Here is a 72,089-nt window from a genome sequence, read left to right as displayed (position 1 = left end):
ACCTGTTGGCTGACAGCCTTAAAAAAAGAAAGGGGCTGGTTGAACACGGTAGTGCTGTTGCAATCTCAAAAACAAAAAAAAAAGTTCAATTCAATGAGGTTGTCACAAAACACTGTTATAGCATTTTATTATTTTAGGTATCGTTGTTTCTATTTTTTACCACGGGAAAACAATGAAATAAAAATTTATTAAATAATAATAAAGGAGTATTTACTAACGTACTAGCATAGCTGGGGTAAATGTAATGATAGGAATTAAGCATAATAACACTCAGGGGATTGACCATTAATGATAGATATAATAACTTGAGTGTATAATGGGTGAGGTAGATTCCTATGATATTCTTACTACAAGCATATGTACTTAATAATAGCAAAAGATTAACTATGTGTTCACATTACTGAGGAAAAGTACAAACAGAGTATGATATAACCTTAGCAATCGAATCCTACTTGGTCTACAATATAGTTTTCCAGACGGGCCAGGCCCGCTGGGTTGGAACGGGCATGGCCCCAGAAAACACGGCCCGAGCACGGCCTAGGCACGCTGGCACCGTGCCCGTGCCCGTGCCTGGCACGGCACGCCAATGGGCCGTGCCTGGGCCGAGAATCCAGCCCGTGGGCTGGCACGAGGCACGGCACGGAAATTGGGCCGACACGATGCAGCCCGCTAAATCTCCACCGTCGGATGATCTGAGAAGCGTTACAGCCGTTGGATGTAGTATATATATATATATATAAGAATCCTAACCCTAACTCTTCACTGTGCTGGGCAGCCGTCCGCGCGCAGCCCGGCCATCCGCGTCACCTGCAGCGCCTCCACCGTCACCCCGGCCCAGCGCGCCCCACGCCGGCCGCCGCTGCCGCAACCTCCTCCGCCTCCGCGCGGAGCATCTCGCCGTCCATGTACTCCATCGCCCGCTCCCCGGGCGCGTACGGCTCCGTGCGCGCGCACGCCGTGGGGCTGTCCCAGTCCCCCTTGAAGTGCGCGGGCGAGAAGGTCGTCACCACGGCCAGCTTCGGCCCCCGCTGCTGCGCCCTGGCGCCGCGGAGGACGACCTCGCGGAGCGCGCCGCGGACGGTGAGGCGGAACGCGCCGAAGAACGACGGCGGTGCTCCTCTAAGGCGCGCGGCTGGGGGCGCGACGGGGTCGGCATTCCCAAGCTTCTACGCGACGTTGGCGGCAACGGTGGCACGAGGAGGCACACGGGCTGTCGTGCCCATCGGCACGGCACGACACGGCTAACAGGCCATAGTGCCATGCCTGTGCCACGACCTTGGCACGGAGGCACTATCAGGCACGGCATGGCGGGCCGCCGTGCGGCATAGTGCCGTGCCTCGCCGTGTCGTGCCTCACCGTGCCCGTGCCCGTGCCCGTGCCGTGCCGGGCGGTCCGTTTGGAAAACTATAGTCTACAGACAGGAGGTGGACTACAAAGAACTCATCAAGATTGTTACTCTCGTAGATAAACGTGATTTGATCAGAGACGATTGGGTCCACCTCGCTCGTTTCTGATTAAACCCTGCTAAAAACACAGATTCACGAAAACTCGTAGAATTTGTTAGTTTAAATCCATAAACCTATATTCATAATCATATGCATGCATTTATACAAGTTATATTGACGATTTATGATGAGCATTAATTACCGTCAACAAACTTCCCCAAACTTAATATTTGCTCGTCCTTGAGCAATGCTAAACTCAGCAATGGATCAAGAGTTGCTACAATGTTTTCACTCCTCAAAAGTACATTTGCATTGAAACAAAAATTCTCCTCTGGACTAGAATAAACCATTCTGACTTTTTATCCTTCACTTATAGTGCGTTTGTAATAAGACCATGTGATGTACTTGAAGGCGCGCCTATGATATGTTTTTTACGTAGTGAGAAATAGTAAAGGTCTACTTAAGTAGTACATCTGAGACCTAGTTTATGATGAGCCTCCCGCAATGCCTCACGGTAATATCTCTAGTGATGTTGCTTCGCTCCTTTGTTGTAGGCCCTGTAATGATTGCAGTAGAAGTAGAAGCTTCTATCCTCTTTATTGTTGGCCTTGAACTAACGAGACTATGTGACCAAAGAAGTAGATATTATTGTTGATGTATTCTTATAGCAATATTTTTTTGACGTAAAGGACTATGGGGGAGATCTCCACAGTGTGAATAAATTAATTTTAAGAAAAGGTCCAAGGGATCACAAACCTGAATTCACTAAAGGCATCTAACCAAAAGCAAAAGAACAATCTAAGACCTTCTTTAAATCTAACAGATTAAAGAATACATTGATTTTTAAAATTGGCAAGCCAACTAGCAACAATAGGATCTCTCCTCTAGAAGACTTTATTGTTACGAACTTTCTAAAGCTCCCATGCTTGCGATGAGCGAGGCTTCTGTGAAGAATTCCAAACTGTGTGAGTTGCTCGCTATAGCCCACCGCTCTAACATTGGCAGGAGGTATCCCAGATAAAATTGATGGAGTTCCAACATTGTACGGCGAATGAGCAATCAAAAATCAAAAAATAGACGGTCAATATCATCTTCCAAACATGTGTCACATAACACACAAGTGCATCATCCTGTATATTAATATGTCTTGTTAGCATGGATTTTGTATTTAGTCTGTCCACAAATATCAGCCATACAAAGAACTTGATCCTTGACATGTAGTCATGTAGATGGGCATCTATGTTGCTAAAAATATGAGCATAGAAGCGCTGAGAAGTATACTTAGTTCCCCAAACTGGTGTCCATGAATGAACAGTACTATCATCATACTCAATGTCTTCGAGATAGTTCTGAAGGAGCATCAACTCATCATGTGTTTGAGTGGACAGAGGTAGGAAAAAGATGCTATCTAAATCTTGTTGTAGCATCAGGCTCTGCACCGAGATGGAACTATTCGTTGCAAATGAGTGGAGCTGAGCAAACTGGACTAAGAGAACTCAACCAGACCACTGATCAATCCGGAAAGAAACCATAGGACCAACCCCAAGAGAGCAATTTGCAATGCATCTATATATACCGTTGAGACGCATGAAGTCTCGCCACCAGAAGGATCCCAACTCTCTGCATTCATGTGGGACTTTAAATTCATAGTATCTGTTCTAGACAAGACTGACCCAAGGTGTGTCCACTTTGTTATAGAACTTGTGTAACTGTTTTAACAAAAGTGTGTCATTCTGTAGTACAAGTACTAGACTTTTCCTTTTTTTTCGTATAAAACAACAAGATAATTAAGTTATTTCTCAATAAAAGAACAAACATATATAACAAAAAAGTGATAGGAGCAGTTAGGGCTTTCTGTGGCTCTCACATAGCTTCTCCACTGGCTCCACATGCGGAGCAGGTGGTGCCGCACCGAATGCCGTCGCATGGAGGAGAGCTTCTGGGTGGTAAAACATGAAGCTAGAGCAATTTTTGTGTACATGTGTGGAGCCGCAAAAACTGGCTCCACCCTAAGAGCTTTGACTCCAACCGTGGAACGTGCATGAAAGAGTGGTGTTTGGATGGCTGCACACAACCAACCTGCACAAGTGGATGTGTATAAATTTATAAACTTTGGAAGAAGCATGTTTGGATGGATGGTTCCAATGTAGTTGCTTGCATCCGTCCATGCATTTGTATGCCTAGTTGCTGTGGATCCACTCACACATCCATTTTGAGCTTCTCTGCCGAGCCAAACCCAATAGACATAGGGATGGGCTATGCGGTCCACACACCAGTCTCATAGTTTAGATAGATTGTATCTACTCATGCAATCAACCAAACAACATCACAAATTCTTTTTTACATCTACTCATGCAACTTCTCTAAATCTAAAATACAGTTCCATGAAACAACACTCACACATCCATGAAACAGCACTCTCTTTTCAAAAATATTGTTCCACTAAACCTACACCTCCTAATCCAAGATATGCAATACTATCTCTATCCAAATCTAAAATGTAACTAGATTTACAGAAAATAGTATCCCCATTTGTATCTCAGAAAAAGGTTTACTATGAAAATATGCGACATGGTTAATTTAATATTATTTATTAGCATCATAAATATTAATATAATTTTTAGCATAATAAAATTTTAATATAATTTTGTATATATTTGATCAAGACTCCTCCAAGTACGAGATATGCCCTTATTTTATAATGTAGAGAGCAACCTCTATCCAGCAACCAAACACACCTTCCGAGTTGTTTGGTGTAGCTCCTACCTGCTTTGGCTCCCTCACTGACGAACTACTATAGCAATATTGTAGCACGAAAGAGCCAAAGTCGGAGGAGCTAGAAATAGTGGTTCCGCCTCTCCCTCATTTTATTTTTCATCTCAGGACTTAAATGACCCTCACATTATTGTGGTAAACAATGTTGGGCCGTGTTTAGTTCCTGACACGAAAAATTTTGTGACACTGTAGCACTTTCGTTTGTTTGTGGTAATTATTGTCCAACTATGGACTAACTAGGCTCAAAAGATTCGTCTTGTAAATTTCGACTAAACTGTGCAATTAGTTTTTATTTTCGTCTATATTTAATACTTTACGCATGCGTCTAAAGATTCGATGTTACGGGAAGTCTTAAAAAATTTTGTGTTTTTGGGTGGAAGTAAACAAGGTCTTGATATAGTGGTTTCCATGAGAAGCCAGAGCCACCAGCACTTACATAGGGCTTGTTTGTTTGTCTGGATTAAGATGACTGTACCATCCAAACCGGACCAGGTTTTGTTGAGACAGGTGCAAAATGGTGCAACTTGGCAACTTGTGATGTTTGTTTGAGCTACACTAGATGGTCAAGCTAGCGCAAACAAATCTACCTGTATCAACCATAGGCCTAGACATCCTACACTCTCAAAATTCCTTTATGTGGCCCAAGACACGCTCAGGAAAACTAGGTCCAATTTTGGTTTTCTGGAGCCAGTTTTCTTTTTATCAAACACGCTCAGTCTTTCATTCAATAATATGAGGTTCAGCGATGTCGCGAACCAATAGATTCGATACAAAACTTGGCAGAGGATCAAGCCAAACATACAACTGATCCGGGTCCTAACCAAGACTCAAGCGTAGTAATTCATAGCACATATATATATTACAAGACCGTAGAACATGAACTACGTTCATCAACTCGAAAGATAGGTTAATTAATTCTCGTGCTTCCTTGTAGATAACTGAAGCTGGGCTCCCATCAAGGGCTTCAGAGCATAAGCCTTCTCCAGCATTGGACTTGTTTCTGGCCTCCCACCATGCATAGAGTAAATTTATGAATTTTATACAGATTTCTTGATTCAAGGACATGATCGTTAATACCACTTCATAGGCCAACGACTTCTGGATCAAATCAAGACGAATCTTCTCAAGGATAGCCTCTCTCGAACACTTCACCCACCTGATTGATAGAAAAAACAGGATCTACTAGCAGTGGATCGAGTCGGGGTACAAATAACATATAGTAGTAAACAGTGATACATGTATATACACTAGATCCATTACAACTAAGTAGATCTATTACAACTGAGTAGAAACGTGTAGATCAGGAGTTTAGGGTTTCGACCGTCGTTGGCGGTAGGAGCAGATCCGGAGACGTCCATGACGATGGCGTTGATGTGATGGCGAAGCAGATCCCATCGTCCTTCGGGCCTCCACCGTCACTGACCGACGACGGCGGAGAAGGAGTAGAAGGGTGACGGCGCGGTGGTGCTTCCCGACGCCACTGCACACTGTCGATCAGCGACCTAGGGTTATGAGTAGAGTTTGGCGGCGCACGACGAACTTCGTGTTGTGTGCCTGTAGCCCCCTACTCCTATATTTATAGCGCAGCGCGTCGGGGCCCACCAACCATAGATCGGTTGGGCGCCCCCGATCAGGGCGCGATCCAGGGGGAAAAGGCCCCAGCCGTTGGGCTAGGACTAAGATCAATCTAACATTCTTCCCCTTGATCTCATCTGTGCTTTCTCGCTTTGTCAACCCACCCGATCACAAATTAGTGTGTTGAGCATGTTTCATCTTAAGATTAGACAGCCACAACCACCTTTCTGTTTAGAGATGAATTATCGCCTTAGGCCCCTTACCATCCAGGAATCACAGGCTTTCCCTTAAACCCATGCCGGCTACATGTTCTCTAAACACACTGGACGGTAAGCCTTTTGTAAGCGGATCCGCTAGCATCTTTTCTGTGCTTATATGTTCAAGACTTATGACGTGATCCAGGATTTTATCCTTCACAACATAATATTTTATGTCAATGTGCTTGGCGGCATTGCTTGACTTATTGTTGTGAGCATACAACACTGCTGGCTCGTTGTCACAATGCAACTTTAGTAGTTTATCGATGTTGTCGACCACCTTTAAGCTGGGTATAAATTTCTTAAGCCAATTCACCTGTCCTGACGCCTCATAACAAGCAATAAACTCAGCATACATTGTGGACGATGCAGTGATTATTGTTTGTTTTGAGCACTTCCATGATATGGCTCCTTGCGCGAGAGTGAATATATACCTTGAGGTAGACTTTCTATCATCTCTCGCGTAATCAGAATCTCAATACCCTACTATTTCTTATTGTTGTGAGCATACAACACTGCTGGCTCGTTGTCACAATACAACTTTAGTGGTTTATCGATGTTGTCGACCACCTTTAAGCTGGGTATAAATTTGTTAAGCCAATTCACCTGTCCTGACGCCTCATAACAAGCAATAAAATGAGCATACATTATGGACGATGCAGTGATTATTGTTTGTTTTGAGCTCTTCCATGATATGGATCCTTGTGCGAGAGTGAATATATACCCTGAGGTAGACTTTCTATCATCTCTCGCATAATCAGAATCTCAATACCCTACTATTTGTAGGTCATCAGATCTTCTATAGGTCAACATGAGCCCTTTCGTGCTTTGCAAGTACCTCAAGACTTTCTTTACTAGATTCCAGTGTTCCATACCTGGAGTACTTTGATATCTGCCAAGTAGCCGGGTCACAAAGCCAGGTTTGGGCGTGTGCACACTTGAGCATACTATAAACTTCCGATAGCTGAAGCGTATGGAACGGTTTGCATGCGATCGCGCTCGAACTTGCTCTTGGGAGATTGATGTTCCCCATACTTGTCACCTTTTACAATAGGAGCAGGTGAAGGTCTACACGTGTGCATATTGAATTTCTTCAATACTTTCTCTATATATGCCTCTTGGGATAATCCCAATACCCCTCGACTTCTATCTCGGTGAATCTTTATGCCCAAGACAAAAGAAGCTTCACCTAAATCTTTCATATCGAAATTTGAGGACAAAAATCTCTTGGTTTCCTGCAGTAGAGTGACATCACTACTTGCTAGTAGAATGTCATCAATATACAGTACTAGGAAAATGTATTTCCCATTCTTGAACTTTGCATATGCGCAATTGTCCTCAACGTTCTCTTTAAACCCAAACTTTCTGATAGTCTTATCAAACTTCAAATACCACTGCCTGGATGCTTGCTTTAATCCATAAATGGATTTCTTCAGGCGACAACCCATTCTTTCTTTGCCTGTCACAACAAAACCTTTCGGTTGTGTCATGTATACTCTTTCTTCTAGATCCCTATTGAGGAATGATGTCTTCACATCCATTTGATGCAATTCTAGATCAAAATATGCCACTAGGGCCATTTTGATTCTAAAATAGTCCTTGCTCAAGACAGGAGAGAATGTTTCATTATAATCTATCCCTTCTCGCTGAGTAAAACCCTTGGCTACTAGTCTTGCTCTATACCTTTCTATGTTCCCTTTGGAGTCACGTTTCACCTTGTAGACCCATTTGCAGCCTACTGTTTTGGCTCCTTCAGGAATTTCCTCTAGGTCCCAAACTTTATTGGTACTCATAGACTTTAACTCATCTTCCATGGCCTCTTGCCACTTAGATGCTTCAGTGCTCCTCATAGCTTCTTCAAATGAAGTGGGTTCATCCTCCATCTGAACTTCTTCGCATTCATAGACTATATAGTCATCTAGAATAGGAGACTTTCTCGCTCTTTGAGGTCTGCTAGAAGTTTCTGCTACTGGCATTTCTCCTTGAGCTTGCTCTGGTTGGGGCTGTTGTTCTTCGACTATGGGTTCATTCGGCTCCTGAAGGATAGGTTCCGAATTAGCCATAGGCGAAAAGGCAGCAGGTGTTGTCACTAAGGGTGTAGATCCAATAACGACAGGTAGCGTGAACTAGGGTTCTTGCACCATGGTAATGGGCACGAACACTCGCTTCTCTTCAAGGGTAATTTCTCGCGCTTCCTTGCTCCCCCTGATCATCTGATCTTCTAGAAAACTAGCGTGTCTCGTTTCCACAAACTTGGTATGTCTACCAGGGTAGTAGAAACGATAACCTTTTGACTTTTCTGGATAGCCAATAAAATGACAACTTATTGTTTTGGGGTCTAGCTTTCCTATGTTTGGGTTAAATACTTTTGCTTCAGCAGGGCTCCCCCAGACACGCAGATGAACTGAGGGTTTCCAGCCGGTCCACAACTCATATGGTGTTTTAAGTACTGACTTGCTTGGAACTCTATTGAGAATATGAATGGCGGTTTTTAAGGCCTCCATCCACAAACTCAGTGGCAGAGTGGAATAGCTCATCATGCTGCGCACCATATCCATTAGAGTACGGTTACGACTTTCTGCTACTCCATTCTGCTGTGGGTCCCCTAGCATTGAATACTGGGCTACTATGCCATTTTCCTGTAAGAACCTTGCAAAAGGTCCAGGAACTTGTTCATAAGGGGTATGTTGACCGTAGTACTCCCCCCCACGGTCAGATCTTACTACCTTGATTTTTCTATCTAGTTGGTTTTCAACCTCAGCCTTGAATATCTTAAATTTGTCTAAAGCTTCTGAGCGTTCTTTGATTGGATAGATGTATCCAAAATGAGAGTAGTCATCTGTGAATGTGATGAAGGAATCAAAACCATCCATAGATGTCACTAGAAAAGGTCCACAGATGTCAGTGTGGATCAATTCTAGTACTTCCGTGCTTCGCTTAGCGCATTTCTTTATGTTCTTTACTAACTTGCCTTTAATGCAATCAACGCATTGCTCTAACTCTGAGAGTTCTAGTGGTGGGAGGATTGATTCTTTGACTAAGCGTTCTATTCTCCCCCTCGAAATGTGGCCTAAGCGACAGTGCCATAATTTCGATGAGAAATCAATTCTCTTTCTTTTCTTGCTAGCATCTGCGGGTATTGCATTCTCAGCGTTATTACATTCAGCATTCACATTCTCAGACATAGATAATAAATAAAGTTTGTCTTGTCAGAAGGCAAGACCCACATATTTATTATTTAACTGTAGCTTACAATCATTCTTGCTGAAATGGCAATCAAAACCATAGTCTGACAAACATGAAACTGAAATTAAATTTCTAGCTAAAAAGAGAACATAAAGAACATCATGTAACTCAAGTGTGAAACCACTAGCTAAATCTAGAGATAAATTTCCTATAGCTTGAACTTCAGCTTCAACACCAGTGGCCACCTTAATCTGTCTTTCTCCTCTTTGAAGGGTTCTCCCTCCATTGAATCCCTGCAAAGAGTTTGCAACATGAACAGTTGCACCTGAGTCAATCCACCATGTGGATCTAGCATAACTTAGATATAAGGATTCATCAATAAAAGTTATAATGTCCTCACCTTTCACTAGGCAATGTTTCATGAACATAGGGCATTCATGCTTCCAATGCCCTCTCTCATTGCACCATCTACCGCGATCCGAGTCCTCCTGCTTCTGCTGGTTGTCTTGCTTTGGCTGTGCTTTAGGCCGTGAAGAGCTTCCTCCCTTGTTCTGGGAGGTGGAGGCATCTAGAGCTTTCTTGTTGTAGAATGGTTTCTTGTTCTTTCCTTTCACAAAGTTCACAGAACCACCATTTGCATTCTTTAGCCTTTCTTCCTCTTGCACACACTTAGCAATCACCTTCTCTAAATCCCACTCCTCTGGCTGTGTGTTGTAGTTAACAACAAATGTCTCATACTCTTTAGGAAGTGAGTTTAGAGCTAGGTGAATGATGAAACCATCTGCGAGGGGCATCTTTAGCTTTTCTAACTTAGCTATCATGGTGCTCATGCTCAGAATGTGCTCTCTCACACTCCCTCCTGTGAACCTCATGTTAGCGAGTTTCTGGATCAGAGTGGAAGCATGAGCTTTGGTGGAACCAGTGAAGTGATTCTTCACTTTCTCAAGGTATTCTTTTGCTGTGTCACATTCTGGGATGGCACCTCTTAAGCCATCTGTGATAGTTTTCTTGATGACAATCTTGCACTTGCGGTTTGACTTTTCTCACTTGTACTTCTCAAGATTATACTTTGCTCTGATAGGAGCATAGTCTCCCTTCCAATTAGCAAAAGCTTCATCGGTCTCATTCTGAGCCCTTTCGGGCTCCTCTGGCTCAGTGGGCTTTGGCTCTGAAGAGCCAAATCTTTCTCAGCAAGTGCTAGAGCTGTATCAAATTCCTCGCGCCACAGAACATAGTTCTGCCCCATCAGCTTTGGAATTGCACTTATGAAGCGCATCGCATTCAGCGCTTGGTCTGAAATTAAACATGAGAAAATAGTGAGAACATCAACATTAAATCTAGAAAAAATAATTGCATATCTTAATTTAACGTTGGTTAAAATCAAGATATACAAAAATTAACTCTACATAAATTCTAATCACCGTTGGGCAGAATAGAATAAATACGTGAAATTAGAACTTGGAATTTGCAATATTGCTATTATTAATGTTGGTAAAAATAACAATATTACAAAAAAATTATAGGCTTTAAAACTCAGTTTCTCAAATTAAATATCCCGTTGGTTCAATTTAATATGAGAACGAAAAATAACTTGCGCAGCGAAAAAACATTAATTTACTTGCTATTTTTAGAAGCATAACTAGTTGATCTTGCTCTCTAAATAATAAACACGTTGGTGCAGATTAAATAGAGTAAAAAAACTAGGTAAATAAATATTCAAATGCTTCTCAAAAGGAAAAATTTCTGTGCTATTTGATGCTGAGCAGGCCATTTGGCCTCTGTGCGTTTTTGGCCCAGCCCATGCACGGGCGCAGGCGCTAGCGAAACCGCAGCCTAGGCCGGCTCGCGCGAAGCGGCCCAGCAGCGTAGCAATTTTTTTCTTGCTACGGTTCGCGGCCCGTCTGCTCGATTTCGGACCAGCCCGTTGTCGCGCAGTCGCGTGGCCATTAGGCAGGCCGCAACCTGGGCCGGCTTGCTCAAAGAGGCCCAGGTGCACCTCCCGCCTGGGCTCAATCTAGCCCAGCAGCCGCGAGCCCTCCGATCTACGGCCGTCGCGATAGGACGGTGGAGCGCACGGATCGGAGGCTTAAAGGCCACCGGCACCAGGCTCTCTCTCCCCAAACCCTAGTTCACTTGCTCTCTGCTTTTCTTTCTTGCTTCCTGGCGGCGCCGCATAGGGGCAGACCGGCAGCGGTCTGGAAAGGTCGCGCGGCGCCGGTGAAGACGCTGACGTTCCGCCTCCCTCTCTTCTATTTTCTTTTGCCTTTTCCCTCCCAGCCCATGCCGGTCCCAGCAGCGAAACCGCCGCAGCAGCTGCACGGCCTCTACGGCCAAAGAAGGTGGCGCCCCGCGGGCCCTATCGCCGGAGCGCGTGCTCCCCATGGTGGGTGAGCGTGCCGCCGTCGATGGGAGTCGCGAGGGTGCCCTGTGCTTGGCCCCCATGCGGGGTTCCTTCTCGCCGACACTTGCTCCTTTTTTTCTCAATCTGGATTTCTCTGCTATGTTTCTCGTTCTTGCTGGGGTTAGGTTTCCCTTTCCCCGATCTGTGCTTGTACATTCTTCTGCGTTTGGATCTGGGCGTTAGGGTTAGGGTGGTCTCGGTTTTGACTGAGTTAGGTTTAGGATTTGGAAAAAATCCCCTCTTACTAGCTGTGCTCGCTGGGTAGTCCCCGAGCCCCAATCTACTACTAGATCGGCCGATACCATTGATAGAGAAACAGGATCTACTAGCAGTGTATCGAGTCGGGGTACAAATAACATATAGTAGTAAATAGTGATACATGTATATACACTAGATCCATTACAACTAAGTAGATCTATTACAACTGAGTAGAAACGTGTAGATCAGGAGTTTAGGGTTTCGACCGTCGTTGGCGGTAGGAGCAGATCCGGAGATGTCCATGCCGATGGCGTTGATGTGATGGCGAAGCAGATCCCATCGTCCTTCGGACCTCCATCGGCACTGACCGACGACAGTGGGGAAGGAGTAGAAGGGTGACGGCGTGGTGGTGCTTTCCGACGCCACTGCGCACTGTTGTGAGTAGGGTTTGGCGGCGCACGACGAACTTCGTGTTGTGTGCCTGTAGCTCCCTACTCCTATATTTATAGCGCCGTGTCGGGGGCCCACCAATGTGGACGGTCCTTAAGTATCAAATATATTCAACAAATAAATAGAGAAAAGGACCCAAATGCAACCGACACCCAGACTTAGGGTTTTATGTGACAGAATTCCACGAGTTTTGGTGTTTGTCTATTTCTGTAGGGGGTTATCAGGACTTATGGAGGAAAGGCCCACACGTCGGGTTTACATAGAGATAATTACGTGCTGTGCAATTTTCGCTAACCTAGAAGAGTCCAGAAGCCACAGGAACGAGCGGGAGGCCGAGCGGGCCCGGGGACAGGGCGCCCGCCCTGGCTCAGTAGCCAATCAGGCTGAGTCTCGTGGATCATGCTCCACCGACCTAGAGGATTAAGGAAAACCATGCGATTAAGGTTGGTTTGATCCGACGGCCCATATTCATTTAGAAGGACTATATAAGTAGGCCCCCTGGCCCCTGGAGAGGAGGACCTCTGAAACCCTAATTCATTCATTCATCTCGGGAGAAGAAGTCTCTGATCAAGCCCTAGAGCCACCACATCAACTAGATCTCTAGTTTAGCATAGCTGAAAGGTGTTTGGTTTTGGTAATTGAGTGACAACTTAGGTGGACTAATAGTGTTTATGTGAGATACACAGGAGATTAGTCCACAGGTGATGATATGATGATGAATGAGCTCATTGCATATGAGACATGACATGGAGTCATGTGACCAAGGTGGAGAAGATCAAGATGAGGCTTGGCTTGATGGACCGGTTGCAAGAGTGAAGGGCAAGTCGGAGGCTTTGAAGCGAGGGACCGTGTGTGACGGTGAAGCTTGAGCAAGACTTGGCGCCGATGGACCGAGGCAACGGTGAAGAGCAAGTGAGGTCAAGATCGATGAACCAATACGGTCATGTGATGATATGAAGTGGATCATATCTTTTGGTGATTGGTTGGTGCATGTGTCGTATCAACATTGGAGTAGATGGAATGGAAAGCGCAAGGCAAAGGTATAACTTAGGGCTTTTCCATTTCACCGGTCATAGGTGTGTAGAGAAGTTTATGACCGGATTTAGGATAGATGGTCGTACTATCAAGAGGGGCAAACTTGTTTGCATATCGGTCATCTAGTGCCACTTGAGTGATCTAACTTTGCATACGTCTTAGGATCGAGTGGCGTGGAAAGTTGAGAGGATAACTCCTTTGGGAAAATGTTTGTGAAATGCTAACACACTTGCACATGGTGGTGAACACTTGGTGGTGTTGGCACATTTACAAAGGAGGTGGAGTGTAACACCCGGCCCAGGGCTTAATAGGATTAATAGGAGACTCATACCAACAAGTTGCAACTTCTTTTCCGGAAGCCTATCTCGAAAGAACTCTAAAGTTAAGCGTCCTTGGCCTAGAGCAATTTAGGGATGGGTGACCGACCGGGAAGAAGTTCCCGGGTGCGCACGAGTGAGGACAAAGTGTGCAGAAAAGACTAGTGTTGGTCTGTGGGGGCTGTCTATGTCCTAGAAAAGCTGCCAGATGTAAGCGGGCCCGGCCTCGTGGAGGCGGGACGTTACATGGAGTTCCTAGGGTTGAGAGGGGTGTGGGTTTGAGAAAATTAAGTGTATATTTTCTATTGCGCCGGTGGGAAATTTTGGAGAAGTCACGGGAGTGTTTCTCACCGGACGCTGGTGTTGGCAGCACCGGACGCTGACCAGCGTCCGGTGTGGTGTCAGTCTGTAGCTCAGGTGTGCAGAGCGCACCGGACGCTGGCACTCGACGCTGGGCGGTTACTGTTTGCGCGTCCGGTGTGGAGTGACGTCAGCAAGTGCGCGTGAGGAGTTTCTGACTGGAGAGCACCGGACGCTCAGGGTGCGTCTGGTGGCTTGCGTCCAGTGACCCTGCGAGTTTGCAGAGTTCTCTGTGCACGGGTCCAGTGTGCACCGGACGCGTCCGATGTGACGCAGTAGAGCGTCCGGTGGTGCTGTGCAGGCACGCGTGCGCAGTAGCCGTTGGCGGCAACGGTCGAGTTCAAATGGCTAGTGACACGTGGTTGATGCCTGAGCACCGGACGCTGGGAGTTGAGCGTCCAGTGGCTCCCTGTGAGCGTCCGGTGCCCACGTGTTTTGCCCATTGAAGGGGCAACGACTAGTTTAGCCCTTGGGGCTATAAATAGAAGTGGTGGCCGGCCTTGGCTGGTGCTGAGCACCTTTGGGACTTAGTGTCCTTGCTTGGGGAGTGCTAGTAAAGCCTCTAACTCACATATGCCTGATAGTGATCATCCGATTGTGTGAGTGAGCGATTCTAGTGCGTTGCATTGGGAGATTGCATAGAGTGGCACTAGGTGTTCGTGTTGCAAGCCGGTGGTGCTTGTTACTCTTGGAGGTTGCCACCTCCTAGACGGCTTGGTGGCTTGTGACTCCGTCGAAGCACGCAAGGAGATTGTGCGGTGCTCCGGAGAAGAGATTTTGAGGGGTACGGTGCTCACCCCGCAGGGATCACGAAGAGCAACTCTAGTTGAGCGAGACGTGAAGAGCGACAAGTGGTTCGGCCGGGTCAAGTACTAGAGCTTGTGGTAAGCACTCCACATGGGAGAGTGTGACTTACGGGTCGCCACTAGCAAGAGGACCGGCGGCAACCTTGGAGCTTGTCTCAACGGGGACGTAGCTTGGTGGCAACCAAGTGAACCTCGGGAGAAAATCATCGTGTCAACATTGTTCTTCCCATTGGTTTGCAAGTCCCTAACACAAGCTTGTTCTTACTTTCATATACTTGTGCTTGTGTAGTTGCTCTTGTATTTAGTCAGCTTGTGTAGCTTGCTAGTTACCTTCTTGCTTGTGTAGCTAGAAGTAGTTTCCTTGCGTGACTAATTTGGTTTGTGTAACCTTGTTAGTCACATTGCTTAGTTTGTGTAGCTAACTAAGTTGCACTTGGCATTAGTTGCCTTGTTATTGAGCTTGCTAGTGAGCTTATTCTTTGTGCGCTTTGCCTCACTAGTTTGAGTAGGAGCTCCCCCGGTTTGCAAAGTACTAGTTGCATAGGTTTGTGTGACCTTGCTCCTAAAATTGGTTAGGTCAGCTCTTGCTAAGGTAGCACCTTGCTTGCTTGTTTAGGATCTTTTCAAGGTGCTAGAGAACTTAGATAGAGGGGTGTAGTCTTGGCTAGACCGATAGTTTAAATTTCGCATTTGTTTCGGTTAGCCGGCGTAATAAATTTTAGAAATGACTATTCACCACCCTCTAGTCTACCATCTCGACCCTTCAATAGCTACATAGGATTAGAACTAGAAGGAGTCAATCTTCGATTGGTTTCTAGATCTGTCAAGAGGATTCTTAGTAATTTCTCTACTGTTCTTCATTTGTTCATCATTGTTATTCAATATTATGAATATGACTTTGTTCTACTTCAATATATTGATTATGACTTTGCTCTACTTGTTTATATTTGCAATTATATCGTTCTTAGTTTATTATAGTTATATGCTTGGCTTAGTTAGATTGGAATTATATACATGTTTAGGATCGTATAGCGTTTATCCATGTGTATAGTGGGTAAATGATAAGTATTGTGTAGGTGTGGTGCCTATACCATATTTATCTGTGATTGTACCCTATATGCCGGATCGCGGGGTAGTTCATGGTGGTGAAAGCTCCATTGATTCTTATATAGTCCCCTGTTGATATTTGTTAACGCCATCAGGAAATGATCCGCAAGCGTACGGATATCGGTGAGCACTTCGCCCGAGAGGTTATCCAGAGTATCATATTTATATTTTTACCACTGGGAGAAAGCGTGCATCTGACTAACCAAATCTTTTGCTACTACCCTTTAGGCTACAAAGAATGTGATTCGATGTGAGCGATGAATAGAGAAGACTACAACTGCACTCTCGTTCTAACCTTGGTAAGGATGATCTACTGTTCTATTGGGGAGGCTCACGGAATCTAGACACCACAAAGGATGTTCGACCCGCACCTATAAACCCTATCGATCCTGCTAACAGGATGTGGGCTACAAAGGTAACTCAGAAATATCACGTTCCTCGCTACTACCACGGTCCAGCTAGACAGGGGATATCTATGAGTACCCTAGCCCAAACACCACATTTACACTAGCAATGATTACTCTAAACTCAACCGGAAGAGATTAAAGTAAACTCATAAACCAAAGAACAATAAGAACAAAGAACTTACTAGAATTTAGAAGTCGAAATACTGACGAATCCTAGGAGCAAGCCTCGGGTTAGGAGACTTGATCCCGCAGGTACAACCTCGGAGTAAACACCGACAGGCTGGGCTTCCTCCGATCTACACACTCTATCTCTCTCAATCTAGTAGAACTAGTTCTACTCTCACATTGGATGCTTAACCCTATGAGGTGGGAACCCTAAGGAACCTCTCTCTCTAAATCCTCTCTAGAAAATATGCTAATGAATAATGAGGATTGCCTCCTCCAGGGGCCAGGGGGCCTGCTTATATAGTCCCCTCAAGTGAATCTGGGTCGTCGGATCAAACCGACATTAATCGCACGGTTTTCCTTCATCCTTTAGGTCGGTGGAGCATAATCCGCGAGATGGGACCTGATTGGTCTCTATAGCAGGGCGGGCGCCCAAGGGGGGAGGGCGGGCGCCCTGCCCCCAGGCCCGTTCGGCCTCTCGTTCGTTCCCGTGGCTTCTGGAGTCTTCTAGATGATAGAAAATTGCGCGGCACGTTAATATCTCTATGTAATCCCGACATGTGGGCCTTTCCTCCATATTTCCTGATAACCCCCTGCAGAAATAGACGAACACCAAAACTCGTGGAATTCTGTCAGATAAAACCCTAAGTCTGGGTGTTGGTTGCATTTGGATTCTTTTCTTTATTTATTTGATGATTAAATTTGGTACTTAAGGACCGTCAACAACTCCCCCAAGCTTACCTCTTGCACGTCCCTGAGCAAGGATGAACTCAAGAGATTCTGCAGTGGTTTCATGCCTTAAAAGTACACATGCATTCAAGCAAGATCTCATCTCTGAGTTAGAGTAAACTGTTAAGACTTAAAACTTACTCATTTCACCTTTCACCATGAGGCTTGCAACCGTCACTTGTGTCTTGAGCAGTTAAAAGATAGAACGGTCAAGTCAAGCGCCATGTCTCTTGTTCTTTGATCAGCTATAGCTCTGGAGTTTTTGCAGATTTTCAAATAAAACTCTGAGATTCCTTGTATGACTCTCTCAAATCTCTCTTTTGTGGTATTTCTGGATCCTTTCCAAGGCAATAATGGTATATGCCTTCTCTCAAAGTATGTGGTATTTTTGGTATGAGGCATAGTGATATTGCCTTCTCTCTCACACTACTCTAATAAGGTTTTAATATCTAGAGCTCATAGGTGGGAGACAGATAATACATACTTACAAGACATTTATTGCATAGTCAAACCATGGATCCAGAAGAACAAGTCAATAAGTCAAATCAAGATGTGCATGTGTGGCGAGTGAATGGTGTATGGTGATGATGGTGATAATAATGGTGAAAGTCTAATTCTACTTTTGCTCTTTTTAGGGGATACATACCTTTCTTGCACTTTGAAGCTTTTTGAGGAGAATGAGATGCTCTATATTTTTTTTCTCTCAGGTGGGTATCTTGTACCCCTAATTCTACTGTCGGACACTTGTCTATTTTTTACCTCTCGTCTCACTTTTTCTTTTCTTCGAGGTTCCTGGCACTTGCCCCTTTTTATTTCCTCGTATTGACTTTTTTTTAGAGCACTCACCCTCCTAGAATAATGTAGCAAGTGGTAGTAACCAAAATATCTCGAGCATTTATTTCATGGGGAATAGCAGGGATAGGATAATGTTTTTGGCTATTCTCTCCCGGATTAGGAGTAGAATAATTTTAGGTGGCTCTGGAGATGGAAATGAGTGGATATATGTGGATGCGTACTTCCGGAGTAGAAGTAGCATGTATGAGTGAACGTGCAAGTGGATCTTGATTTTAACCGCATGACAAGCTCCTAAGGTTCTACATGGCTTGACCACACTCAATGCTCATAAGCAATAAAAAGTAAATATATGGTTCTTAGTCTAATAAGCATGTATGTATGGCTGTGGTAGGATTTTAAACTCTCATCATACAGGAACTCATCATGCAACATTTTAAAGATTTTCAAAGATAAAATTCTCCAGAATTCTAGCATCTCTAGGAACAGATAAACAGCAGCTCAACCTTCCCATATCATATCCGTTAACGACTTAGACTTTAGATCAAGTACTCTTCCCACAAGTTCAGGTTTAAATTATAACAGTTATGCCTAAACTTGAGAGAGAGCTCAAACTTGAAAACTAGGTACATGGCAGAGCAACTATTTATCATATCCATGTAAGAGTTTATCATTTAAGTTCAGTTTGGCCTAGACACTTTATTTATTTATTTAGCAAACTAAGCAAAGATATATATAAGCACAAAAATTTTTATTTGGGTTTTCATGATTATGCATCTTTTTATTATTTGAGTAAAGTATAAACGCGAGTAGAAACACTTAGCTGGATAAATGGGGGTGCTCTCCCCCAAGCTGGATTTTGATGTAATTTCTTCTGATGTAGCTAGCAGGTGATGAAGGTGTATTTGAATGTCGGCAGCGCCCTCACAGCGATTACTATGTCCTCCGCATGGGCGTAGTCCTTTCTCGCAATAATTGCCAAGTATAATTACACTAACTATGATATGCTAGACTTTATAGTTAAGAATAACTTAGGAAATATTCTTGTAGTTCATCCTAATCCCATGCTAATGACTTGCTAGAATATCTATTGAGGTGCTTATCATTATTATATGTGGCTAGTTATGCTGATCAGATTAGTTATCTTTGTCACCATTCATACTTTATCTATATTTTATGTGACATTTATCCCTGTATGAAAGAGATAGATAAATGCTCTCTATTACACATGCAATGATAGATACTCACTTCCATATTTCATTCCATAATCAATATTGATGATTAGTAATCCCTTCCCAGTGGTAAAAATATAAATAACGATACCTGGAATACTTCCCGGTTAAAATGCTACATCGGTATTAATCTGTGCGCTTGCAGATCTCATTTATTCATTCAGAAGAGCAATTGCATATTTCAATACCACGTCTCTCATGTCATGTTGGGGATGACAACTTGGCTTAAGTGGCATGAGGGATAGGTTTGGCATCTTTGGCGCCGTTATAAGAAATAGAAAGCTAAGTCTACTTTTGGTAATGACGTTAAGAATGCCCAACAAGCATTTTTGGCGCCGTTGCCGGGGAAGGTTGATTACTAATAAGGAATGAATACGGAATTTTGAGTCATCATTCGCATCACTAATGTGATTGAGATTATCAATTCTCTCATACAGTTTTACCCCTGCATTTTTCTATTTTGATTATTTTATGCAGGGTAATGTATGAATAGAAAACATCTTCTAGGAAATTGTGTTGACGATCTCGAAGCATTATTCAGAAAAACAAGAGCCAAGCTCAATAAGACATCATCAACACTTCAGCACAAAGCTTCGTCCAATCCAGAAGATCGCCGAAGTTTCATCTAGAACTTGTCTTCAGAGTTCGAAGTCATGGCAAACAAGTCGATCCGCGAGTTCTCAGCTCCCACTACAGACAACATCTGCACTGGACCTGCTGTGGAGATCGACTACAACTTTGAGCTCAAGCCTGGGCTCATCAACATGGTGCAAGCCAACCAATTTTGTGGAAAGACGCACGAAGATGCTAGTGCTCATCTCCAACACTGGAGATTTGCAGCACATTCACCATGTCAGGAGTCCCCAAAGATGCTATACTACTTCGCCTCTTCCCATTCTCACTGTTGGGGAGAGCGAAGCAGTGGTTCTACTCTACAAAAGAGAAGAATACTACATGGGCACTCTGCTCCACGAACTTTCTGGCTAAGTTCTTTCCCATGGGCAAGACCAATGCTCTCCGTGGGAAAATTACAAGTTTTCAACAACAACATGATGAATCCATTCCAGAAGCATGGGAGCGTTTCCAAGACTACATCCTAGAATGTCCTCATCATGGAATGGAGAGCTGGCTACTGATGCAGACGTTTTATCATAGGCTCGACAATAGTGCCCGTGAGACCATGGATGCTGCAGCTGGAGGAGCATTCCTATCACTCACCATACCACAAGCCACAGCTCTTGTGAAGAAGATGGTGTCCAACCAAGGCTGAAATGAAGAAAGGACCCAGACACGCAAGAGAAGTGGAGGTATGCACCAGCTCAAGGAGGTAGACATGCTGTCTGCCAAGCTAGACCTGCTCATAAAGAAGCTCGATGATAAAGGTGGAGATAAGAAGGAAGTCATGCACGTCTACGACTCTCACATGACTTGTGATAAGTGTGGCGTAAAGATGGCAATTTCTACCCGAAACCCGAAACCCGATGGGTAAAAACCCTATTAGGGCAAGGGTATGGCTACTTTTTTCACCCATGGGTAAGTAGATGGGACAAAAGTCTTACCCAGCGGGTAAAGCGGGTCAGGGTATGGGGCTGCATTGCCCATACCCTTTAACCCATGGGTAAATTAAACCCGACCTAACTCTATGAATCATGGGTTAAAATTACCACCACACAGCCCAAGCCCAGTAAAAGTGTATATAACGCAATCCTAGGTTTTCACCTCCCCATCCCACTTCCTCCCTCCCCTCCTGCGCTCCCCCTTGCCGCAGAGACTGCGACCGCGAGTTGCCGCGACTCCGAGCGCCGCTGCCCCCATTTCTCGTGACTTCAGATGACAAATTTTATATCAGACTATTTGATTATGTGTTTTTATGACTAGTTTGTTTGATTAATTTGTTACTGATTTGTTATTCTTTGGCTGAAATTGTGAGTCTGATATATTGACACATGTAATTTTGATATTGCAAACATTTTTAGATCCATGGGTAAGGATAACCCATGGGTACCCGTTACCCGCATGGGTAAGGGTATGAGAAAGAATTCTTACCCGCGCATAGATATGGATTAATTAGTGGGTAAAATATTTCCTCGTGGGTAAGGGTATGGGCAGCTATAACCCGGTGGGTAATTACCCATTGCCATCTTTAGTGTGGAGATACTGGACACTCAGGCAATCACTGCCCTGAGATGCTTAAGGACGTGAACTACATCAACTACTACTACTACAACCGTCCTCAACAAAATCAAGGTTGGAATCAACAGAGGCCTAACTACTCAGGTAATTATCAAGGTAACAATTCTTACAATAATAATAATAATTTTCCACCTCTGAGAGAGTTAGTGTCTAATCAAGGAAAGCTAATGGATAACCTATCTAAGAAATTGACATCTAATGATAAAATGTTAGAAAATATAAATAATAGAATGGATAATTTCTCTACTGCCATCAAGAATCAAATTAGCTTTAATAAAATGATTGAATATCAGTTAAATCAAATAGCTGTTGCTGTTCCTGCTACTAACCCCGATATACCATCACAACCGGAAGGATTAGAATCTGCAAATCTTGTAGACATGTTTGATACAGGTGACTACTGGAGTAACCCCGTTGCCTAAGTAACTAGTGACCTTCTGCCAGTCAAGAGAGGCGATCCAGGACGCCCCGTCATCCTGATCTCCATCGGCATGGTGGACTTCCTAGAAGCACTCTGCGACTTTGGCTCCAGCGTCAACATTATGCCCAGAGTACTCTATGAAAAATTCTTTACACATCCTTTATTAGAAACAACCATGTGTTTGCAGCTTGCAGATCGGACGCTAAGTTTCCCAAAGAGAATATTGAAGAACCTCTGCGTCCGAGTTGGTATCTTGTACGCCCCAACAGACTTCGTGGTGATAGAGACCGGTTCTGATGAGAGGGCACCCGTCATCTTAGGGAGGCCATTCCTGAACACCTCGAGAGCTGTCATCTACGCTAGTGCTGCCAAGATCTGTTTCTACATCAAGGGAAGGAAGGAGACGTTTTCCTTTAAGAACAAGACTACACAAATCCCAGAGCAATCCCGACATGAACCAAGGAAGAGGACCAATAGGAGGAACAGGAACAAGCAAGTGTGGACCGAGTCAGCTAAGATGGTCACTGTAGTTCAAGGAGGTCAAGATCGTCGACTCAAGTCACCATTCCTGACCAAAAAGGACGACCCAGGTATGCTAAGCATCCAGTGCTCCATCAATGGATACAACTTCCACAAGACGCTTTGCGATACCGGGTCGAGCGTCAACATAATGGCCGCAGTCACCTATCAACTCCTGTTCGGAACCATGCCCCTAAAACCGACATATATTCAGCTCTAGATGGCAGATCAGACATTCCAAAAGGTTGAAGGTATAGTAACTGATGTCCCTGTTAAAATAGACGATCATTTTGTCCATACAGACTTTCACGTTATTGAAATAGGAGAAGACGAGTATGATCCACCCATCATCCTTGGGAGACCGTTCCTCAGCACCGTTAAAGCAATCATCTACATTAGAACCGGAGAAGTCCACATGCACTTTCCCTCTGAGAAGGTACGCCGCTATTTTACTGACCCTAACTATATAGTTAAAGACTCTAAGCAGGTCAGGATAAGAAAAAGACGACGCAACCGCAACCAGAGGAGGCAAATCATCAAGGACGGATGGGCAGACTACGAAGGAGAAGTGGTAAGGTCTGAAAACATACAACTTGAACAGAACTGTCCTGAGGAGACCGTAGCACCGAGTTAGATGTGGAGAGAGAAGATAGTTATACACGAAGAGGAGGCGCCGCCGGAACCACCGACTACGCCATCCAGCGAATCCCAGGACGACTGAGAAAATGGAGAGTCCCGTTCGGAGGACTTAAAAACACCGAACGCCTTGCCAAGAGGTAAACTTAGTAGTTATCCCTTTCCTTTCGAATCATTTACTTTTTCTTAAAAATAGCTAGTTCAGTTAATCAGGTTCGTATCATCTTGAAAAGAAAAAATAAAAATATTAAAACCACTAAGCCCCACGTGAGTATACAAGTGGCATAAAACCCATAAGTACATTCAATGTGGTGGCATAAAAAATATAATAAAATAAAAAATATTTTTCTGCTCTATAAAAATAAAAATATAAAAATAAAATTGTGATCCTACCACAGAAAGTAGCATTTATAGAGGAGGCTCAACATGATAAAGGCTAGATATTTATGCTAACACCTAATCAGTTCCACAAAGTTTTGTTGCCTATTTGAGCTCCACAGAATTCAAGGATCAAGAAGACTAGCAGACGGAGGACATTCTAATCGCTATCATGGTGTTGCCGACTTTCAAATACATCTCCACCACCTGCTAGCTACATCAGAAGAAATTACGTCAAAATTCAGCTTGGGAGAGAGCACCCCTATTTATCCCGCTAAGGGCACGTACAACGCCGTCTTTTGCCCCGTCTCGGAGACGACATTTTTACAAAAACAACCTTGACTCCACCGAGAGACGAGCGTCCCGTCGTCTCGCGAGGCGACGGCAGTGTCCCGTGCTCCGAGGCTGAAGAGACGCCGCAGCACCGTTGTACGGCCTCATCTTTGAGAGTCGATGGTGTGCTCGGATCCGGTGTGGTCAGCAGTGGGCACGCGCAAGGCAGCAGCCGATTTGGGCGCGCGCGGGAGTTTTGCGCACCAAATCCATCTCCACCTCAATATATCTCGGTGTTGTCTTCCCCAAATCCATCTCCACCTCTCCACCTCCCACTCTGCTCGTCTTCGATTTGGGTGCGATGTCCCCACCGGCCGCAGCTAGGAAGAAGAAGGGCTCCACACCATCGGCCTTCGAAGCAGCGGCAGCCGCGACCCCAGCCCATACCTTCGGTCGCGGTGGCTTCTCGGTGCTGACGGCTCTCTCCCTGGGTCGTGGTAGTGGCTCGATGCTGATGGCCCGCTCCCTCGGACGTGGTGGTGGCTCAGCAGCGGCAACGACTCGCCCAACCACCGGTGGTCTCGGCAAGGGCGCGGCAACAGCACCATCGTCCATCAATGGATCCAGCTTTGGTGCCTTCCCTAGCTCTTCCTCGTCCATGGATGGGTTTCCGTTCCCCCCTTCACCGTCTCCAGCTCTGTGGGATGCGGCCGGCGATGATCCTTCTTCTCCTGGCTTTGCATCATGGTAATCACTCAAAACGTTTGGATCTGTGACTATCAGTCCTAGTTAAGATTACAGTAGAAGAATAACTGAAGAATATTCGGTCACTATCTATGTCTGCCCTGCCAAAAAAAATTAGATGGACATTATTTCTGCTTGCCCTGTCAAAAAAATCAGTCACTGTCTCTTTGTGTTAGCAATCGATACTTGTAAATCACTAGTTTGCAAATGATTTTGTTGCATAGGCTTTTGTTTCAATTACTTTGTAGATAGTTAGTTTTAAATTACTATGGTTGCAAATGCTTGTACCTGACAGCTAATTATTTTTGTTTCTATTACCAGTAGTACTCTGGTTGTATTCTGTCTGCAAATGATAGGAGCAGGAAATTCAGATTTGATAGATTTGATAGATTTAGCAAATTCCAAGAGGAAACAAATGCAAAGCGCTTGAAGATATTGGAACTGCAAGAAAAGCTATCATCTGAGAAACTTGAGACCACAAAAATTGTCCACCTTACAGCACAAGAGAACAAAGAAGGAAAGAAGCTTGAGAAAGAATCAAAGATGATGGAGGCTTATAACAATCTTATCTCACAAGATACAAGTTCAATGTGTGATGCGGAAAAAGCAGAGCGAGTTGCTGCCATGAAGTGTCTTAGGAAGGCCCTTTTTCCTGAATCTATCTGAACAGGTAAATTGGACAACCTGTGCATGTTAAACAATCACTTTTATGTGTTGCCAACTTGACATACATATATGCACTATTTTGTGTAGGTTTTTTGCGGACATGGGTAATGATGACTTGCAGAGCTTTGGTAGTTGTTGTCTGAATGTGTCCGGGAACTTCCTAGTTATTATCTGAATGTGTCCAGGAACTTTGCTAGGATTAGTGAATGTGAACCTGCATTTTTTCATGAATGGTAGCTGTTATCTAAATGTGTCCATCTATCAGTTATCAATATTATCACTTAATAGAGGTGCTCCACTATTATCAGTTATCATTATTATCAGTTAATAGAGGTGCTCCACTATGATCAGTTATCTGAATGCGAACAGAGCTTTGCATGCGAATAGAGCTCTGCATGCGACTAGTGCTCCACTATTATCAGTTATCATTTAGATATTGCTTCCGTGTCACTAGTGTTCCACTAGTATGTGAATGTGTTAGCTCTCGTACTATAAAATGGTACCAGTTGCATCCTTCCACTGTACATTTCTTCATTCCACCACCCTGCTGCAGTTAGTTCCTATGGAGCCACATGATGCAGAAGACGCCCTGCAAGATGTCGAAGACTTTGATCCTACAGAGGTGTTCACCGTGGAAGATATGCTAGAAGAGGATGAAATTTTAGAAGATATCGCAGCAGAGGAATTCAAGGCCAGCATCGACGAAGAAGCATCAACTGGATCTCGTCGTCGTCGTCGATAGAGTGGATCAAGGAGGTACATACCAAGAAATCGAGAAGCAGGTCACGAAGATCTTGTCGCTAATTATTTTTCTGCAAATCCTATCTACACCGATGAGATGTTCCGTAGGAGATTTAGGATGAATAAGTCGTTGTTCCTAAGTATTGTGCACACACTTAGTGATTGGTCTCCTTATTTCACCCAAAGACCCGATGCAACTGGTAGGAGTGGACTTTCACCGCTCCAAAAGTGTACTGCTGCCATTAGGATGCTAGCTTATGGAACCTCGGCTGGTCAACTTGATGAGGTGTTAAAGATTGCTGCAAGCACTTGTTTGGAGATTTTGGGAAAATTTGCTGAAGGAGTGATTGAAAATTTTAGTGAAGAATATCTGCGCCCTCCAAGAAGTGATGAACTAGAAAAAATCTTGCAAGAAAATGAGGCTCGTGGTTTTTCAGAAATGTTGGGAAGCATCGATTGTATGCATTGGGTATGGAAGAATTGCCCGAAAGGTTGGGCAGGCATGTTCACACGTGGTGACAAAGGCGTTCCTACTATGATCCTTGAAGCAGTGGCAACTCGAGATCTTCGTATATGGCATGCTTTCTTTGGTACCGTCGGGCAGAACGACATAAATGTTCTAAATAAGTCACCACTATTCATTCAAGCAATAAAAGGTGAAGCTCCTGCAGTACACTATAACATAAACGGAACACAATATGACATGAGTTACTATCTTGCTGATAAAATATATCCAGAATGGGCAGTATTTGTGAAGACTGTGATGGCCCCTCAGTCGGAGGAAGATAAATTATTTGCATTGATGCAAGAAGGTGTGAGGAAAGATGTCGAGTGTGCATTTGGTGTGCTACAATCACGCTTTGATATTGTTCGTCGACCAGCAAGGTTATGGAAGCAGGAGGATGTTATTAACATAATGCAAGCTTGTGTTATACTTCACAATATGATAGTGGAAGATGAGAAGGATTCAATTAGAGAAGTCTTGGATTTGAATGAGAATCCAAGTGCGACGATAGTGCTTCCACCTGAAGTGCGTACAAGCGACAACCCTGATCCTACCTTCGCAGAGGCACTTCATAGGAATTCTGCTATCAAAGCTCAACACATAGGAAGCTCAAGAAGGATCTAATCGAGCATATATGGCAACGTTATGGAAACAAAGAAAATTAGTCAAAGGCATTGCAATATATAATATAATTATTATATTGATGGTTTTAAAAATATTATGTTGCTACTATATATAATATAATTATTACATTGATGGTTTATAATCATGTTACTCTTATTTATTTTTGATATATTTTCTATCAAATAGCCACACAATGGCATACAAAAGTTTATTTATAGTTGATCCTATCTACATACAAAGCATTAAACAGCTTTAGAGACGAACACCTGTCTGTGGGTTGTATGACCTGTCTTTATACCTGTCTGTATGATAGATTCGAGGTGGTTAGAGACATATCCTCGTCTATGCGTTGTACATGCCCTAAGTATTTCTATCTACATTTATACTTATACTATATTAAAATAAATAAATATATATATATACATAACCATGAAAAACCAAATAAAGATTTTGTGCTTATATATATATATATATATATATATATATATATATATATATATTTTGCTTAGTGTGCTTAATAAATAAATAAAGTGGCTATGCTAAACTGAATCTTAATAAAACTCTAGCATGGATATGATGAATAGTTGCTCTGCCTAATTTTCAAATTTGAGTTCTCTCTCTAGTTTAGACATAACTGTTATAATTTAAAGCTTGCTCTAAAAACCTGAACTTGTGGGAAGAGAACTTGATCTGAAGTCTAAGTTGTTAACGGATATGATATGGGAAGGTTGAGCTGTTGTTTATCTGTTCCTAGAGATGCTAGAATTCTGGAGAATTTTATCTTTGAAATCTTTAAAATAACACATGATGAGTTCCTGTATGATGAGAGTTTAAATTCCTACCACAGCCATATATACATGCTTGCTAGACTTTGAGCCACACATTACTTTTTACTGCTTATGAGCATTGAGTGTGGTCAAGCTGTGTAGACCCTTAGGAGCTTGTCATGCGGTTAAAATCAAGATTCACTTGCACGTTCACTCACACATGCTGCTTCTACTCTGGGAGTACGCATTCACATATATCCACTCATTTCCATCTCAAGAGCCACCCAAAAGTATTCTACTCCTAATCCGGGAGAGAATAGCCAAAAACATTCTCCTATTTCTATTTTTCTCTGTGAAATAAATGCTCAAGTTATCTTGGTTACTACCACTTGCTATATTATTTCAGGAGATGAGTGCTCTAAAAAAAGAGAAATGATACGAGGAAATAAAAAAGGGACAAGTGCACCGAACCTCGAAAGAAAAAGAAAAAAGTGAGACGAGAAGTAAAAATGGACAAGTGTCCGACAGTAGAATTAGGGGTGCAATACCCACCTGAGAGGAAAGAAAAAAAAGAAAATGTAGAGCATCTCATTCTCCTCAAAAAGTTTCAAAAGAGCAAGAAAGGTATGTATCCCCTCAAAAGAGCAAAAAGTAGAATTAGACTTTCACCATTGTTATCACCATCATCACCATACACCATTCATTCGCCACACATGCACATCTTGATTTGACTTATTGACTTGTTTCTCTCGATCCATGGTTTGACTATGCAATAAATGTCTTGTAAGTATGTATACTTTATCTCCCACCTATGAGCTCCAGATATCAAAAGCCTTATTAAAGTAGGGTGAGAGAGAAGACAAGGTCACTATGCTTCATACCACAAATATTACATACTTTGAGAGAAGGCATATACCATCACTGCCTTGGTAAGGATCCAGAAATACCACAAAAGAGAGATCTGAGAGAGTCATATAAGGAATCTCTGAGTTTTATTTGAAAATCTATAAAAAAAACTCTAGAGCTATAGCTGATCAAGAATAAAAGATATGGCGCTTGACTAGACTGTTTTATCTTTTAACTACTCAAGACAGAAGTGACAGTTACAAGTCCCATGGTGAAAGGTAAAATGAGTAAGTTTTAAGTCTTGACGGTTTACTCTAACTCAGAGATGAGACCTTATTTGAAAGCATGTGTACCGTCAAAACTCAAAGGCATTACAGCAACTTCTGATCCATCACTAAGATTATCCTTGCTCACGGACGAGCAAGAGGTAAGCTTGGGGGAGTTTGTTGAAGGTCGTATCAAATATATTCAACAAATAAATAGAGAAAAGGACCCAAATGCAACCGACACCCAGACTTAGGGTTTTATCTGACAGAATTCCACGAGTTTGGGTGTTTGTCTATTTCTGCAGGGGCTTATCAGGAATTATGGAGGAAAGGCCCACACGTTGGGTTTACATAGAGATAATTACGTGCCGCACAATTTTCGCTAACCTAGAAGAGTCCAGAAGCCACGGGAACGAGCGGGAGGCCGAGCGGGCCCGAGGACAGGGCGCCCGCCCTCCCCCCTTGGGCGCCCGCCCTGGCTGAGCAGCCAATCAGGCTGAGTCTCGTGGATCATGCTCCACCGACCTAGAGGATTAAGAAAAACCGTGCGATTAAGGTTGGTTTGATCCGACGGCCCATATTCATTTGGAAGGACTATATAAGCAGGCCCCTAGCCCCTGGAGAGGAGGACCTCTGAAACCCTAATTCATTCATTCATCTCGGGAGAAGAAGTCTCTGATCAAGCCCTAGAGCCACCACATCAACTAAATCTCTAGTTTAGCATAGCTACATAGGATTAGAACTAGAAGGAGTCAATCTTCGATTGGTTTCCGGATCTATCAAGAGGATTCATGGTAATTCCTCTACTGTTCTTCATTTGTTCATCATTGTTCTTCAATATTATGAATATGACTTTGTTCTACTTCAATATATTGATTATGACTTTGCTCTACTTGTTTATATTTGCAATTATATCGTTCTTAGTTTATCATAGTTATATGCTTGGCTTAGTTAGATTGAAATTATATACATGTTTAGGATCGTATAGCGTTTATCCATGTGTACAGTGGGTAAATGATAAGTATTGTGTAGGCGTGGTGCCTATACCGTATTTATCTGCGATTGTACCCTATATGTCGGATCGTGGGGTAGTTCGTGGTGGTGACAGCTCCATTGATTCTTATATAGTCCCCCTCCCGTGTATAGGGTAGGCAGAGCAACATTATTACAGGGGAGTGATTGCTATGTTTCTCATCTTCCTTGATAATATCACTATGCATGGGCGTAGTCCTGTCTCGCAATAATGAAGGGTCGAGATGGCGCACTAGAGGGGGGGTGAATAGTCATTTCTAAAACTTATCGCGCCGGCTAACCGAAATAAGTGCGGAATTAAAACTATCGGTCTAGCCGACTATACCCCTCTATCTAAGTTCTCTAGCACTTTGTAAAAGATCCTAAACAAGCAAACAAGGTGCTACCTTAGCAAGAGCTCACCTAACCAATTCTAGAAGCAAGGTCACACAAACCTATGTCACTAGTACTTTGCAAGATCGGGGAGCTCCTACACAACTAGTAAGCAAAAGCACAAAGCTCCTAAGCTCACTAGCAAAGCTCAATAACAAGGCAACCAATGCCAAATTAGAGAGCGCAAGTTACTTAGCTACACAAACTAAGCAATGTGACTAACAAGGTTACACAAACCAAATTAGTCACGCAAGGGAACTACTTCTAGCTACACAAGCAAGAAGGTAACTAGCAAGCTACACAAGCTAACTAATTACAAGAGCAACTACACAAGCACAAGTATATGAATGTAAGAACAAGCTTGTGTTAGGGACATGCAAACCAACAGGAAGAACAAAGTTGACACGATGATTTTCTCCTGAGGTTCACTTGGTTACCACCAAGCTACGTCCCCGTTGAGACAAGCTCTAAGGTTGCCGCCGGTCCTCTTGCTAGTGGTGACCTGCAAGTCACACTCTCCCACATGGAGTGCTTACCACAAGCTCTAGCACTTGACCCGGCCGGACCACTTGTCGCTCTTCGCGTCTCGCTCAACTAGAGTTGCTTTTCGCGATCCCTGCGGGGTGAGCACCGTACCCCTCACAATCTCTTCTCTGAAGCACCGCACAATCTCCTTGCGTGCTTCGACGGAGTCACAAGCCACCAAGCCGTCTAGGAGGTGGCAACCTCCAAGAATAACAAGCGCCACCGGCTTGCAACACGAACACCTAGTGCCACTCGATGCAATCTCTCAATGCAACGCACTAGAATCGCTCACTCACACAATCGAATGATCACTATCAAGCATATGTGAGTTAGAGGCTTTACTAGCACTCCCCAAGCATGGACACTAAGTCCCAAGGGTGCTCCTCACTAGCTAAGGCCGGCCACCAATTCTATTTATAGCCCCAAGGGCTAAACTAGTCGTTGCCCCTTCACTGGGCAAAACACGAGGGCACCAGACGCTCACAGGGAGCCACCGGACGCTCAACCCCCAGCGTCCGGTGCTTAGGCGTCAGCCACGTGTCACTAGCCATTTGAACTCGACCGTTGCCGCCAACGGCTACTGCGCACGCGCGCCTGCACAACACCACCAGACGCTCTACTGCGTCACACCAGACGCATCCGGTGCACACCGGACCCGTGCGCAGAGAGCTCCGCAAACTCGCAGGGTCACCGAACGCGAGCCACCGGACGCTCTACTGCGTCACACCGGACGCGTCCGGTGCACACCGGACCCGTGCGCAGAGAGCTCCGCATACTCGCAGGGTCACCGGACGCGAGCCACCGGACGCACCCTGAGCGTCTGGTGCTCACCGGTCTCATGCGCAGAGAGGGTCGCCAAAACGCCCGCACACCGGACGCTGAGCACCGGACTCACTCAGTTGCGTCCGATGCACTCTGCACATCTGCGCCACAGACTAACACCACACCGGACGCTCTGGACCAGCGTCCGGTGCTGCCAACACCAGCGTCCGGTGAGTGCCCGCGACTTCTCCAAAATTTCCCACCGGCGCAATAGAAAATATGCACTTAATTTTCTCAAAGAGGAACCCATACCCCTCTCAACCCTAGGAACTCCACCTCCTTTGTAAACTGTGCCAACACCAACAAGTGTACACCACCATGTGCATGTGTGTTAGCATTTTCACAAACATTTTCTCGAAGGAGTTAGCCTCTCAACTTGCCACACCACTCGATCCTAACACGTATGCAAAGTTAGATCGCTCAAGTGGTACTAGATGACCGATATGCAAACAAGTTTGCCCCTCTTGATAGTACGGCTATCTATCCTAAATCCGGTCATAAACTTCTCTACACACCTATGACCGGTGAAATGAAAAAGCCCTAGGTTATACCTTTGCCTTGTGCTTTCCATTCCATCTCCTCCAATGTTGATGCAACACATGCACCAACCAAACACAAAATGATATGATCCACTTCATATCATCACGTGACCGTATTGGTTCATCGATCTTGACCTCACTTGCTCTTCACCGTTGCCTCGGTTCATCGGCACCAAGTCTTGCTCAAGCTTCACCGTCACACGCGGTCCCTCGCTTCAAGGCCTCCGACTTGCTCTTTACTCTTGCAACCGGTCCATTAAGCCAAGCCTCATCTTGATCTTTTCAACCTTGGTCATATGATTCAATGTCATGTCTCATATGCAATGAGCTCCTCCATCATCACATAATCAACTGTGGACTAATCTTCTGTGTATCTCACATAAACACTATTAGTCCACCTAAGTTGTCACTCAATTACCAAAACCAAACAAGGACCTTTCAAATGATTGCCAAGTATAATTGCACTAATTATGAAATGCTAGACTTTATAGTTAAGAATAACTTAGGAAATATTATTGTAGTTCATCCTAATTCCATGCTAATGACTTGCTAGAATATCTATTGAGGTGCTTATCATTATTATATGTGGCTAGTTATGCTGATCAGATTAATTATCTTTGTCACCATTCATACTTTATCTATATTTTATGTGACATTTATCTCTGTATGAAAGAGATAGATAAATGCTCTCTATTACACATGCAATGATAGATACTCAATTCCATATTTCATTCCATAATCAATATTGATGATTAGCAATCTCTTCCCAGTGGTAAAAATATAAATAACGATACCTGGAATACTTCCCGGTTAAAATGCTACATCGGTATTAATTTGTGCGATTGCAGATCTCATTTATTAATCCGTAGCAACTATTTGGGCGACTTTACTGCGTATAGAAGATGTCAAGCCTCACTGGTCGAAGAAGCTCAAGACGACGTGCTACATCACAATACATAGTGCTCGGAGACTAACTATGGGGGTATAAACTCCTATACCCTCATGGGTTGACATGGGCCGCACCATCAGAGGTAGCTCGGCCCACAAGATGAAGACGTGCGGCGCATGACGCTGGTCGGCGTGCACCGCAAGGCTGCAAGATATTGTACCAAATAAGATACTTTACTTGTAACTCTGTCCCTTCACAGTATATAAGGAGGGGCAGGGGTCCCCTAGAGGACAGACCAACACAACTCAACACAATTCAGTTCAACACACAACAATACAATCAGACGCAGGACGTAGGTATTACGCCCACACGGCGGCCGAACCTGGATAAAATCTTTGTCTGTGTCTTGCGTCATCATCGAGTTCGTAGCTTGCGCACCTGTCCACCAACAAACTACTACCGTGGGTATACCCCAAGTAGACTGCCGACCAGCTTTCGTCGGCAGTTTTCCAACTAATGCAGGCAAACAAACAAAATTATACTCACTCAGTTGAAAAAAAATCTCACCTTTTGAGAAGTCAAATAATTTAAACTTGTACTAACATTAATGGTATAAGAAACTATAATTATATTAGTTATAAAATATATTTTTATAATAAACTTATTTAGAGAAATAAATGCTACTCCCTCGATTCTAAATTATAAGATATTCTTAAAATTTTGGAGAGTCAAAATATCTTGATTAATTTTATATAATAAGATAATAATATTTATGATACCAACTAAGTATCATTAGACTCTTTATTAATTATATTTTTATAGTATACTTATTTGATGTTATATGTTTTTGAATTTTTTTATAATTTTAATTAAACTAAAAATGCTTTGACTTTTTAAGAATCTTGGAATATCCTATAATTTAGAATAGAGGGAGAAATAATTATTCAGTATCTCTCGAAGCCGCTGCCTCCGGCTACACCAAAATCCAAACCCCTAAAACAAGAAGAGAAAGAAAAAAGTCTAGGTAACTCTCTCTCAACTATACAATCAACTATACAAGGTACTCCCTCCGTCCCGCATTGACTGTCGTTTGGGAGTAGATTTGAATGTCCAGATTGCTTGTATTTGCCATGCATCTGGACTGCTCCTCTGTCTACATTCAGAGAACCTCTTATGAACCCACCCAAAAGCTACAACGACAGAAATAAAGGGAACGAGGGAGTAGACTACTTTACCTTCAAACTATAAAACTGAACTTTTTACCTATAAATTTTCTAAAGCTAATCAAATAACCTCCTCAAGCGGTTTTATAGGGTGATTTTGCTAAGTGGTTTATCTTTTTCTTTTATTTATTTATTTATTTCTCGTTGAATATTTGAAAAATTATAGAAAAATCATAAAATACAAAAACTAATTTTGTTGAACTCCACATAAGTAGATCTACACAAGGACTATATAATATAGTATGTTGTAGTATAAAGTTTTTGCTGTAGCATATTAAAGTATACTATATTATATATTCAATGTATAGATCTACTCATATAAAGTCCAACAAAATTAAAATTTTCATTTTATTAATTTTTATAATTTACTATGATTTTTTAAAGATTCGTTAGAAATAAATAAAAAATATAAAATCATTGTCACTGCATCAAAACCGCTAGGGGCTTATTTGACTAGTTTTATAGAAAGTTTGAGAATAGAAAATACAGTTTTATAGATTGAAGGCATTTTACGGTAGTCGAGGGGCTTAGGCTTTGTTTAGTTCCCATAAAATTTTATAAAATTTTTCAAATTCCCCGTCACATCAAATTTTACGGCACATGCATTAAGCATTAAATATAGATAAAAGAAATAACTAATTACACAGTTTGTCTGTAATTTGTGAGACGAATCTTTTGAGCCTAGTTAGTCCATAATTAGACAATCATATACTCTTACATAGCTAAACCCCACTAGATGATTTCTCTCTTCATGCAAGGTGTCCACATCATTTTCCTACGAAATAACCCACTAAATATTTTATCTCTTCATGCAGTGTGTCCACATTATTCCCCACTAAGTCCATATCATCCTATATTAATTATAAAAAATAACCATGTTATCTATATCATGTGAAATACTTTAAATCTTTAATCTATCGACATACAAGTCATGTACATACATAATTTATCTCATCACCAATTCCTCTATAATGTACCTAAATATTACTTTTTCTTTTATTAACTTAGCAATTTTTTACTAGATCTAATACAATAAAATACATGCAAGTCAAATTCATATACATGTATACATATATAATATACTCAATATCATAGTAATGCTATGTATATAATGATTTATTTTTAAAAAAATCCCGCAGCAACACGTGAGAAATTCACCTAGTACTTGTCAAATACAAACGAAAATGCTCCGGTGTTCATTTTGCCAAATTTTTTGAACTAAGACCTTGTTTAGTTCTTAAAATATTTTGCAAAATTTCTTTTGAGCCTAGTTAATCCATGATTTGATAAAATATTTGTCAAATATAAATAAAAGTGCTACTATTTCTATTTTGCAAAATTTTTGGAACTAAAAAGGCCTAAACAAGGCCTTACCTAGACTTTTTGGCAAAAGAGAAGGGGGTGGGAAAGAAACCTAAAACCCTTCCTCCCCGACCTGGCGGCACCCACCAATGGCGAGGCCGCCGCCTGCGGAGCCCGCCCCGGTGAGGCTCCGTCTGCTCTTCGAAAACAGCCGCCTCCTCCGGCGTGCGCAGAGGGATGAACGCCTTCGGCGCTGCTGGCTTCTTCTTAGCCCGGAGCTCACCACCGTCGCCGACCTCGCCGCTCATGTCGCAGCTCGTTTCCGCCTCCGCCGCACCTGCCCGCAGGGCGTTGTGCTCTCGGTACGTCGACTGGTCATCTCTCTTCCTGGCCCACTTTCTCGTCCCCCCCCCCCCCCCCCCCCCATTTATGCAGGGGTTCCTCCCCAAACCCCACCCCGAAACCTTGATTGCTTCATTCTTGCGCTTTTCCCCCAAAATCAATGGCTTCGTACAACAATGTTCTGATTTTTCCCTTCCATTTCTTTGTTATATCTATATTCTGTACAAAGACGAGCATTGTGCGTAAACTATGAGTGAATGCTCTCTTGTGCGCAGATGGATGGGTTTACCTTGCCACCATTTGAGTCAACCTGCATTTTCAGGGACAACGATATTATAAGGTAACTGTTGCCTTTGGTGAGCTAATTTGTTCTTTCGATATCTTTTGTCATTCCGTTTTCCCACTATATCATCTTGATATTTCGCCACTTGGCTTAGACGAAAGGTTGGGGACGTGGGATTGTTGTGCCTACCCAGAGAACTGTGTGAAATGCACTGTGCATGTTTGCTTCAAGCCCAGGCAAGTTTGGCTCACCGTGCATCCCCAGGTGTCAGATTTCGGTCACCTGGGGTGCAGATCGATGCCTGGGAATCTATCTGCCTTACCATCCCCATCTTGGTAAATAAACAACCAAACAGATATAAACGCTAGTGAATCTATTATTTCCCAGAATAATAGTTGTTTGGAAAATCAGGGACATCCATATGGCAAGCAATTTTGTACATCTGATCATATGCTTAAAATCTATGTTATCACCTTCATCTCTGTTTGGATCCATGAGCTGCTAATAGTTAGCTCTGTTTGGCCCAACTAGTGAGATAGTTGTTAGTTGAGTATTCAGCTACAATTAGCTAGACTATTAGCTGGACCTGTTTGGATCCAAAGGAGCTAATTATTAGCAACTAACTATTAACTCTATGGATCCAAACAGGGGCGTACATGAAGCCCACCTACCGCATGGGAATGGTAGTGGGGTTGTTGAACCGTCGTAATGAGCGAGGTGCAGAGGTGTGTTGACGGCGATCGTGTGTTGAAGTCGATGGCGAAGAAGAAAGGGCTTATTGGGAAGAGGGGTAGTATGAGTAGGAGCTTAGGATAGGATGTTTGATTGATCTATTCCTGTCTATTATCTTTCATTCCGTCCTTACTTGCGGTGCAATCTGGATGATATGATGTTGCTATTTCCTTTGAAGTCAAACGTGGGTCATTGTGTATTACAAAAGAGCAGATAATGTCGAGTGATAACATAGAGCTGCAGTATCAAATGAGTGATGCTGTATTTGAATCAGTAATATCTTCTTGGCTCATAAAAATGGTTACACTGAAAGGCTCAGTTATTTTCTAGCTACCAGAAAAGTCATCCCTTATATTTGATTTAATATTTCATTGCATCATGCATCTCTTTAGTACAGAACAGTGGGATACTTCTCACAGAAATGATGACAACAATCCCCAATTTTCTTTTGTATTGCTAGGGTTAAACAAAAATCCTGCACGAAGCAGGTAGGGCACAATGATGTGCACTGTATTCAAGGTCATGAGATAATAGAGAAGAAGCCACTTCCAGTTGATGACAGAATCCTTGCAATCCAGGATCAAAAGGATGGCTGTAAACACCAAGAAGAAGAGGTGCATGATCACCAGCTTGAAGAAAATGCCACTGCTAGCCATAGCATAGAAAACAATGGGACAAGTTCGAAAAGGAAGTGGAATGATGGGATTGCAGAAATACCTGAGAGCTCAAAGTATGCTTCTATATGTTTGTTGTAGTATTAGCATTTTTCTTTTCCATCTATGGAATATCACTTTGGTCGGACATCTTCTCCATTTTTCTGGTTTACTGGGTTATATGAGTTCTTGAATCCCCAAAACCAGCTTTGCTCACCCAAATAGTCTGACTTACGCTCTTATGAAAGTTTTCTGTTAGAATCATGAAACAATTATTGATGTCTGCATCTATATTCTGTTAAGTGATATGTCTATCCTTTTTCATCGGTGCTTAGATGCAGGGGGAAAAGGCTGAAGGTGAAAAAATCTGGAAAGCAGATAGATTACAGCGAGGAGGAACAAAGTGGATCTAAAAAGTTGAAGTTGTCAGTTATTGATATTGAAGCTAAGGAAGCAACTCCACAATATGAAACTACCACTACCTTGGTGGAGCAGCAAAAATCAGAGGGGTATTATCTCAAGGCATATGCCAGTTACTGCTTTTAAGTTTTATGAGGCACTCTGGTTTGTGAAATAGTTCTAGTTTTGTTCCCATTGACCATAACCAGTTTGAATTGCATTCCTGCATTGTTTATCTTCATGTTGTTATGTGTTGTTTTAAAAACATGTAGCAGTTCGTTCCTAGCGAGTTTAACCCTAGTTATCGCTTATTCTAGAGTTTAGATTAATAGCTTGTTGGTAGAGTTTAGGTTAATAGCTTGTTGGGTTGGTTGCTTCCTACTTTGTTCCAGTGCCTCTCCTTTAATGCCTAATTTCTGCTAAATTCTGATTCAAAACTTGTTATTTCTGTTTTTGAAATACAAATTAGTTGTCTGTTTGGAAAACAAATGATCATAACCCGAAAGTTTCGAGCGCCAGCAACATGTGGCAATCCACTTTGTTCGTTATGTCTACAAGATCCTTAATTGTAACAGTCTTAATAAGAACAAGATTTTAATGGAAAGCCACACCAACATAATATATTTTTTTCTTACAAATGACATAGTTGATCTCAGTGATACTTTTGTCATGATTTTGCATTGTATTTGATTCTGTTTTGATTATCAACCATGTTAATCTTAAGAACAATTCAATAAATCACAATATTGTTCAAAAATTTGGCATAACAATAAGTAAATTTTGTGTATATTAAAATGGTATAAATCAGTATACCCCTTTAAATTGTGGTTCTCGTGGCTTCCCATTATAGGTTCAGAAAGGCTATTGCACAGCTATACCATGTAGTGTAAACATAGCTAAGCTGTTCTGTAGAAGTGTAGATATTTAAGGTTCCTGTTGGTTTTGCCACTTCACAACAAGGACCGTAAAGATCTATAGATAGCTACTTAGAACCCTGTTTATAAGTCCCTGCTTTTTGTCATATTGCATTGTTTGGTTCATGGGCGAACTTTGCCAAGCTCGAATTAAGACAGATTTGACTTTTTTAGGCAGTGGCCCACTGTTATATCTGTAGCAATCCTATGTGCCAGAGGCTCTTTTTTTATGCTCTAAAAAATGTGAAAGGTTCCAATTTCTTTCCCAAATTTGCCTCATTGTCGTGATGATTTCTTCAATTGTTATATCAAAAAGTGTTTTGCGCTGTGCTCCTTAGTATAGTGGTGGTAAGATCAGTCTTGATCCAGACATGCTCATGAAAAAAGACTACACACAGGATAGTCTTCAAGATAACACGAGACATGTGAGGAGTGAGGGAATGCAACAGGAGTGGCAAACTGCATGTTAAGTTTATTTTGTCATTTGTTGGAGTTGGGGAGTGTTTGTACGTGGCGTGGTCCGTAAACAAAAATGAGATGTAGGTATATATTGACCACAGCAGGGATCTATAAGGTCTTATATACTGTATTGGTCCTTGTTTGTTCTATCATATCTGTTAGAGTAAATAGGAATAGTACCATATTGTGTACCCACGTAAGGTGTTAGTCCTATGTACCCTATATAATAAGCTCATGAGGCCCAATGCAATATATCAAATATTCCACAAATTATATTCTCCTTCATGGTATCATTCGCCTAGGTTTAGATCCTAGCCCTTGCGTGCCCCCGGGGAGAGGTCGATCTTCATCGGGGGCAGCGCCCTTGTTTACCGGTTGCCATCGTCGTCGTCGCACAGCAGATCGGGATCTCCCCTACGTCATTGCCAGGCCGCTACCGCTGCCTCGTCCCCGGGCTCGCCGCCGGCTGTCGCCATCGACACCTGATCTTCATCGCATGGAGGCACATGGATCTCGCCCTGTCCCATGCTGCCATGGTGGCGGCCAGGGCCGGCCACACGCCTCGACCTTGCGCTGCCATGGAGGCAGCCAGATCTGGTGTCGTTGTTGTCGGGCGGATCTGTCCATCTCTACCTCGTCGATCCGTGTTAGCGCCTTCGACCCCGTGTGTTCGTGACCCGCCTTGTGCCGCCCGATCGAGACGCACCGCCGCCGTCATGTCGTCTTGTTTGCTGCTGTATCTCTTTTTGGTTTTGCCCGATCATTGATCGGGATTGAGTCGCCCACCGCCCGTCGACCTCGCGCATTCTACTCTGGCATCAGCATCGACTTCATCGACACCGTCTCCGAGTACTACGTGCATCTTCTCCGAGCAACAGGGCTGCTGTTGTGTCGCCTCATCGGGGCACAACACTATTGTCCGTGTGTATGCTTCGCTGTTGCATCTCCATCGCCGTCATCTGTGCATCGACGACTGTGCTGTGCAATCCCTGCTGCGCCATCCGTCTGCACAAGGTATTCATCCTACTGATTGGGTCTTCGTCATCGAGCTGCTACCACCCGCGTCGTCGCTAAGACCTGCTCGCCGACGCGTCTTCTCCAGCATTGCTTCTTCTTCGTCCAGCACAACCACACGGTTGGGGCCCTCTCCCTTGTACGCTCGGTATTGGCAACACCGATGCGTGCTTTCGTCCCCGACGCGTTTCTGGCAAATCCTGCTGCGCCTTGGTGCTCAGGCGGCTTGACTGCATCAACTTTGGCATCGACCCTCCCGTTCCTACCCTGTCTACCTCGATTGCGTCGTCTTTCATCTACATCTACGACGACCCTGATTGCGTCGACTTCGGCATCGCCCCCTCCCACGACGACTGCCTCGATGCGTCTCCGTCATTACCATGGCGCCCCTTGTGTGCCTGCAGCTCCATCGACACGCAACCCAACCATAACTATGTCGACCTCGGCCATCTTCAGCACGACTTCTTCGACCACGGCTACTGCGCCTTTACGCTCGGCTACCTCGACATCGGCACAAAGGGCTACTGCCTTGCATGAGGACTCATCGGCTTCTTCTCTAGCCACAGCATACGCGGCGCATCGACTATTATGACTGTGGGGGGATGTTACTTATCAGCTTCTTCTCCAGTCTTATCATCTGTAGCGCTCCCGCTGTGACTGCGGGGGGATGTTAGAGTATATAGGAATAGTACCATATGTCCTATGTACCCTATATAATCAGCCCATGAGGCCCAATGTAATATATCCAATATTCCACCAATTATATTCTCCTTCAATATCACTGCATGCAATTCATATTATGTTTTTTTTAGGAACAATCAAACCGAGTTGAAATGTGAGGCAAAGGTGGTAGACTCTAATGCTCAAAGTGACACAACAAAGGTATGCATGAATCATAATGCTGCTCCTGATGTGTCGAGTGTTTGACTCTGCTTGATTATATCCAATTTCGTGGTTGTGTGTTATGATCACCAATTTTTTATTCGCAGATGGTAAGTATCCATTACGATGCTGATGGCTAATCTATTTTACCTCATTGCAAAATATGCATCATGTCAAATATCAAATATCTTTCATGTATACCTTTTAATGCTATCTTTTCATGTGGCGTTTTTTGTTTTGTATCGAGTAGTTCAATAATTTTCTTTTCCTAATGCTGTTTTATACGGAAAAAGGAAATGCAGGCAATGGGCAGCTCCTGCCAGAGTCCTACTTTTCTGGGCTTGTCAGGCTGGTCCGCTTGATATGCTGGTATAAATGGTGTCCCAAATGTGTGCATAATAGGAATTAGGAATCAATATTATATTACAATAATAATAAAACATGTTTTTTTGGGCCTTTTTGTTAGGCTTTCAATCCTCTTATATTTGCTGCCTTTATTTATATTAAATTAAAAGTTTGATGCCAGTACACCCTTTCTTAATCAGGATGAAAGCTAACATTGTATTTGGTCCTTCATTTTTTACTTAGGCCTAACTGTTTGTTGGTCTGATGGGACTGGTTCATTAAAAGGGGTTTTCATTTAGCACAAGTGCAAAATGAAGTACAGAAGAGGTCCTTAAAAAATGTTGGAGCAACATCAAGCTCACCTTAGTTTGTTTTGCAATTAGTTTAGTGAAACACAGTTCTATTTTTTAAAAAATGTAGTGGAACTGTCTGCATGTATCTTTGAGGTAGTCTGCTATTGCTAATTATCCAATATTTCCAAAAGGAGTGCCATAAATGTGTTTCTAATGAAGCTACTCTAAAACGCAATGCCAGGCAAAACCAAGGTAATAGTCATGTGCTGCTGCAATAGTTCTTGAATGTGCTCTTAGCCCATGCCTTGTATCACTGAAGATGTTACCTATCTATGTACTTCTGTGTTTCCTGAACCCTTTCACATATACTTGATTCAGGTTACCTTTTGTAGTTTTGTTTATTGTATTGGTAACGCTAAGTTTTTGGTTATCTTTTGTAGTTTTGTTTATTGTATTGGTAAGGCTAAGTTTTTTTTTTCTTCTCATAGTCCTATCTTGTTCATTCCTGCGTGCTGAGGCCCATACGTATCCCAGCTTCATTAAGATTTGATACTGGGCTTAATTCTGTTCTATTTCCCCTTCATTTGATTTGTTAATCAATATAAAAATTTCAGTTCTTAGTTTATGATGTAAGAGTTATGCCAAAATATTTTAATTTAGTTAACATCTGTAACTCTTTGCTTTGTATTTTTGCCTTGTCAGTTGGAGAGTCGAAGTGCTCGTCGCAAAAAAATTAAAAGGCTAATGAGACAGACAGGAAAATTACCATCAGAAAAGGTAATTTTTTTCTCGAACGGTACAGAAGAGCTGTGTCATTTTGTCAAGGAATACTGAAATGCACTACACCACACAAAATGCACACGCAACCCACACCAACTAAGTTCACAGCAATAAGACCAATGGTACACAACCTCTTTGGGGCAAGGTTCCAAAAAGTGAAGCGTACTGTAGCAAGTTCAGAACTCAAAGCATCTATGTCTTGAATGTGTCAAAAGATAGGTAGTGTTTGGTCTGGGGACAAGGTGGGACAGGACGGAACAGGTCCGTTCTAGTTTTCTGGGTTGAGGTGATCCCATTTTTGCTTGGTTGAGGGGATGGGTCGTCCTTGTTCTGCGTTTGGTAGGAGGGATGGAGAGGGAGAGGATGGATGGATGGACTGTTTTGAATCCGTTGGTTGCCGTCAACGTGGGCCCCAGACATCCGCCACCTTTTACTTCTTCCTCCTTCATTTTCATGCACACCAGCCTCTGCCTCCGCCTGGCTCCACCTGGTGGTGCACCTCCGCCCGCCCACCTATAGTGACAGCGGCCCTCCTCTGCGCTGACCTGAATCTGTCCCTCTCACCACCCCCATCTAGCCGCCGCCTCCCTACTCCGCCACTGTGCTGCCCACCTGCTCCCCGCTCACATGTCTAGAGGATGCCCACAGAGACGGACTCAAACAGAGATGGCCCACAGGTACGGGGATGTCCCCCATCTAGATGGAATATTTCTCTTTGCTGGTGTCCTCCCTACATACCTTACTCCCTTAGTGAAGGAGACAATATGGTGGGGTGTCTGACGATTGGCGGAGAAGTTGTAGGAGTTGCACATGTGGACATGCAGGGATTGAGGGTTAGATTCTTGCTTTATGTGAAATCTTAGTGGGGAAAATTACTGCAGTTTATGACAAAAACATTATTATTATCCTTCTATTGTATTCCGGTTGTTGGATGCATCAACTTTCATGGTATGCACGTTTGCACTTAGAACAACATTCCAATAGCTGACTGAATGTTCTGTTGACCAAGCTGCTATATTTATGTTGTGCACTTGTGCTGATCAATATATTCATGTATGTATACTGCAGAATGTGCATGAAGATTCACCAATAGTCGCTGATTTTCCATCATCAAGCAATCAAGATGGCTTGCCTGTCCCATCAAGCAATCAAAATGGATCACATGTTCATTTTTCAAGCCTCAAAGCAGATGAGGAAGAATCTGATACGTCGGAAGAGATTGTCCCAGTCGTGGTTCGTCCTGGTCACATTCGCTTTGAACCAGCAGGTATAGCTCTACCCATAATAAAGAATCTAATGTACAGGAATTTGCCAACTCCTGTGGCTGCATCTTAATCTTCTATTCTTTCTGTATCTTGATAGAACTCCCCTTCCCCTCTTTGTTTTTTGTGTTAATTCAAATCTATGCATTACTTGGCTGGGTTTACCACATGGGAAATCTGTTCATGATCTTGTTAGAGGTGGAAATAGTGATCGGATAGTCCTGAATGCTTGCTTGCGTATGCTTTGAATAACTGTCTCATGTTTCTTCATATTTGTATGTGCAGCATACACATGCAACCAGGCACATGCTTATATTTCTATATGCGCCTCTGTGACTGTGATATTAATGAAGTGCAATGTTATTTGTGTTTTTGTCATTAGTCGGAAATACAAAATGTTGCTGACCTACATCCTGTCTTCATAACATTTTTTTCCATCCTGAATTTCATTACTTCACAACTATGGAACTACAATAATTGTATGAAACATAATTTAGAGGTCCCTAGACGAGCACATGCATTTAAGCACAAAGGGCTTAACATGTGTGGCAAATCAACCACTAATATCTGACCAACAAAGTGTGTTTTTAGACATCAGGCCCAGCTAAAACTATTCCGCGTATGAACGGCATGCTTTCCTAACATTTAACAGTAATACACTTTGTGGGGAAAAAGAAAAACTATGTTCTGGACTAAACGATGAGCATATAGGGAAGGCAACAGGCAAATTCAGTAGTTCAATGAGTTTGGCAATTAAAACTGGTACAAAGCAACATTATTTTCTTTCTGTTGGCAAAGAAAGATACGGCACCACTGATAACAGATAAATATAATATCATAGTCAGTTTCATAACAATTCCCCTTGAGACTATCATAACACCTCTAATTTTCCTACACATTGCAGTACTCTCGTTGTGAGCTACTGATTTGTTTGCAGTAAGAATCATCACCATTGATAAATAAGTGTGTCCGCATTCATAATACATGTATTGCAGCTAAAATTAAGAAATAAGAAGTTTGATTTTTTTTAGTAGTGCGCTGTATGAAACCTAAGCATTTTGGATGGAAGTTGGAAGTCAAAGCTATTCTTAGGGCTGGCATGATGGAGCAATGTTAAAATCTTCAGTTGCTACTTGATGTCCATGTGTTTTGTTAAAGGCAAGTAACATATATACTCTGTTTGCAGGTGGAGAACCCAACAAATCGCCAGCAAAGGAATTACAGGTTCATTACAGTTTCTCTGGTTCTCTTCATCGTAATTTCTGCCTTTGCTAAAAATAGCTAACAATTTTTAGGCCATTGGATGTCATTATGAAATTGACCTTTTAGGTACAGTTCTTTTTTTTATGTCGCTGAGATTGTCATCTCTTATCGAGGAATATCAAATGCATAATAGTGCATTAGTGAATATATGGTCAAAAGATTCTTGTATGTAGAATATATGGTCAAATGAAAATGGTCAATAAGAGGGACAGAGGTATTCTCACGTCTCACTTGGGCCACACTCAAGTTTGATCTAATGTACAAGGTTTGTGTATGTTCGCCAGTATGATCTTGTACACCTGATATTTTCCCTAGCTCATAATGATATAATCACAGATTCACAATTAATGCTACCATCATTTCGTTTCAGAATATAATTAGGGGAGTAATAGCATTGTTGAATTTTCACGATTGGTTGGGATCCAGATAATATGAAATATTGTAGTTTCTTCCCTAACCTGAAAACATGGAAAAATGGCCAGCAATTGGTTGGACTCGCTGTCCCATTGTTATTTTCTTGTGGCTTCAGGGCACATTCCAATGGAGTGCAACAATGAGCAAAAAGAAGGGCCAGAAGTGGGGAATGAATAGCTCAAACAAGAAAAGTGCTGATATTGGCTATCATGCAGGAATAGCTGGAAGCGACACAGAAGTTAACAATCATGTCATGGACATTAAGGTTACTAAAAATGACTTTTGTGCTGTCAGTAATCGAAGGAACAATGAAGGCAGTAATATTGAGATGTCCAGTGTGAAAAGTGTTGCTAATGAAGAAAAGTCTAGTGGTGAACCTTTCGATTTTGAGAGCTTGTACCCCCTAACGCGTCTTCCAAAGGTATTTCAATTGTTTTACTTGGGATGGGAGGCTACTGATTACATCACATGTTCAGGAATTAAATAGAATAATATATGAATATATATACCCAGAAAGAGGATACTGTCTTGCAAAAACATGGATATAGATAGGCTTTTCTTGTATTTGTATGCGAGGGAATAAGATAATCTTGCCACAAGAGTAGAAGAGACAATCTGTGTCCATTCTAACATTTGCCAATATATAAACCCAGAAAGAGGATGCTGTCTTGAAAAAGCATGGATATTGATAGGCTTTTCTTGTATTTGTATGTGAGGGAATAAGATAATCTTGCCACACGGGTAGAAGATACAATTCTGTGTTCATTCTAACATTTGCTATGAAACAATTGAACATGTCTGCCATATGCTTGATCAGTTGATAATTAACTTATCTGTCATACATGCAATTGGTTGATAATTTGTATCTTATGCTGAATCAACATATGTTGTGTACTACAATGAATATTAATAATGGCTGAAAATGAATAACTAACAGTTTGGAGATTAAGCCTCTAATTGTCTGTTCTTGTGCTTGGCAAACTTACTGTCTAATACATAATGTGGGGGTTAACTATTCTATCATAGAAGTAATTGTGAGATATAGTTACTTTCAACAAGTCAGTACATTAAGTACTATAATGAGTGTTTTCTCTCTATTGAAAGGAAGGACTAGAGGTTCCAAAACGGCTATCTGTTCTCATGCTTGAATTCAGAAAAGTGTCGTTGGTAGAATCTAGATTAAGGCACAAGGTTACTAAAGCTTTTTATTTATTTTTTTAACATTCTTTTTGGGACAGAGGTAGTATATCCTTAAGAAATTGAATAATGAGGCAACATCACAGTTCCCTTGCGTTTTTTCCCTCATTCAAGAGTTTACCTGTCTTTCGGACCTTGCAGGAGGGAGATCTGATTGCCTACAGATTGGTTGAGCTGTCTTCCATGTTGTGTCCGGAGCTGTCTTCGTACCGTGTATGATATAATCTCATTTGCATTGTCTAAGTACTTTTTTCTCAGGGTTGTTTGAAACATAAGTGATATTAGTGCAAACTGGACTGAGCAACTTCTGCATGCTTAGGGCTTGGGAAAACTTGTAAATAAAAAGCATGGCGAATATTGGACTAATTGTCAGGGTTGAATTTTGGCAAAACTAAGTCATGTCTCACCCTGCTATTTCAGGTCGGAAAAGTTCTTATATATGATCCCGTATCATCCCGTATCATTCTCTTACCCGTTCAAAAGTATCCAATCACCATCGAGGAAAAAGAAAACAAGGACGAGTCAGATATGCTTGCGGACTTGTCACCATACAAGGAAGATGGCTCCTTGGAGGTAATCAATAGTTCTCTACTTTCTAGCTTTGTTACCAGCTAGTCTAACCTGGAATGTGTCATGCTTAATATCTTCTGCAGATCGAGTACTCTTCACTTCTTGATGTAAGGCTGCTGAAGGGTGCTGAACCAGTGCTAGGGGCTGCCAGTACTCCCTCAGCACTGGCTGGAAGGCCAGTTACCTTACACAAAAATAAAGGCAATATTGTGAGCCAGAAATCACTCTTGGTGGCAAACAGCACTAAAGATGAAGAACGCAAACTTGAAGGCAATATTGGGAGACAGAAATCACCCTTGGTGGCAAACAACACTAAAGATGAAGAACGCAAATTAGGTACAATAATTCATACCAAGCACTGCCCCTTGAAGTATTTTGGTTTCATACCAAGCATTTTTGTTATACAATAATTTGGATACGCTAATGCAGGAAAGTCAGAGAGCACGGTTTGGGAAAAGAATGATGAGCCCAGTGATAAGGTCGACGTTCAGGAAAATGGCTGGGGAACATGGAAACAAAATGCTAGTACGTCAGCTTGGTCTTACAGAGCCCTCAGGAGCAGCGCCCTTGGCCCGACAATGGCAATGCTACGAGGGAAGAACAGCCAGAGGGGTAAACCACCCTATCGAAAGAATGGCAAGTGATGCCTAAGTAAACCACCCTATCGAAAGAATCCTAGTTTGGTCCGATCTTTTGGAGAAGGTCAAGCAAGTTGAAGCAGCTGATCTTATATATATATATATATATATATGTAAAATTTGGCGAGGAAGAGTGACTGCCATTGCTGTCCTGGTTATTTTGGAACCTGACCTAGCGAATTCTGATCCTTTGCAAAGGATGGTTGTAATTGGCTCCGCCACTTGTCAAATGCTGGTTTTAGAGACTTTTAGCTGTGCGCCACTAAAAAAGTTTGAATTTTTTCCGTGTCCCATGTGCCACTGCCGTTAGCGTTTTCTGTCTATTCGGTTGGATGCCTTTTTTTTTCCTTTGTAAAAGATGATTTTGCCCCTTCTACTCGACGGTCTCGACCTGCTTGTCGGTGTGGACGCGATTCCGCCGGCCTGCGTTGGAGTATGCTGTCTCCGAGGCTGGTCTTGTCCGATCGCCGCCGCTGTGGCAGGGAGAGCAACCTCTGCCGGCCAGAGTTGCGTGGCCACCACTGCCGGCAAAATCACTGCAGGCGCTGCAGCTGGCCTTGTGCGAGGCCGTGCAGGAGCCTCTGGGCGCCTTTGATATGGGCCAAAATTCCCTGCCTTTGATAAATTCCCTGCCATTGATATGGGCCAAAATTCCGTGGCCACCACCGTCGGCAAAATTCCGTGGCCACCACCGCCGGCAAAAGAAAGAAGTCCACTTACCTTCAATTTTCGTGAAAGTCTGTTTTTATCCTTAAACTTCAAAATCGGATAAAATACATCCCTCAACTTTTAAAACCGTGCATATTACGTCCCTGACATGGTTACGAGCGGTTTTGTCTTCTTCATTTTTATTTATTTTGGCTAAATATTTGTAAAATTATAGTAAATCACATAAAATTCATAAAATAGTAAATCTGATTTTGTTGGACTCCATATAAGTAGATCTACACAATGAACATATAATATGGTATGCTTTATTGCTTTAGTAGAAAGTTTTTGTTGTAGCTTTAGATCTATGTTTTTCTATAATTAATTAGAATACTTCATAGCTATAGTTTATATGGTCCAATTATGATGAATTTTTTATGTTGGGCTAATTATTATATGTTTAAATTGTGGTAAAAATTTAATACTCATTAGATCATGTATAACTTAGTTATAGATTTATTAAGATTTAACAAGCATAAACATAAATAAATCTATAACTAAGTAATACATGATCCAATGAGTATGAAATTTTTACTACAACTGAATCATAGAATAATTAGCCCACCATATAAATTTCATCACAATTGGATCATAGAAACTGTAGCTATAATTAGTCTAATTAATTACAATAAAAGCATAGATCTAAAGCTGCATAAAAAATTGTACTAAAATATACTATATTATATATTTAATGTGTAGATCTACTTATCTGAAGTTCAATAAAATTGAGTTTTCTATTTTATGATTTTTATGTGATTTACTGTGATTTTTCAAAAAATTCAGCCAAAATTAATAAAAAGAAAAAGACAAAACCGCTTTCAAAACCAGGTCAAGGATGTAATGTGCACGGTTTAAAAAGTTGAGGGATATATTTTGTCTAGTTTTAGAGTTCACGGATGAAAATTAGACTTTCGTGAAAATTAAGGGACCTAAAGTGGACTTTTTCGCCGCTTTCCTTTGCTCTAGCAAGTGACTTCTGGGCCATCGATTGTTGTGGATAGCACTTTGATTCAATTAGGAAGAAGTCCACATTAGGTCCCTCAACTTTCGCGAAGTCTGTTTTCCATTCTTGAACTTCAAAACCGGGTAAAATACATCCCTCAACTTTCGAAACCGTGCATATTACGTCTCTTATGAGCGGTTTTGAAGTCTGTTTTTTCTTTTTCATTTTTATTTATTTTGGCTGAATATTTGTAAAATTATAGTAAATCACATAAAATTCATAAAATAGTAAATCAGATTTTATTGGACTCTAGATAAGTAGATCTACATAATGAACATATAATATGGTATACTTTATTGCTTTAGTAGAAAGTTTTTGTTGTAGCTTTAGATCTGTGTTTTTCTATAATTAATTAGAATAGTTCATAGCTATAGTTTATATGGTCCAATTATGATGAATTTTTTATGTTGGGCTAATTATTATATGTTTAAATTGTGGTAAAAATTTAATACTCATTAGATCATGTATAACTTAGTTATAGATTTATTAAGATTTAACAAGCATAAACCTAAATAAATCTATAACTAAGTAATACATGATCCAATGAGTATGAAATTTTTACTACAACTGAATCATAGAATAATTAGCCCACCATATAAATTTCATCACAATTGGGCCATAGAAACTGTAGCTATAATTAGTCTAATTAATTACAAAAAAAGCATAGATCTAAAGCTGCATCAAAAAAATTATACTAGATCTACTCATCTGAAGTTCAACAAAATTGAGTTTTTTATTTTATGATTTTTATGTGATTTACTGTGATTTTTCAAAAAATTCAGCCAAAATAAATAAAAAGAAAAAGACAAAACCACTTTCAAAACCAGGTCAAGGATGTAATGTGCACGATTTTAAAAGTTGAGGGATGTATTTTGTCTGGTTTTAGAATTTAGAGATAAAAATTAGACTTTTGTAAAAGTTAAGGGACCTGAAGTGAACTTTTTTCCCGACAAAATCACTGTGGGCGCTGCAGATGGCCTTGTGCGAGGCCGTGTAGGAGCCTCAGGGCGCCTTTGATATGGGCCAAAATTCTCTGCCTTTGATATGGGCCAAAATTCCCTGGTCAGACCCTTTGGCTACAACTGTTGCTTGATTCACTTGGTCTAGTTTTCGGCTAGACTCGTGGCATGCAAAAATTCTTCTCTCTTACTTAATTCACTTGGCCTAGTTTTCGGGTAAACTCGTGGCATGCAAATTTTCTTCTTTCTGCTGGCTCCCGAAAAACACAATGAAGGTTCGTTTTTAGGCGGCTAGGCTCACTAGAGCGCGTAGCAGCTCGCGTGAGTGCTGAAACGAGTGCTCCGGTCACCTCCCGTAGCTTGCCACTCATGGCCATGGCCTTCCACTTTCACCCCACTGGCCACCACGTGAGTCCACCTTTCCCCCTGCTGTTCGATGACGCCGCCGCCGCGGGGGTGCCCTCCCCATCCCTCTCCCCGCCCCTCGCTCCCGTGACCTCTACCCATGCGGCCTATGGCCTTCACCACCGTAAGGCGCGACAGGTCCACCTCGTCTCCCCCTCCTCGAGGTGCACCACCACACGGCAGGCCTCGATGTCGTTCTTGGGGATCCACGCATCCCCGACCAGGGCGGTAGGAGGAGGAGCTCACCAGACCGCACGGAGCTCACCGAACCGATGTCCTCCATATGTTCGATGAAATACCAAAGACGATTTTGAGGTGGTAAAGTCACCATGTTCAGGTCCAGGCTCACTGTACTTTTGCAAACAAACACATTCTCAGTAGAGCTCGGCTATGAAGGAACAAGCAAATCAAACATGATATTCGTACCACTTGAGCCTGGTCGTGGCTAGCCACAACCTGGCTCATGAGCTTGGCCTCCCATAGCTCAAAAATCAAACGGGCCCTGAGTCGCCGACATGGATGTGGACGGGCGGATCTCGACAATCTATGAGCGATGCTGGGGGAAGAGGTGCTGGTGGCATCGGCAGACGTGGGCAGTGATGGCCTCCTGGACGCCACTGAGTTCGCACGTCTGGTGGCGTAGGCGTCCCGAATGTGCTCTGAGAGGAGGGCCCGCAGGGTTGCACCACCCCCTCCAACCTTGGGCAGATGGTTGCTAGACTCGACGTGCACCGGGACGTTGATGAGTGACGTGCCAGATCTGAAGGTTTGACCTCGACGGCGACGGCGTGCTCAGGTTCGATGAGTTCAAGACCATATTCATGTCCTCCTTAGTGCTAAAAAGAACAAATCTCTTAAGCAACCCCCCACCCCCACCCTATCTCTCGGGGTATTGACTTGTGGCTTAATGCTGACCATAAGTGAGACAATAATAGCGCAAATGATTAAAAAAGTACTCTAGCATGAGTAGCGAAAAGCACGCTCAATCAATCCTCACTTGAAGGCTCCATCCTTGCTTAGGAAAAAGCTGAACCACTTGTAGATGAATCTATTTTTTTCTACTATAACTCACTCTGTCAGTCTACTAACACCACACATATTCGCGTCATATGATGAATGCCGCATTATGCATACGAATAATGATGATCATATGTGGTTGGTGCTGGTGCTTGGTGGTTGTGAGTTGCAAGTGAATTCGATTCTGATGGAACCGACCCGTTTCTGGCAAGCAGTAGCAGCAGCAAGGAGCTTGGATGCTGCTTGTGGTGTCAAATAGTGACAATAACACCTAGATATTGCAATTAAAATCAAATTTATCACATCCAGATCATATTGTGGCGATGTTCGCAACTACTTGCAACCAATCTTGTTATTGCCACGATTTTCATGGAAATCACAACACAAATATAATCATGGCAATATTGTATACTATTGTCACAAAAAAAAGGTGGCAACAACATCTATGTGTTGTAACCAATTTTGTATCGTTGCAATGCATAGTGTGGCCAAAGGGTCAAAATCTAAGTAGGATCGGAGGCAAAACAATGGTGCCTTGGTGAGATTTCAATCACCTCTGCATCGACTTGAGAGTACCGTTTGAGGAGAAAAATGGAGTTATATTTTTATTACAAAATGTAAAAAAAAAACCTCCAAGTATACTTGTTGGAAAGATGGTCATGACTTTATGTCAACATCATTCTGCTTCTCAATCGTATAGTAGCCACTTGAAATCCACAGTACAAGAAACGTCATGGAATAAACTTTATGCTAGCATCATATTTTTTGAAGTTAGGTTTCATAATTGCAATTACGAGCAAGCTAAGTATGGGAGAGCTTGTGGCGGTCATTATATGATGATGATCAATCCAACCATCAAACATGTCAAGATACATATACTTTGAGAAAAAGATATAATTGTATATTTTAGGAAGTACTTCGGACCCCCTATATTTGGCTCAGGAGAGGGCCTCCCCGAGCCTCTGTTATGCCCAATCTACTCTAAGTTTAGCCCATAGCAAGGAAACACACTCCTACGTACCATCATGCACCATTGGTTCTACGTCAGTTGGAGGTTTCTGCTAATTCTTGTCTTTTTCCTTTTTATTTATTTCTGCTAAATCTTTGAAAAATCATAATAAATCACAAAAAAATTATAAAATGAAAAATTTAATTTTGTTGGACTCCTGATGAGTAGATCTACACAATGAATATATAATATGATATACTTTAGTACAAAATTTTGTTGTAGCTTTAAATCTATGTTTTTCTATAATTAATAAGAATAATTCATATATGTAGTTACTCTGGTTCAATTGTGGTAAAATTTTTATGGTGAGCTCATTATTATATGTTTGAACTATGGTAAAAGTTTCGTACCCATTGGATCACGTAAAACTTAGTTATAGATTTGTTTAGCTTTATTCTTGTTAAATCTATGCTTTATCTAACTTAGTTATAGATTTGTTTAGCTTTATTCTTGTTAAATCTATGCTTTATCTATAACTAAGTTATACGTGATCCAATGAGTATGAAATTTTTACCATAGTTCAATCATACAATAATGAGTCTACCATAAAAAGTTTACCACTATTGGACCATAGGAACTACATATATAAATTATTCGAATTAATTATAGAAAAATATAGATTTAAATCTACAGGAAAAACTTTGTATTAAAGTATACCATATTATATAGTCAATGTATAGATCTACTCATCAGGAGTCCAACAAAATTAAACTTTTATTTTTATGTTTTTTCTATGATTTATTATGATTTTTCAAAATTTTGGCAAAAATAAATAAAAAGAAAAAGACAAAACCACCATCTAAAACCACTCAAGGGGCTTATTTGACCGGTTTTGAAAGTTCAGAGGGTAGAATATCCGGTTTTATAGTTTGGGGGAGGAAGTATTAAAAATGTTGGAGGAAAATGAAACAGAGGTGTTGGTAAATAAAGGGGGAATGTTAAAAATGGAGATAAATTGAAAACAAATAATAGATTGTTGAGAGTGTGATTTGATTGGACGTAAAATGAAAAAAAGCTATAAATTGTTGAGAGTGTGATTTGATTGGATGTAAAATGGGAAAAACATTAAATTGTTGAGAGTGTGATTTTATTGGAGGTAAAATGGGAAAAATTATAAATTGTTGAGAGTGTGATTTGATCCGAGGTAAAATGAAAAAATCTATAAATTGTTGAGAGTGGGATTTGGTTGGAGGTAAAATGAAAAAAAACATATAAATTGTTGTTGGAGGTAAAATGAAAAAAAAATCATATAAATTGTTGAGAGTGGGATTTGAACCCACGCCCTTTCGGACCAGAACCTTAATCTGGCGCCTTAGACCAACTCGGCCATCTCAACTATTGAGATTTTACTAGTTTCCAAGTTTTTTTATTTGATGCAAAGTACTGAGTATAGCAACAACACATCCCCTGCGTGTACTCTTCTTCACACGTTCGTCGTGTCATGCTGCCGGCAAAGTATCCGTGTAGTACGCGCGTGCTTCCGACACCAACACAGCCCAAGAAGCCATACCAAAGTCCTCTGTCGTCGGATATGCGCGTGATCCCATGTTGCTGGCTGTATAAAAAGATGCCGCGATGTCCTCCTCGACATCGATCAGCATTCACAAATCACGAACCCATAACAGCTAGCGACGATGGCCGCTGTCCGTCGTCGTCGTCCTGCCTGCAGCTCCCTGCTCTTCATCGCCATGGCCATACTCGCCGTGGCACAGGCCGGCGCCGGAGGAGAGCCCGACCCGGACCCCGAGCGCGGCGGCGTCGGGGACGGGGGGAACCCCGCGGACTGCCCGGTGGAGTGCGCGACGAAGCTGACCAGCTACATCATGGAGACCGTGAAGTGCTTCTTCGCGTGCGCGGGAGGAGGAGGCGGCGGCGGCGGCGGGGAGCTGAGTGCCGCTCAGGAGAAGCACGCGGCGGCGGCCGTCATGCGTGGGATGTGTCGTCGTCAGCAAGGGCTGCTGGGGACGTGAGCCCGTACGTGACTCGTACGCTCGTCACCGTCACGGAGCACCAAGAGTATACATGCATATATATAGTACGCGTATATAGAAATATACAACAATGGAACTCGATGTATCCAACTTATTACTTCCAAGTGTATGAACTAATGTACTATAACTACAGTACACGTCGTACATGTGGCTACTATGGATCTGTGATGCTACATCACTGTAGTACACATCCCCATCCGCCATTTTGGTATAGATGGCCATCGGGCCGTGCCGGCGGGGGTCGTGCCTCAACGGGCCACCATGCTGGCCGTGCCGTGCTCGTACCTGGCCTCCGGCCTAAGGCACGGCCCGTGGGCCGTGGGGCCATGCCAAGAGCACGGTGTGCCGCCGTGCCGAGCACGCGCACGTGGGAAAGAGGCAGCCGTGGGAGGTGGTGGTAGCCGTCGACGTGTTCGACGACGCCGCTGAAGCTCTAGCCTCCGGGGAAGAGGACGAAGTCGCGGCGGCGCTCGATCTTCGGCCGGCCATCGCGGGGCACCGGAGGAGATGGGGTAGGGGCAGCTGAACATGGCCACAGGACGACAGGGGGCGTTCGCGCGAGCTAGGAGGGCGTCGGCGGCCAGAGGGAGATGGGAGGAGAGGCGCAACGCTGGGAGAGGCGAGACACAAGACTGTGTGAGAGAAGCGCGAGGCATGGCAGCGGCGCTGCGAGGAGGTGAGGCGCTGGGAGAGGCACGGGCGCGCAGCTGTGTGCCTCCGTCTACGTGGGAGCGACTGAGCGAGAGAGAGTGGGGTGGCCGGGTGGGTGGGCTGGGCTGATGAGGAAGTTAGGGTATTGTGGTTAGCAGGCCAGAAGATGGGAGTTAGCAGACCCCGGCCGGACCGCCTTCATACACCGGACCATGCCCGTGCCGTGCCACGAGTCAAGGTGGCGGCCCAGGCACGGCCTGGTGCCTCGGGCCGTGCCGTGCCCATGTCGGACCAAAACACCGGGCCGTCGAGCCATGGGCTGCATAGACATCTATACATTTTGGTCCCTTCGAAAACTATGTCGCCATCGTAGTCGTCGTCGTCGTCGCCGCCGCCGGACCGTGGCCACTTAGGCCTTGTTTAGTTCACCCCGAAAACCAAAAAGTTTTCAAGATTCTCCGTCACATCGAATCTTTTGACACATGCATGAAGCATTAAATATAGACAAAAATAAAAACTAATTGTACAGTTTACCTGTAAATCGCGAGACGAATCTTTTGATCTTAGTTAGTTTATAATTGGATAATATTTGTCACAAACAAACGAAAGTGCTACAAATCTTTTCGCATGGCCTTATACGTGAAGACGAACCAACCTGTGTCGACCGGTAGTAGATGGTCGATCAAGGACCCTAGTAGCTAGAGCGAATAACTGATGACCGGAAGCAATCAATGGCGCAGGCGTGGCAGCATTGCAGTGCAGCTGATGACCGGTGAGCGCTTTTTCCACGCGTTCCTCATGCCGACCCTTCAGACTTCACTTTCATAGTTTCACTCCCCTCCTGCATTATATTTATTTCGTCGCATGGTAGAGTTGAACCACACACAAACGAAGCAGCGCGCGCGCCAAACAGCCAGAACCCAGCTGAGCTCTGAGAAGCCATGGCCTCTGCCCGTGCTAGTGCCACCATGGGGTATGCCCCGTCCGCCGTCGCCGTCGTCGCCTCGCTCCTCCTCCTCATCGCCATGGCCTCGGCCACTGAGACAGGAGGAGGCGAGCTCGACGACCCGGACGCCGCGACGGCCGCGCGCGAGCGTGACAACCACCAGAGGATCGTCCTGGACTGCACGATGAGGTGCGTGACCGAGGCGGTGGGCTGCGCCACGAGGTGCGCGGGTGCGCGCCCCGACGAGGCGCCCGTGTGCGCCGCGGCCTGCGTCCAAAGCGACGTCGGCTGCCTCGCCGGCTGCAGGCCGCCGCAGCCTGGCGGACCTGCAGATCAGTCGTCGTCGTCTCCGGGCGCGCCCGTGCCACCCGCCGCGTGATGAGCGTGACGCAACCACTCCCCCGTGTCGTCCCTCCGCCGCGCGCGAGCGTCAGCGTGGATGCATAGTCGATATCGATATGATCCATCGGCATGCGGTTCCCATGCATATGATGCGCACACCTAGCGGTGTAGAGCTAGAATGGTCAATTTTTGTAACGTCGTCCAATGAGATATCTGGCTCGTGGAACTGTGTAATTCATGTCTTTGCCGTTAATGAAGATCTTTTAATTAATTAATTAATTAATAACTTGTTCACTATCCCTCCGTCCCAAAATAGACCCATCTTATGCTTATATTGTGAAAGTATATTTCACGATCTATATAATGATGCTTATTACACATTATGAATACTAATAATTTTGTGTATATTTTTTTTGTTAATCTAAAAAAAGTTTGACTCCTCTAAGATGTGTATTTATTTTAGAACGAAGTGAGTAATGACAATTGACATGCTATAAACCGAGTTGCCCATCAGTCAAACAAGGTCAACAAGTTGATATGAATGAGATGTTTGGTTTTTGAGGTATGAGATGTTATATTATCTTCTCATTTCTCTCTCTTTTTTGAGGTTTATGGTCGAATAGAATGAGTTGATTTATGACAACCTTGTTCCTATAATATTAAATGAGGTAATTCATCATGAGTTAATCTAATGAACCTCATGCCAAACATGAAGTGATCATAGAGAACTAGCGATGCTCTTTTCTATAAGATGTTTGGTTTAAGGAACCACCTCATTATAGTTGATGGTGCACTTCCATAAAATTTAGTTGAATGCCTTTCACAAGAGGGGCAGGGAAGGGATAATAACATATGAGACCTCAAAGCATCAAGATGCCTAAGAGGGGGGGGTGTCACACCCGAATGTAAAAGAGCATTCGGGTGCCAAATCACATGTGCGCCAGGATCTCAAATTCACACACATGGACCGACATCATCAATGGTACAAAACACAGTGTTAAAACGAATTACATAAATGAGAGTAAAAGTACCATTATTACAAGCCAAATGTTTATCAAAGTGCGGAGGGGAAACATAAACTAAACTGTTCCATAAATAAAGGGAAAACTAAACGCCGACGTAGCAGGACCACCTTGCCACAGGAAGGTCGACGGTAGAACCACACGAGCCTAACAACCAGGAGACTCAGGGTAGTCCTCAGGGAAATCGCAATTGTACTCCTGATCGTCCGAGCAACCTTTAATGATTATAGCAAGGGTGAGCTCATGTCGAACTCAGCAAGCACAGACGGAAAGTAATGACATGCAAGGCTTAAAACAAGGTAAAGCTGACTTGGTTTGACTGCGGTAGCATTTTAGTTGATCACTTTTAATTATAACAATTACTAGAACAACCTATTACTAAATATGAGTAGCATAAACCCAACCCTTAATTAGTGTAAGTAGTAATTAGCATCTTTTAAAAGACTATCCTGATTATTATAGTAATCCAGGGATTAACCCCAATTATTAACACAGGATAGCAATCCTGCCAACACGGAATAGCCATTCCGCCAAAACACGAGGTAGCAACCTCGCCAAGTTCCATCTCCAAGTATCCAGTGAATCCAATTTGCTCATCAAGTGAGGGTCTGGGCCGCTCGTGACCGTGAGCACGGCTGATATATCAGTTTTACACTCTGCAGAGGTGTGCACGTTCACTCCAAGTCGTGATTCCCATTTGCCCGGGGTCGCGACTCCCCAAAACACTGCCAAGGTGAGCAGGCAGGGTCTCACTACGAGACCTTTCACAGGGTCCAACTAATAGGATGCCACTCGCAAGTTTTCGCCGGGGCGCTCGACAGTCGATACCCATAGCCATGGCGTACCGATCAACCGACAACTTAATATTCATTACCCAAGTTACTTCCTCACGCCTACCCGGAAAGTAACACCCTACTAGTGGAGGTCCTGCTAATTAGTCAAGCCAGAGCCATTTAGCTTGGAGCTGCACTGTAAGTCCCAGGGGGCCGCTCCCTGACTAAGTCCTTACGGAGAGCAGAGACGGGTACGCCCGGCAAACCGGACCACCAACGGTACCCGCTCCCCCTGTCACCACCATCATCACGATGCTCATAAGCATCCAACATCGCCATCACCGCAGTGACCAAAGATTCAGCACAATTTAAGCATCAAGTTGAGTAGAGACTAATACTTGTTTAGGCATGTGTATAAGATGAGTAGAGCAGCTAAGCAAACCTAGTATAGCCTAGTCTACCCAAATACATAACCCCAGGTGAACAAAGAATAGTAAGTAAAGCTAGTCATGTCCTTAGGGTTTGCATTCACTGGACACATGCATATAAAGTAAATGACATTAATGAGTAGGTTCAAAATGATCAAACGGTGTCTGCACTTGCCTTGATCGAAGTCGGGTTGCTCGAACTCAGCGGGATCCTGACCCTCTTCCTTCACGAACGTCTCGTTGGCTATACGCGACAATCATCAATCATAGGAACAATACATGCAAGCAAACAAACTTAATCAGAAACAGCACACCAAAGCATGCGAAAGCATAAAGCAACTGCACTACTGTATTCTACTCGATGAAACGAAACTATAGCGACCAGAATCACCTAAATCGGAGTTACGATGCAAAAGTTATGGCTAAAACAAGTTGAATGGCATTTCCGTAGATAAACTGAACTATTTTTCGTAATTAAAACTAATTAAAACTGAATTAAAACTCATTTTGGATTAAATACATAAATACCAACGGGTGCAGGGGCTAAACTGTAAAAGCAGGGGCATATTTTAAATGAAACTATAACTGAGTTGGATCGCGGGTTAAATTTGAAGAAACGCGAGGGCCTTTTCGCAAAAAGGCCAGGGGGCGCGCGGGACCGTGGCCGGCCTGGCCACGTGGCGGCGCGCGGTTGGCCGGTCCATGGCGCGGGCTGTGGACCGGGGAGGGGGCGGCGGTCCACCGGTCCATGGTGGACCGGGGGAGGCGCTGGCTGCTGCGTGGACCGAGTCCACGTGGACCGGCCGCACGAGGCGCTGGGCCGCGGTCCACCGTGGACCGCGCGCCGGTGCGGAGCGGGCGCGCGCGCAGGGGCGGCCGGCGGGCGGCGGTGGCGCCATTGGCGCCGCCCGGAGCTCGCCGCGGCGGCGGTTCGGGGCGCGGGGAGGCGAGCCAAGGGCACCGGCGGGGTCGGCACGACGAGGCGAACGCGATGGGACTCTCACCTTCGCGAAACGTCGACGGCAAAGAGAAGCTCGACGGCGGTGGCGCGGACTTCAACGAAAACGGCGGCGGCGCTGCGAACTTGCGGCTCGGGGTTTGCGCTAGGGTTTTTGGGGGGGCGCGGACGGTTGCGGCGGCCTTTAAATAGGTGGGGACGGGCCGGGGTCCTCGATCCGCGCGCGACACGGAAGTCGGAGCCGGCCGTTCCGGTCCGTCTCCGATTCGGCCGGAGGTAGGTGATGACAGGTGGGTCCCACCTGCGGGGCCCACCAGTCAGCGGGCGGCAGAGAGAGCAGGGGCAGGGGGCGCTGATGCCGTGCGGCTGGGCCGCGCGCGGTTGTGGGCCGGGGAGGGGAGGCGCTGCCCACTTCCCTTTCTTTTTTTTTATTTCAAAACAGATTTCCTCCTATTTAAACCTTTCTTCCAACAAAATAAAAACCGAGCGCAACCAATCATTAAATAAATCAAGCAAAAACAATGCAGCAGCATGAATGCAGAAAAAAAAACATGTTTCTACCTTATATTTCTTTTTATTTAATTTTGTAAATTATTTAATAATTCCCAAAAATTCAAACTAAGCCAAAATTAAATCAAATTTAAACTAAATTTGAAATTCAAAAATTTGGAGTGTTATAGGGGGATTGGGCTAATTCTAAAATTTAAAGCGGTAATTAAAACCTATTAGCCCATCTTCACCCCTAGGTGCCTAAAGTGTGTTTCCTAGTAATTCTACCGGGAGAAAAGTTTTGCAGCCTAGGTTCCAATCCTATTCTAGCGTGGCAATTCTAGGAATATAGATACAAGGATTGAAATGCTTGAAAGTAAATGCTCAAAGTAAAGAGGAAAGAAATGTCGTGATGTTTTGCTAAGGTATCGGAGAGTCGCCACTCCCCACTAGTCCTCGTTGGAGCACCCGCGCAAGGGTATAGCTCCCCCTTGATCCGTGCAAGGATCAAGTGCTCTCTATGGGCTGATTCTTCATCGCTCAGACGCGGTGAATCGCCCAAACCGCTCACAAGATGAGTTGGGTCATCCACAAGCTCCGTCGGATGATCACCAAGCTCCCGATCACCATCAAGACATCTAGGTGATGGCGACCACCAAGAGTAATAAGCACAAACTCTCACTTGACCACAACAAGCCTAATGAGAAAAGTGGATGCACATTTGCTACTCCCTATACATTAATGAGGTCCTTAATCTTGGATTATCAAATCTCAATCACCTTACTATAGGCTCTTGCATTCCCTTACACTCAAATGGATGCTTCAGCTGATCAAATGAGCAAGAGAGGTGCTTTGGATGAGTAGGAGTTATATTTATAGGCCAAGCCTTCAAATCCAACCGTTACCCTCCAATTCAGTGGGATCGTCGAACACTCCAACGACAGGCGTTGGACGCATCCGACGTGTTCAAATCGAGTGTAGGTACGGTTGACCGTTAGAGGCGCGTTGGACTGTGGCAGCGTCCAATGCTTACCCATCGGACGCGTCTGACGCCCCTAGGAGCAATTTCAAACCTCTCTGCATAGCGTCTAGTGCTAGGTCCAGCGTCCGACGCTAAACCCTAGCAGCGTCTGACGCGTTGCAAAGATCTTCCTTTGCTATAGTGCGAGTATAGGAGCATTCTACGCACTCTTTCTCTGTCACCGTGTGTCCTCTTACACTAGTCAAACTCTGATGTCAGCGTCCAACGCTCAGTCCTCCAGCGTTCGACACAGCAGAAGCTCCTCGTTTCACTTCCAATTTATTTTTTTTGTGAAATGAAACGACTTCAACCAATCTTAGGGACAAAGTGAAGCTACCCAGTGCTAAGTTTGACAAGTGTACACCACACCTAACCATTAGACTCACCTAGGTCAAGCTACCCATTTGCACGCCTTAATACTTCGGCCAAAGGAAAAACAAAGTTCGAACGACTAATCCGAACGTCATTTCTCCTTTCGATGTTCAGAACTATCCGTCCTTAACCTTGTCGTCCATCCTTTAAAAACGGAAATGATTTCCATCGACAGGGGCATGTGAAAGGTCCTTGTTTGGTTTTGGTAATTGAGTGACAACTTAGGTGGACTAATAGTGTTTATGTGAGATACACAGGAGATTAGTCCACAAGTGATGATGTGATGATGAAGGAGCTTATTGCATATGAGACATGACATGGAGTCATGTGACCAAGGTAGAGAAGATCAAGATGAGGCTTGGCTCGATGGACCGGTTGCAAGAGTGAAGGGCAAGTCGGAGGCCTTTGAAGCGAGGGACCGCGTGTGACGGTGAAGCTTGAGCAAGACTTGGCGCCGATGGACCGAGGCAACGGTGAAGAGCAAGTGGGGTCAAGATCGATGAACCAATACGGTCACGTGATGATATGAAGTGAATCATATCATTTGGTGATTGGTTGGTGCATGTGTTGTATCAACATCGGAGGAGATGGAATGGAATGCGCAAGGCAATGGTATAACCTAGGGCATTTCCATTTCACCGGTCATAGGTGTGTAGAGAAGTTTATGATCGGATTTAGGATAGATGGCCGTACTATCAAGAGGGGCAAACTTGTTTGCATAGCGGTCATCTAGTGCCACTTGAGCGATCTAACTTTGCATACATGATTAGGATCGAGTGGCGTGGTAAGTTTGAGAGGCTAACTCCTTTGGGAAAATATTTGTGAAAATGCTAACACACTTGCACATGGTGGTGTACACTTGGTGGTGTTGGCACATTTGCAAAGGAGAAGGTGTTGGAGTTGACTTTGTTCAACTTGGAGAAGAGAGAGAAGTCTTTCGGTGTTCTCTGGACATTAGGATGACTTTTAGATTGGAATACTGCTTTGATCCATTTTGATTTGGATTGAGTATTCATATAGATTGGATAGCACTCTAAGTAAGCTTTCCAAAAATGTCCAAGATCATCGAATTCGGAGTTCAGAGCTAGAAGTTAGCAACCTAACAAGTTGAACTGCACGCACAGGACGCTGAGAGTCTGGTGCGCACAGGACGAGTCCGGTGGCACAGGATGCTGAGAGTCCGGTGCTGCTGCAAGTTTGCGTTGCTCTCTGCGTATGCGTCCGGCGCGCACAGGACGCGTCCGGTGTGGAGCAGCAGAGCGTCCGGTGCTACTGTTCTAGACGCGCGTGCATGTGCTAGCCGTTGGCGGCAACGGTCGAGTTCAAATGGCTAATAACACATGGCTGTTTCTAGAGCACCGGACGCACTATTCTAGCGTCCGGTGCTACCTACAGTGAGTCCGGTGCTCACGACTTTTGCCCAATGAAGGGGCAACGGCTAGTTTAGCCCTTGGGGCTCTAAATAGAAGTGGTGGCCGGCTTTGGCTGGTGCTGAGCACCCTTGGGACTTAGTGTCCATGCTTGAGGAGTGCTAGTGAAGCCTCTAACTCACATATGCTTGATAGTGATCATCCAATTGTGTGAGTGAGCGATTCTAGTGCATTGCATTGAGAGATTGCATCGAGTGGCATTAGGTGTTCGTGTTGCAAGCCGGTGGTGCTTGTTACTCTTGGAGGTTGCCACCTCCTAGACGGCTTGGTGGCTTGTGACTCCGTTGAAGCACGCAAGGAGATTGTGCGGTGCTCCGGAGAAGAGATTGTGAGGGGTACGGTGCTCACCCCGTGGGGATCGCGATGAGCAACTCTAGTTGAGCGAGACGTGAAGAGCGACAAGTGGTCCGGCCGGGTCAAGTGCTAGAGCTTGTGGTAAGCACTCCACGTGGGAGAGTGTGACTTGCGGGTCACCACTAGCAAGAGGACTGGCGGTAACCTTAGAGCTTGTCTCAACGGGGACGTAGCTTGGTGGCAACCAAGTGAACCTTGGGAGAAAATCATCGTGTCAACATTGCTCTTCCCGTTGGTTTGCAAGTCCCTAACACAAGCTCGTTCTTACATTCATATACTTGTGCTTGTGTAGTTGCTCTTGTATTTAGTTAGCTTGTGTAGCTTGCTAGTTACCTTCTTGCTTGTGTAGCTAGAAGTAGTTCCCTTGCGTGACTAATTTGGTTTGTGTAACCTTGTTAGTCACATTGTTTAGTTTGTGTAGCTAAGTATTTTGCGCTCTCTAATTTGGCATTGGTTGCCTTGTTATTGAGCATTGCTAGTGAGCTTAGGAGCTTTGTGCTTTTGCTTACTAGTTGTGTAGGAGCTCCCCCGGTTTGCAAAGTACTAGTTGCATAGGTTTGTGTGACCTTGCTCCTAGAATTGTTTAGGTGAGCTCTTGCTAAGATAGCACCTTGTTTGCTTGTTTAGGATCTTTTACAAGGTGCTAGAGAACTTAGATAGAGGGGTGTAGTCTTGGCTAGACCGATAGTTTTAATTCCGCATTTGTTTTGGTTAGCCGGCGTAATAATTTTTAGAAAGGACTATTCACCCCCCCTCTAGTCCGCCATCTCGACCCTTCAAGTGGTATCAAAGCTAGGTCTCTCATTTGTGGTCTTCACCGACCCGAGAGGATGGCGGCTTATGGGCTAGATGTTGAGTGTCCACACATTTTTGATGGCACACACTTTGCACGGTGGAGAAATTAGATGACATGCAATTTTAAGTTTATTTCTCCTCAAATGTGGTGGATTGTAGATGTGGGCTTTTCTTGTGCAATTGATAAAAAGGTTGCAACTCAAGCGCAAAAGAAATTCCTACATCTCGATTGCCAAGCTACTAACATCTTCTACTCATCTATGAAAGATAATATATTTGGTGAGATCATGGATATGAAGTCCGCCCATGAGATTTGGGTGTTTCTCAATGAGAAATATAGGGCGATATCCAAAGAAGATGATGTGCCAAAGGTGGATATACATGAGGTTGTTGAGCATGACCACAACATGGTGGTTGTGGAGGATTGCTCCACCTCATGGTCAAGTGATGGTGATGATGGTGCTACCATAAGATCTCTTGACAAGGATGATGGTGATGCCACAAGTGATGCAAATGATGATGCTACCTCTTGCACACTTGATGATGAAGATGATGGCTATGAGAGTGATGCTTCTACAAGCTCATCCACTTCATCACATTCCTCCATATCTCACGGTGACGGCAAGGTATCTATTGGAGGTGTGATTGTTGATTGTGATAATCCAAATTTTGAGCTTGTATGCAAACTTTCAAAAGCTTTAAGAAATGAGTTAGCAAAAGCAAATAAATTGAAAAATGAAAAATCATTTCTAAAGACCACATGTGAACAACAAAAGCATCTACTTTATGTTACTATTTGTTCACATGAGGAGCTAAAATTGGTTCATGAGGAACTTTGTGTTGCTCATGACAACTTGGTAAAAGATCATGCTTTTCTCACTAAGAAGCTTTCTAATGAAGAAATTAAAACTAGTGAGAGCTCATCACTTGGGTCAAATGATCAATCACATATTGTTACTGACCCTTGTGATGTAGGCAAGAAGCATGTATCCACCTCTTGTGATGATTTGTTATCTATGCCATGTTCTTCACATTTAGATGCTTGTTCTACTTCTATGCCTTGTGAGACTAACCTTTTGAAGGTGAACAATGAGCTTAATGAACAAGTGAAGAATTTGAGCAACAAGTTGGAGAGGTGCTACTACTCAAAAGTCACCTTTGAGCATATATTGAAGACTCAAAGAAACTATGGTGACAAGTGTGGCCTTGGCTTCAAGAAGAAGATGACAAAGGGCAAAAGAAAGCAAGAAAAGAGGAAGCTTTCTCATTTCATGTGCTATCGGTGCCATGAAGTGGGACATCTTGTTAATGATTGCCCAAACAAAGAGAAGCTCAAGAAGATGAAAGTAGAAGAGAGGCTCAAGCATGTCAAGTGCTTCAAGTGCCGCACTTGGGGTCATCTCACCTCAATGTGCCCAACCAAGCAATTGGTGAAGCATCAAGTGAAGCCTCAACAAAAGCCACAAGTTGAGCAAGAAAAGAATCCCCAAGCTCAAGTCAAGATCTACCATGAAGATGGTGGTGACATGGGGATGATGAAGAAGAAGACAAGAAGGGGAGGTAGACAATCAAGATCATCAAAAGACCTCTCCCACATCAAATTCTTTGAGTGCAAGAATGATGGACAGTTTGCCTCGAAGTGTCCTACCAAGCTTGAGAAGAAGGCTTAAGCAACTTTCAAGAGGCAAGGCAATGAGAAGCAACACATGAGCAAGGAAGAAAAGGCTCAATCAAAGCGAAGTTGCTACTTATGCCGGGAAAGGGGACACATGGCTCATTCATGTCCCCTAGGTAATAATTCTAAGCCTATTTCAATTGATGTTATTACTATGCTTAGAAAGGACGATAATGGTACCTCTATGGTTGCTATTGCAAAACATCCCGCTACTCATACTAAGGCATCGCCTAAGTATGTTGCACCTAACTTGAGAGGACCCAAACTAGTTTGGGTACCATCAAAAAGTGGATGAATGTGAGTAGGTACCATCGGCATTGGAGGCTTGATTTAATTGATCCTATAATTATTCATCATATGATTAAGTCAAGTATTGAAGCTTAGTGCACATCCAAACCCAATGCCATGACAAGTTAGTGAAGTCCAAGTGCTACAACATACAAGTGCAAATATTCAAGTTGTGATGATTTATTGAATTATTTGATGGCTTGCAAATACATGAGTTGAAGCTTGCAAATTAGATGATCATGAGCTAACCAAGGTATATCTTTGTTGATCACATTCATTTGGGTGCATATGAGTTGATTGAATTGGATAAATATGCAATGTTGCTTGCTATAAGAGGATTGAATGGATAAAATGATTAGTAATCAAGTTTGGATTGATTTGAGTTGAATAAGTTCATGAGATGAATTTTAGTAAGTGGATTGAATTGATATATGTCTTATGAATGCATTCAATCAATATTGATTTCAAGTTTGATTCAATTTGAAGAAGCATAGCTAAATTGCTTGAAATCTGTCCACTTTTGAAAAACTGAGCTAGCAGTGATCAAGTCTGAGTTTGAGTGATCAAATCTGTTTGGAATGGCGTGAACTTTGGTATGCATGCTGTACAATTATCATAGAAGATTCTGTAGAAATTTCATGAGAATTGGATAAGGGATACTTCTGTTTTGGAGTGGATCTTATCAAGCTATAGTGCAGCAGATTTCAGCATGTAGCAGTGGTGGAAGAATTGAAATCTGGTAGCAATCTAGAAGTCAAATAAAGCTCAAATTTTTACAGCTGCTAGATAACTTAGTGAATCACATCTCCACCAAATTTCGTGGTATTTGGATCTGTACATTATGAGATATGGATATTTCTTTAAAGGGTACAGAATCTGTCAGAAAAGTGACAAATATTGGATTGATCTAGAGTCACTTAAATTGAAAGGTCCTCAAGTTGGAAACATGATTATAAGTGTTTGAGGCACCTGAGTTTGGTTTTGAATTGATCTAGAAGCATGACAAGTAATGAGTACAAGGTCATTTGATTGTGGAATGTACTTGGTGTACACATTTAGTACTCAAATTGAAGATCAAGATCAAACTCAAGATGAAGATGAAGTTTAAGTTCCAGTAACTATTGAAAATCATTTGGTAGAAAGAAAAGGACTTAAACAAGTAGAAAGAAAAGGACTTAAAGAATGATTCATGGTTACTCATCATATTAAGTCCATCTCTTGAATCAATCAATAAATGCAATTCAAGTAAGTGTCAAGAATGGTTCTTTGGAGAGAGGTCACTTCTCCCTATGTGAGGGGCGTGTCGCCCGAGGAGTGGGTAAACCAAGTGTGGTGCTTGAAAGGCTAACATGGAAGTGGTGATCTAAAGGACATTTGAGATGCTTAGTTGAAGCAATCAAAAGGATTGATCAAGAGAGCAAGAAACACCCAAAAGAGAGCTAGTCATGATGTTCAAGTGGTATTCTTATTAGTTCTCTCATGCAAGCAATGGTCAAAAGAAGAAGCAAGCCAACCACAACATGAAAGTGCACTTGATCATAAGTAGTTCTAAATTCATATGGGTGAAGATTTGATCTATCAATTGACATTTATAATTGGTCTTCACCAAGCTTATCAATTGGACTTCACATTCCTATTTGGAGTAAAATTGGAATTTTATTGACTATCCTCTACTCCAAGATAGCAAAGGTATCATTGTAATGTGCATGATCATTTCATCCTTTACTAGCATGCGGTTAGTGCATATAGTACATGCTTCATAGGATCATCCATGACAAATGAAAAGTTTTAAATTCATAACCTACCACTATTGCTTGAATGATTAGTTGATCTAGTGGTATGTATATGAGTTTATTCATGAGCTAGTGAACCCAAGTACTTGATCTATTTTGGATTGTTAACAAGTGACAAGTACAACATTGGTAAGGTAACCCTTAATGTGAGGTGTGAAAAAGCTTGTCATTGGTTCAAACCGGACTTGGAAGCTTTAGCAAATCAACTTAGTTCAAGTCAACAATTAGAAGCTCACAGTGATTAGAGTACAAGAACAAGACAACAATGCAAGTGGATATCTAGACTTAAAAGTTTCTTCAATTGGTATCCAACAAATGGTACTCATGATGATAGCAAATGTTCAAGATAGCAAACAAGTGGTTCCATACTAGAAGACCTTAATTGGTAGAAGAATCCCATATGGTATCGGACAAGATATTTCAAGTGATATCACATTTATACATATGGTATCTATCATACAAGAAGGTGGTTCCACAAGTGATCCTCAACCTTAAGTGATCATCAAGCAAAGAAAGTTCCCTCACCAACAAGATTGATAAGTGAATGACCCATGCTATGACATAGGGGGAGTGCCCCACCAAATAGTATCAAGGTGGTATCAAGGTCAAAGATCCTATTTGGTATCTCAAGAGCAATTCAAGTAATGTCATTCCAACACATATGGTGATGTCCATCAAAAATACAAGATTCAAGCATCAACCATCTATCCCAATGCAAACCTTTGCCACAATGAGATTCACACTTTTTCAATTGATATCAAGTGAATTGATTGGTATCACATACCTTTTATGGAAATTGATGACAAAGGGGGAGAAGTTGGAACAAAGATATGATCATGGGATAAGTTGGACAACAAAAGATATGTTTCAAGGGGGAGAGATCAAAGATGGACATGGATAAAGAGGGAGCAACATTAAGATGGATCAAGAAGGATCAAAATTCTTGAACATGAGAAGCACACAAGTAGGGGGAGCAAGCTCATGAACATTGATTGTTTGCATTTGATATGTGCATACTCATATGCTTGCTTGCATTGCATAAGTTTTAAATTCAATATGCATGCTTGTGTGGTGTATGCTAGTTATAGAACTTGATTGATGATATGATAACTAGCATGCATAGGTTGGTAGCTAGACTAATGCTTTTCAAGTAAAAACTAGACCCTTGCTTATAATGTTGATCTCACGGGGTTTCTAGTGTTTTTGTTGTCTAGCTACACTTGGTGCTAAGGATGGTGTACATTGAATGCTTCAAATGATATCGAATTTGGTATCGAACTACAAAGGTTTATTCTATACACCTTAGCACTTAGTAGGGTTTTATGATGCTTATCCAAATCTTGACATAGAGCATAAATGTTAGATAAGTAGCATAAAATCCGAATAAGTTAGCAATTTACACTTGTGTAAAGTGCTAGCTTGAAAAGCTTAATTTCCATATCTTTGTAGAGTTGTCATCAATTACCAAGAAGAGGGAGATTGAAAGATGGTTTTGGTAATTGAGTGACAACTTAGGTGGACTAATAGTGTTTATGTGAGATACACAAGAGATTAGTCCACAGGTGATGATGTGATGATGAAGGAGTTTATTGCATATGAGACATGACATGGAGTCATGTGACCAAGTAGAGAAGATCAAGATGAGGCTTCGCTCGATGGACCGGTTGCAAGAGTGAAGGGCAAGTCGGAGGCCTTTGAAGCGAGGGATCGCGTGTGACGGTGAAGCTTGAGCAAGACTTGGCGCCGATGGACCGAGGCAACGGTGAAGAGCAAGTGAGGTCAAGATCGATGAACCAATACGGTCACGTGATGATATGAAGTGGATCATATCATTTGGTGATTGGTTGGTGCATGTGTTGTATCAACATCGAAGGAGATGGAATGGAATGCGCAAGGCAAAGGTATAACCTAGGGCATTTCCATTTCACCGGTCATAGGTGTGTAGAGAAGTTTATGACTGGATTTAGGATAGATGGCCGTACTATCAAGAGGGGCAAACTTGTTTGCATAGCGGTCATCTATTGCCACTTGAGCGATCTAACTTTGCATACATGATTAGGATCGAGTGGCGTGACAAGTTTGAGAGGCTAGCTCCTTTGGGAAAATATTTGTGAAAATGCTAACACACTTGCACATGGTGGTGTACACTTGGTGGTGTTGTCATATTTGCAAAGGAGAAGGTGTTGGAGTTGATTTTGTTCAACTTGGAGAAGAGAGAGAAGTCATTTGGTGTTCTCCGGATATTAGGATGGCTTTTAGATTAGAATACTGCTTTGATCCATTTTGATTTGGATTGAGTATTCATATAGATTGGATAGCACTCTAAGTAAGCTTTCCAAAATGTCCAAGATCATCGAATTCGGAGTTCGGAGCTAGAAGTTAGCAACCTAACAAGTTGAACTGCAGGCACAGGACGCTGAGAGTTTGGTGCGCACAGGACGAGTCCGGTGGCACAGGACGCAGAGAGTCCGGTGCTACTGCAAGTTTGCGTTGCTCTCAGCGTATGCGTCCGGTGCGCACATGACGCGTCCGGTGTGGAGCAGCAGAGCGTCTGGTGCTACTATTCCAGACGCGCGTGCATGTGCTAGCCGTTGGCGGCAACGATCGAGTTCAAACGGCTAATGACACATGGCTGTTTCTAGAGCACCGGACGCACTGTTCCAGCGTCCGGTGCTACCTACAGTGAGTCCGGTGCTCACGACTTTTGCCCAATGGAGGGGCAACGGCTAGTTTAGCCCTTAGGGCTATAAATAGAAGTGGTGGCCGGCCTTGGCTGGTGCTGAGCACCCTTGGGACTTAGTGTCCATGCTTGAGGTGTGCTAGTGAAGCCTCTAACTCACATATGCTTGATAGTGATCATCCGATTGTGTGAGTGAGCGATTCTAGCGTATTGCATTGAGAGATTGCATCGAGTAGCACTAGGTGTTCGTGTTGCAAGCCGGTGGTGCCTGTTACTCTTGGAGGTTGCCACCTCCTAGATGGCTTGGTGGCTTGTGACTCCGTTGAAGCACGCAAGGAGATTGTGCGGTGCTCCGGAGAAGAGATTATGAGGGGTACGGTGCTCACCCCGCGGGGATCGCGATGAGCAACTCTAGTTGAGCGAGACGTGAAGAGCGACAAGTGGTCCGGCCGGGTCAAGTGCTAGAGCTTGTGGTAAACACTCCACGTGGGAGAGTGTGACTTGCGGGTCACCACTAGCAAGAGGACCGGCGGCAACCTTGGAGCTTGTCTCAACGGGGACGTAGCTTGGTGGCAACCAAGTGAACCTTGGGAGAAAATCATCGTGTCAACATTGTTCTTCCCGTTGGTTTGCAAGTCCCTAACACAAGCTCGTTCTTACATTCATATACTTGTGCTTGTGTAGTTGCTCTTGTATTTAGTTAGCTTGTGTAGCTTGCTAGTTACCTTCTTGCTTGTGTAGCTAGAAGTAGTTCTCTTGCGTGGCTAATTTGGTTTGTGTAACCTTGTTAGTCACATTGCTTAGTTTGTGTAGCTAAGTATTTTGCGCTCTCTAATTTGGCATTGGTTGCCTTGTTATTGAGCATTGCTAGTGAGCTTAGGAGCTTTGTGCTTTTGCTTACTAGTTGTGTAGGAGCTCTCTCGGTTTGCAAAGTACTAGTTGCATAGGTTTGTGTGACCTTGCTCCTAGAATTGTTTAGGTGAGCTCTTGCTAAGGTTGCGCCTTGTTTGCTTGTTTAGG

The 72,089-nt window shown here is 43.2% G+C and overlaps 2 protein-coding genes and 1 non-coding gene across 3 annotated transcripts; 2 read left to right on the top strand and 1 right to left on the bottom strand.

The window, feature by feature from the left end:
* LOC8070853 (coilin) lies at positions 35,612-48,247 on the top strand. Its single transcript, XM_021463388.1, has 13 exons — positions 35,612-35,882; positions 36,138-36,202; positions 37,338-37,607; positions 37,866-38,039; positions 41,129-41,198; positions 42,539-42,613; positions 43,685-43,883; positions 45,065-45,102; positions 45,671-45,976; positions 46,894-46,965; positions 47,173-47,325; positions 47,406-47,658; positions 47,752-48,247. Exons 1-13 carry the CDS (start codon positions 35,670-35,672, stop codon positions 47,964-47,966), a joined length of 2,103 nt encoding a protein of 700 aa, XP_021319063.1. The 5' UTR covers positions 35,612-35,669; the 3' UTR covers positions 47,967-48,247.
* TRNAL-AAG lies at positions 54,317-54,397 on the bottom strand. Its single transcript has one exon. It is a non-coding gene; the product is annotated as a tRNA-Leu (tRNA).
* On the top strand, positions 54,660-55,207 carry LOC110436112. The gene has a single exon (XM_021462331.1). It carries the CDS (start codon positions 54,696-54,698, stop codon positions 55,029-55,031), a length of 336 nt encoding a protein of 111 aa, XP_021318006.1. The 5' UTR covers positions 54,660-54,695; the 3' UTR covers positions 55,032-55,207.

The sequence above is a fragment of the Sorghum bicolor genome, chromosome 6, assembly GCF_000003195.3.
Source record: "Sorghum bicolor cultivar BTx623 chromosome 6, Sorghum_bicolor_NCBIv3, whole genome shotgun sequence".
NCBI classification, from domain to species: domain Eukaryota; kingdom Viridiplantae; phylum Streptophyta; class Magnoliopsida; order Poales; family Poaceae; genus Sorghum; species Sorghum bicolor.
Note: the sequence above shows the minus strand (reverse complement) of the source record. Positions and strands in the feature narration are given on the sequence as shown.

What these genes read in the sequence shown, in the direction of transcription:
- LOC8070853 (XM_021463388.1), top strand. Translation starts at nt 35,670, where the DNA reads ATGGCGAGGCCGCCGCCTGCGGAGCCCGCCCCGGTGAGGCTCCGTCTG. An exon ending in GAAATACCTGAGAGCTCAAA is followed by an intron (nt 37,608 to 37,865) that starts GTATGCTTCTAT and finishes ATCGGTGCTTAG; the next exon opens with ATGCAGGGGGAAAAGGCTGA. An exon ending in CATTCGCTTTGAACCAGCAG is followed by an intron (nt 43,884 to 45,064) that starts GTATAGCTCTAC and finishes CTCTGTTTGCAG; the next exon opens with GTGGAGAACCCAACAAATCG.
- LOC110436112 (XM_021462331.1), top strand. Translation starts at nt 54,696, where the DNA reads ATGGCCGCTGTCCGTCGTCGTCGTCCTGCCTGCAGCTCCCTGCTCTTC.